This window comes from Myotis yumanensis, unplaced genomic scaffold (assembly GCF_028538775.1).
Source record: "Myotis yumanensis isolate MYYU_CA2020_CCGP unplaced genomic scaffold, mMyoYum1.0.hap1 SCAF_5, whole genome shotgun sequence".
NCBI lineage: Eukaryota > Metazoa > Chordata > Mammalia > Chiroptera > Vespertilionidae > Myotis > Myotis yumanensis.
Window position 1 is genome coordinate 84,890,872 of NW_027223756.1, and position 65,586 is coordinate 84,956,457.

The 65,586-nt window shown below is 42.2% G+C and overlaps 2 protein-coding genes and 2 pseudogenes across 2 annotated transcripts in view; 3 read left to right on the forward strand and 1 right to left on the reverse strand.

The window, feature by feature from the left end:
* Positions 1-8,999: 8,999 nt before the first annotated feature.
* LOC139010990 (zinc finger protein 709-like) lies at positions 9,000-38,731 on the forward strand. The gene is given in 5 exon segments (XM_070416132.1): positions 9,000-9,100; positions 26,384-26,510; positions 26,716-26,767; positions 34,998-36,315; positions 36,317-38,731. Coding segments are annotated over 5 exon segments (1,674 nt in total). The 5' UTR covers positions 9,000-9,097; the 3' UTR covers positions 36,491-38,731.
* Positions 26,479-48,033, forward strand: LOC139010993 (small ribosomal subunit protein uS17-like; annotated as a pseudogene).
* On the reverse strand, positions 30,377-30,549 carry LOC139011936 (U2 spliceosomal RNA; annotated as a pseudogene).
* A 10,514-nt stretch (positions 48,034-58,547) lies between the features above and the next one.
* LOC139010989 (zinc finger protein 709-like) overlaps positions 58,548-65,586 on the forward strand; it is a 13,636-nt gene continuing 6,597 nt past the window's right edge. The window contains exon 1 of the mRNA XM_070416131.1: positions 58,548-58,557. Coding sequence (XP_070272232.1) covers positions 58,555-58,557 — 3 coding nt within the window. The 5' untranslated portion in view covers positions 58,548-58,554. The remainder of the gene's footprint in view (positions 58,558-65,586) is intronic.

The following is a 65,586-nucleotide window of genomic DNA, read 5'->3' on the forward strand; positions in this document are numbered from 1 at the left end:
ATAAAATATATTTTAAAAAAAGTTAAAATTAAATTAGTTTTAATATGTAAAAGTTAATTAAGTATAGGAATTAGTAATTGGAAAATATGGTGTATTATAAATTTCTTTGTTTTAAATAAGTAATACATGGAAATACCTAAGCGAGGAAATTAACTTAAGAAGACTTGCTGTCGATCAGATCCACATCAGATCCTCATCAGATCCTCATCAGATCCTAACCAGAACCTAGCCAGAGAACATGGCAAAAGATCCGGGACAGAACCTGGCTACAGAACTTCACTGGAGAACCTAGACAGAACATGGCAAAAGAGACAGGACTTGGCTGGAGATCCTATACAGAACCTAGAGACAAGACTTGGCTGGAGATCCTACACAGAACCTAGAAACAGAACCTATCGAGAGAACCTGGCTGAAGAACCTAGAGAGAGAACCTACACACAGAACCTAGAGACAGAACCTAGTGAGAGAACATGGCAAAAGATCCTGGACAGAACCTGGCTACAGAAATTGGCAGGAGAACCTGGAGAAGCTGGATGGAGAACCTAGCGAGAGAACATGGCACCAGAACTTGGCTACAGAACCTCTGGTGGGAGAACCTTGCTATGCTGATCAACTGAACGCTTGACCCCGTGCCATTCCTTCTTCGCCGACTCCGTCCACACCTTTGGGAACCCCTGGACCCGCTGGGGTTGGACCCCAGCACTTTCAGTAGAAAAAAATAAAGCTTTGGGTGGATACATCAAATATTACATAAACTTGTAAAAAAAAAAAAGAAGACTTGCTGTCTACATATCCTGGTTCACTCCTGGGAAAAGCAGCCAGTAGATGATGGGTTCAGTTCTACTATCTTAGTATCAGAGAGCTCACCAGGACCCTTAAGTACCTCCGCTGCTGATGGCTGTGTGTCTACTGCAACTCAGATCCTGACCCTCTGGTTATTGAGTACAATGGTTATAGTCTGTCTGTGGCACAGTCTGAAGGGATTAGTTCAAACTGGACTCAAGCTCTGAGTCCTTAAGTCTTATAATTATTCTTATAGGGGCAGAGGAGTCTAATGCTGATGGCACTAATTTAAAGCCCTTTGTTTGTTTATTAATTTATTTTTTGTTAATCCTAACCCGAGGATATTATTCCATTGATTTATTTAGAGAGAATGGAGAAAAGAGGGGAAAGACAGAGAGAAACATCGATGTGAAAGAAACACATCGATTGGTTGCCTCCTGCATGAGCCCCGACCAGGACCCAGGCCAGGGAGGAGCCTGCAACCAAGGTACGTGCCCTTGACCGGAATTGAACATGGGACCCTTTGGTCCACAGGCCAATGCTGTATCCACTGAGCCAAACTGGCTAGGGCTAAAGCTCTTTGGAGGAAAAGTTTATGGGTACTAGGGTAGAGAGATCACACACATTCTTGATTTTTATATAGGGTGTCCCCCAAATATGTATACACACTTTGGATGGTTATAGAGCCAGTGTTTATTAACATACAGTTCATTTTCAAAATTTAAAAGAATCTACAGAAGTGAATAATTTGTCAATGCCTGTTTTCAAACTGATGGCTGTTCTAGTCCAGGCACTGCTGATGACAGGAAGCAATGGAATCGCAAACACCAAGAATCATTTTGTTCGGTATTTGTGCGCTCTTAAATTTGTCAACTGTTGCTGGCTTTGTACTGTAAACTTTATCTTTTATGTATCCCCACAAAAAAAGTCTAGTGGCACTGTAGGATAAATTTTCTTGTTCAGCCCTAACCGGTTTGGCTCAGTGGATAGAGCGTCAGCCTGTGGACTGAAGGGTCCCAGGTTCGATTCCAGTCAAGGGCATGTACCTTGGTTGCGGGCACATCCCCAGTAGGGAGTGTGCAGGAGGCAGCTGATCGATGTTTCTCTCTCATCGATGTTTCTAACTCTCTATCCCTCTCCCTTCCTCTCTGTTAAAAATCAATAAAATATATATTTAAAATAAAATTTTCTTGTTCAAAACTTAGTCTGGCTTCACCCATTATTTCAAATCAGACCTGAAAAGAGTGAAAATTAAGTGGGTTATCAGCTAAGTGTGTATACATGTTTTTGGGACACCCTGTATATTGATCTAAAATATAAAAGAGGTAACGGACATGAAAGAAAAAAGGTATTTTAAAAGATATAAATTTTACCTAATTAGGAGTTCAAAATAAATAGAAAGGTTTTACATAAAACAAAGATTAATCCATGGGCACTCATTGGATTTTGAGTCTCTAAAAATAATTTTGAATTGTTAACTATTTTCTGTCTCAAGTTACAGTTATACCTGGTATCTCAGTTAACTGAATAAAGGTATTCCATGATCTTAGGGGAATTACTGAAATAAAATAGAAAAGAAAGGGGTATACTTCACCTTAAAAATCAAAAGTCTGCTTTGATTTATGGTCATAAAACTCATCCTTCTAAAATATCCATAGTGAGCAGGAAAGCTCTGAACCAATAATGTACAAATTAAAATTAAATTAAGGCTTCAACACTTCCATATTGGCTTCCTAAAATGAGACTCCATGTTTCATACCCCTTAGTAATAGTTAATATGGCCCAGTGTAAATTAAACAAGGCTAGGAATTGAAAACTGCCCTATTGTTTAGTGGTTAGAGCATCGGCCTTTGCACTGAAGGATCACAGGTTCGATTCCCAGGCATGCGGGAGGCAACCAATCCATGTGTTTCTCTCATATTCTCTCTCTCTCTCTCTCAAGGAAGGGAGGGAGGGAAGAGCGAGAGAAACATCAGTGTGAGAGAGACACATGGATTGGTTACCTCCTGCATGCGCCTCAACTGGGGCTAGGGAGGTACGTGCCCTTGACCAGCATCAAACCATGACCCTTCCGTCTGCAGGCCAGCATTCTAACCACCCTGAAAAACTGGCTAGGGCTGGCCTGTTCTTAAATCTGGAAAGAATGAATGATTCTTCACAATGGATTATTGCAACCTTGAGGTTGTGCTTGTACCAAATTAACCCTTACTTCCAGTTCCCAACATTATCAAAATTACTGATTCCATCTACTCAGCATTTGGTATATACTCTGCTGTCATAGATTTGGATAGATCTGTTAAGTGCCTATTTCAAAAGCCTTTTAGCGCAGTTGGGCTTCACCTTGAAGGGTTGTGATACACCTTTCCCTGGTTACTCTCAGGGAACCTGAACACCATTACCACTGCACACAGTCTCTGCAGGTCAGATCAGAACTGCATTTACCTCGCCCCGGGATAATAGATATGGCGTTACATGTATGACGTTCTTCTTGGTGGACACTCTTTTGACATTTAGGACATACATATATTGAAAAGAAGCTTGCCAAAAGGAGATGGACCATTGCCTGAAACATATTAGGCCCTGATGCCTTGGTTTATTTTATTTTATTTTTTCAGAAAGGAAGAGAGAGATGGGAAAATCAATGATGAGAGAGAATCATTGATCAGCTGCCTCCTGCACACCCCCCACTGGGGATCACAACCTGGGCATGTGCCCTTGACTGGACTTGAACCCAGGACCCTTCAGTCCGCAGGCCGATGCTCTATCCACTGAGCCAAATCGGCTAGAGCAGATTTCATTTTAAAAACTAGCTTAATAAATAAAATGCCACAAAGTTTCTGACTCCAAGAAGTAACTATAGTTCTCTCAGCATCCACCACATCATCTAGATTATTTTGGTGTTTGTGAGGCAACATATTCTTTGTTTACAAATATACTTGAGCCGATTTGTGCTGTTACATGCAAACTGCCCAGCTTTAGAATAGGTGCCTATACTGTAGAAAGCTCACAGTGGTTCTCAATCTTCCTAATGCCACGACCCTTTAATACAGTTCCTCATGTTGTGGTGACCCCCAATTTCATTGTTACAAATTGAACATAATTAAAGCATAGTGATTAATCACAAAAACAATATGTAATTATATATGTGTTTTCCGATGGTCTTAGGTGATCCCTGTGAGAGGGTCGTTCGACCCCCAAAGGGTCTCGACCCACAGGTTGAGAACCGCCGCTCTAGAATGTTTAAATTGTGCAACAACAGGCACACCTGGTAGTGTCCTCAGAGACTTCATTATAAAGCTTCAGTGATCACTTCTCATACTTCATGGGCTTACGATGGTTTTATGTTGTAATTCCTGCCTCCTTCTTTTCTTAGTATAGTTATGAATGTCATTCATCTGGTTAAAGAACCAGCTTTGTTTTGTTAATCCTCATTCAAGGATATGGATATATATATAACGTATTTTTTTTCCATTGCTTTTTCAGAGGGAGTGTAAGGGAGGGAGGGAATTGACGGGGGGAGAAAGGTGTCGGGGGAGAATCATTGATGTGAGTGAGACACATCGACTGGTTGCCACCCCCACACACCCGACCAGGGGTGGAGAGCAAACCTGCAACCCAGGTATGTGCCCTTGACGGGGAAATCGAACCACGAACCATGAACCATCTATGCTTGGGCTGATGCTCTAATCATTGATCAACACTGGCCAAGGCAAAGAACCAGCTATTTTTGTTTGAACTTTCTTCATTGAATTTTCACAATTACCTTGATCACTTTTCTAATTATTATTATTTTATTCTGCTTACTTTAATTAGCTCTTCCTCTTATTACAGTGTATTATGCTTGCATTAATAATTATAGCTTTTTTTTTTTGCTAGTGAATTTGTTGTACTATACATTTCCTTTGGGGCATTGCCTCTGCTGTGTCCCACAACTTCTGAAGTTATATTTTCATTTCATGGAGTTTAAAATAATTTTTAATTTTTTGAGACTCCTTTTTTGATTTTATATATTATTTGGAAGTGACTTTTCAAGTGACTACACATTTGGGGATTTATTCACTATCCTGTTATTGATCTTTAGAGTAATGTCTCTGATGTGAGAGCATATATTGTATGATATCTGTTCTTTCAAATTTGTTAATGTTTTGTGTCCCATGATGTGTTCTGTATTGGTGAATGTTCCATGTGAACTTCACGAGGAATGTGTATCCTGCCTTTCTTACATGAAGTATTTCACAGGTTACAGTTAAATCCATTTGTTACATAGCATGTCTGAGTTCATCTCTGTCCATGGTGATGTTCTTTCTGCTAGAAATAATTCATGATAAGAGGTTGTTGAAGTCGACAACTATATTAGTGCTTTCATCTATTTCTTTTTTATTTCTTTTTGCCTAATGTGGTTTACTTTTTGTTATGCACAAACACATACAGAATTTCTATCCCTTCATGTAGAATGGAGCTTTTATTATTATTTTAAATTGAAGTGTATATTGATTTAAACAAAGTGTCATCTGTTATGATGATAAGAACTACAAAATATATATATTTTTAAATTTTAAAAATATTTTTATTGATTTCAGAGAGGAAGAGAGAGAGAGAGATGGAAACATCAATGATGAGAGATTATCATTGATTGGCTGCTTCCTGCACACCCTCACTGGGGATGGAGCCCACAACCTGGGCATATGCCCTGACTGGGAATCAAACCATGATCTCCTGGTTCATAGGTCAATGCTCAATCCCTGAGCCAGGCCAGCTGGACAAGACATTTAATCTTTGTTTTAAAGTGACAAGTATCATTATTTACATTCTTTTGGTAAATTTCTGAATGTTTCTTTCAGCTCATGTCAAATTACCTCAGTTTTTATTTCAGAATATACATATTTTTCTTTGTTTTTGATGATAATTTTTTGACACAATTCTAGGATAGTGTTTTGTTTCTTTCAAAAGTTAAATATATTATTTTTCTCTCTTGCTAGCATGATTTAATTCTAATATTTGTTTTGTATTGGTAAGGCATTTTCTCCTGCTTTTTTCAATTGCCTTTGATTTTTGTCTAATTTAATATGAGACTTGGGTGTACACTTCTGTTGGTTGTCATGTTTAGTGTCCTGTGAGCTTCCTGGATTGACAGTTTGGTGTCTCTATCATTAACTTTAGAAAAATGTCAGTGATTGGTACTGCACTGATTTTTTTTTTTCTGTCTTTTTTAAAGGTATCACCATTATGTATTTTTAAACTTTTTATTTAAAGAAGATTGTCCCAGGGTTCGTAGATATTGCTTACTGTCTCTTTGCTGTTTTTGCATATTTTTTTTTCTGACATAGATTTAAGAACTGGTTGTATTTAGAAAAGAATATTTGGGCCCTATTTTGTGTCTGTGCAGTGTATTATGTTCCCACAATGACAAAATTTCCTAACAACACTTATCTCAGAACATCTTTGTCATTATGTGGCACATGATTAACGTTTTAGCTTATCAAATCCTGCAGAAAGAGAAAGGAAGAACTGAAACTGTGATATTATACAAGGTAAGCCCTGGCTGGTGTGGCTCAGTGGTTGGAGTGTTGGCCCACATACTGAAGGATCATGGGCTTGATTCCCGGTCAAGGGCACATACCTGGGTTGCAGGTTCAATGCCCGGCCCAGTCTGGGTGCGTGCAGGAGACAACCAATCCATGTGTCTCTTATGTGGATCTCTCTCTTTCTTACCCCCTCCCTCCCTCTCTAAAAAAAAAATCACTGGGGGAAAAAAATCAATGGAAAAAGTATTTCAGGTGGAGATTAACAACAAATATATATTTGTTGTTAATCTCCACCTGAAATAAATAAATAAATAAATAAATAAATAAATAAATGTAAAAGCAGTGCTTCTCCATAGAATATTTTCATTCAGCCACATGCATCTGATTACTTGTAATGTCCTGGAGGACTTTAGTAAAATATGGTCTGCTGCACCTTGTTAAAACTTGAGTTACCAAAGACCAAATAGACTTTCAGTTTTGCTGGTTGGACAGCTTTTAGTTCTGAACTAAATTCTGTTCATTGAATGCATATATGACTGACTTAGGAATGCTGTAAATAGTGAGTAATAAGGAAAAAAAAGGAATTTTCTCCCAATGCAATCATGGTACTAAAATGGTAATATTTGGCCCTAGCTGGTTTGGCTCAGGGGATAGAGCGTTGGCCTGTGGACTGAAGGGTTCCAGGTTCGATTCCGGTCAAGGTCACATGCCCAGGTTGCAGGCTCAATCCCCAGTAGGGGGCATGCAGGAGGCACCCGATCAATGATTCTCTCTCATCATTGATGTTTCTCTCTCTCTCGCTCCCTCTCCCTTCTTCTCTGAAATCTAAATCTCAACCTGAACAAGCCATCTTGTCCCAGAGTAAAACCATACGAATACAGAGGCTGTAGGACAGTCTTCACAGATCATTCATCCCACACCAGATGTCACACTGGACATAAGTCTTCTGAGTATCAGAAATATAGAGAGAAGCCAAATAAATGTAACATATGTAGGCATGTCTTTAGTTCCCTTCAGTGTATTGAAAACCACGAAAGAGCTCACAATGAAGAGAAAACCTATAAATGTAAAAAATGTGGAAAAGCCTTTATGGGGCTCAAATTGCTTCAAAGACACATGATCACACATACTGCAGATGCTCCTCATAAATATAAGGTGCGTGGGAAAACCTTTAGTTCTTCAGCTTCTAGTCAGACCTGTGAGAGAACCAGCACTGGAGACAAGTCCTACCGGTGCAGACACTGTGGAAAAGCCCTCAGAAATTATCGAAGTTTTCAAAGGCATGAAAAGAACTCACACTGAAGAGAAATGCTATGAATGTAAGTTATGTGGGAAGGCCTTCAGACATGACAGTTCCTTAGAACCACACAAATGGACTCGCACAGCAGAAAAACCCTATAAATGTAAGGAATGTGGGAGAGCACTCGAACAAGACAGTACCTTACAAATACACGAAGAGACTCACGCTGGATGGAAATCCTATGAATGTAAACATTGTGGAGAAGCCTACAGTTACCGCAGCTCCCTCTGAGTGCACATAAACATGCATGCTCACTGGAAATACTCCTTGTCAGTGTAAGGAATGTGGAAAAGCATTCGCTCGCCTTAGTTGGTATCAAAGACACGAAAGAACCCACGCTGGAGAGAAATCCTATGAATGTAAACAATGTGGTAAAACCTACAGAGATTATAGTTTCTTACAGATACATGAAAAAGCATCATGGAGCGAGGCCATTTAAATGCAAGGAATGTAAAAAAGCCTTCACTTGTAACAAAATCCTTTAATTACATTTGAGAGTGCACACTGGAGAGAAACCGTATACATGTGAAGAATGTGGGAAAGCCTATATTGATCCCTCCTCTTTTCAAAGGCATAAGAAGACTCATTGAGTAAAACCTAGTAAATGTAAATTGTGTGAGAAAGATTTTAGTGTGGCCACATCTTTACATGTGAAAACTCCCACTGAAAGAAAAAAAAAGTTAACCTGATAAGACTCGGGTAATTTATATATACGGTCTAGAAAACTTTTAAAGAGTTATTAAAATTGTAAATAACTGTACTTACCAAGTTTAAGTGTGTTATGGGAATATGGATTGTCCCTTGATCAATGTGTGGATTAGGGTGCCAACTGCCCAGTCAAAAATCTTTGCATAACTCAAACCAGTCCTCCACGTGGTTTTCCCACCCACAGATGGAAACTACAGCCTCCCTTTAAAAACAAGGGTCTGAGCTGCTGCTTATAAGGGAACACATGCAGTTCAAACGTCTCTTGTTGCCCTGACTGGTGTGGCTCATTGGTTAGAGTGCTGGCCAGGAACGGAGAGGTGGTGGGTTCGATTCCTGGTCAAGGGCACCAACCTGGGTTGCAGGCTCTATCCCTGGCCTCGGTTTCCCATGTGTCTCTTTCACATGTCTGTCTGTCTGTCTGTCTCTTTCCCCTCCGCTCCGTCGTCCCCCTACCCCGCTCCCGCCCCCTTCCTTTCCCTAAAATGAATAAACACTTAAAAAGAAGAACAAACCGTCCCTGAAGACCAGTTCTCACCCCCAGGCCAGAGCTGGTTCCCCGAGTTGTCGCTAGGAAATGCGGGAGGCGGGTCTTTGTGAACTGTCCAATCAGAAGCGCAGAAGCAACACCCAGCCAACCGTGTGGACGCTCCTGGGTCACGTGTCTCCTGCGCGGCTGACGCTAACGGCCCAGGTGTGTCTGCGTCAGCTCCAGTCCCACTGTGACCTAAGCCGCCAGCGGTAGCTGAAGGGGCGTTGCCGGGGGGACCCTAGAAGCTGGGAAATGGTGAGTGTGTGGGACTGGTGTCCCCGAACTGGGACGAGTGGCCGGCCCGGCCTCCAGTGGTCAGGTTCGGAGTCTGCAGATGAGCCCCCATCCTCCCCCCCGGGGTCGGGGGTAGGGGGTGAGGGGTGGGAGGCGGGTCGGCCCTCCGTCTCCTCGGCCCGTGGGTGGGGGCAGAGCTGGCAGGCGAGGCCGGGCGTCCGGTCCGGTCACTGCCAGCGGCGGCGTCGGCCCCTGAGCCTCTCCGTGCCCGCCCCTCTGAGTCTCCCACAGGGAGGGTCATCAGGGGACAGTCGTGACTCCGTGGTTTCCTGCGTGGGAGGAGGTGTGGTCCGTGGGCTTCCAGGTCCTTCCTTCCTTTGCAGGGGGACCCGTTTTCTCCTGAGTTTTCCCAATGTTTAGGGAGCGGGGGGGGGGGGTCTCAAACCCACAACCCTGGACCCTGTACCACCGCAATCTGACAAGAATTGCCCAAATTTCCAAGTCCCTCTATTCCCAAACGCCAATTCCCCTTTCTGATTCAAGAATCATAATCAACTACTTGTCCTTCGGGGTGCATTTCAAACGGACCCATATTTTACTTATTTTTTTTTATAGTTGAGCAATGTGATTATTTTCAGTTTTTTTATTAATCTTTATTGTTGAAAGTATTACATATGTCCACCTCTTCCCCCATTATTTCCCTCCAGCCCGCCCCGCCCCAGGCCCTCACCGCCCTGTTGTCTGTGCCCATGGGTTATGCATATATGCACACAAGTTCTCTGGTTGGTCACTTCCCACCGCCCACCTTCCCTCCCTTCCCTCCGAGATTCTGCATTCTGTGCTATGTAGACCCATATTGTAATTTTCATTTGCCCAAGGGATGGCTGTTTTAATGGAGCTTATTTTTTGTTTGTGGATATTTTACATGAGAGAAATGTACCGGAACTACATTGTATAAAATCCTTTTGCCAGACCTCCCAGAATCTTTCCTAGGCATGGAACATCTTTTTTTTTTTTTTTTTTGGCAATCCAATACATACGAGGTTTCTTGTTCAGTCAGCAAAGTGCCTTACAATTTTCTTGTTTTTAGTTGAATTTATTGAGGTGATATTAGTTAATAAAACTGTACAGGTTTTAGATACATAGTTCTACAATACATTATCTGTGTATTGTATTGTGTGTTTACCATCCCAAGTCAAGTCTCCTTCCATCATCAGCTTTACAATTTTCATCCCTTTTCTTGAAGACTGGGTTTTAGTGTTTTTGCCAGATTGTTCCAACTGGCGTTGTGTCATTGAACACATATAGGATAGTCCAGAGCAGCTCCATTTGGGAGAGCCTATTGTCACTGACCCAAACTAAGGTCCCCTTGAGCCTGCAAAGGGAAGTACATGAAGGCTCAGCTTGTTTTTTCTGGGGAGCCTCCCCCTGCAGGTGTCCTACCTGCTCACACCCACCATGGAAGGAGCCTCTATAGCCTGGAGAGCTGAGGGTGCAGGTACACCTGGGGGAGGAGTGTGAAGCTCCTTCTGAGGTTTTAGTTGTGCTTCCCCTTGGCCTGTTTCTAGGCATATTGGTTGGAGTTTTGCATCCCTAGTGTGGGTGCACTCAGAGTGTCATTTGTGCACGTTGAGGAAGTCTGTGAAAGTCAAGAGTGTGTGTCCTGGGTTAGGGATTGTGACTTTGGGAGTTCATTTGGGTTAGAACCCGATACTGAATCCAGCTGAGCACTTCCTCACTGTGAGCTGAAGCCTGAGAGAGGGAGCAATTCCATTATTCCCCGGGGAGAGGAGGGTTAGGAGCTCCCAGACTTCACTCCTGGGGCTGCTCAGGTGTCCCTCCCCACCTTCCCCAGGGACTGGCCCACTCCAGGGGTTCTGTCTCAACCTGGAGAGTCTGGGATGTGGAACCTTCTGAAAGTGGCTCTCCTTCTGTCCTGTGGGAAGCAGGCTGCTCATCTGAGCTGATTCCAGTACTTGTTTCTTTTGGTCCTTTATCAACTGAATAGTGTAGCCTTTGACTCTAGTTTCCCTGAGCACTTGGCAAATTTATTCTCTATGTGGGAAATATGATTTTTGGTTTCTTAGGATTAAACATGTAAGTTGATTGAGAGAGAGATGATGTTGGTAAGGCAAGTAAATAGTGGAACTAAATAGAATTTTTGTTCCCTTTAAGCAAGAGAACCTGTTGATATGAGATAAATGTACTTAACCTCATAGATCCATTTTTCATTTTTACATCCATGTTTGTTTGTGGGTATTCATGTCCCTAAAGAACATCCTATCTAATAAAAGAGAAACATGGTAATTAGCCATACATCTGCTACCCTTCCCATTGGCTAATCAGGGTGATATGCAAATTAACTGCCAGCCAAGATGGCGGCCGGCAGCCAGGCAGCTTGAAGCGAACAGGGAGGCTTGCTTGCTCCATTGACTGCAGACTCCAACGTTCCCCGCCTGACTTGCCGGCCTCTCAGCTGCAACTCTAAGCAACTATGTTGCAACTATAGAAGCTAAACAAAATCCCAGAAACCTGCTTTATTCAGTCGGGCTTCAGCCAGCCGGACCGCAACATTGTATCAAATACAGAAGGTAAACAAAGGCCAGAAACCTGCTTTCAGCAGCGGAGGCCTAAGAGCTAAAGCTGGCCCAGAATAAAAAAGAAAAAAAGGAGCGGTTGGGAGCTTCAGTCACACGCTAGCCTGAAAACGGCCCTCAGCTCCTCACCCAGGCTGGCCAGGCACCCCAGTGGAGACCCCCACCCTGATCCAGGACACCCTTCAGGGCAAACCAGCCGGCCTCCACCCATGCACCGGGCCTCTATTCTATATAGTAAAAGGGTAATATGCCTCCCAGCACTGGGATCAGCGGAGCCGTGAGGCCTCCCGGCACCAGGATCAGCGTGACAGCGGGCAGCACCCAAACCCCCTGATCGCCCTGCGGCTCTGTGTGTGACAGGGGTCAGGCCACAACCTCCCTATTTGCACTGCTCTGTTCGTGACGGGGGGAGCTCCTCAACCCCCTGATTGGCCCTGCTCTGTGTGTGACAGGGTGCGGCGCCCCAACCCCCTGATCGGCCCTGCTCTGTGGGTGATAGAGGGCGGCACCCCAACCTCCCCCCCCAAATGGGCCCTGCTCTGTGTGTGACGGGGGTAGAGCCATAACCTCCCCATCGGCCCTGCCCTGAGTGTGACAGTGGCAGTGTCCCAACCCCCTGATCCGCCCTGCTCTGTGTGTGACAGGGGGCGGTGCCCCAACTCCCCTATTGGCCCTCCTCTGTGAGTGACAGGGGGGAGCTCCTCAACCCCCTGATCGGCTCTGCTCTGTGCATGACAGGGGGGAGCTCCTCAACCCCCTGATTGGCCCTGCTCTGTGTGTGACAGGGTATGGAGCCCCAACCCCCTGATCTGCCCTGCTCTGTGTGTGACAGGGGGCGGTGCCCCAACTCCCCTATTGGCCCTACTCTGTGAGTGACAGGGGGGAGCTCCTCAACCCTCTGATCGGCCCTGCTCTGTGCGTGACACGGGGGAGCTCCTCAACCCCCTGATTGGCCCTGCTCTGTGCGTGACAGGGGGGTGGCGCCGCAACTTCCTTATCGACCCTGCCTTGAGTGTGCCAGGGGGCGGTGTCCCAACCCCCCAATCGGCCGTACCCTGAGCGTGACTAGGGGTGGCATCGCAACCTCCCGATCCGCCCTGCTCTGTGCATGACAGGGGGCGGCGCCCCACCTCCCCAATCGGTCCTGCTCTGAGCCCGACCAGGGGCTGCACCTAGGGATTGGGCCTGCCCTCTGCCACCCGGGAGCAGGCCTAAGCCAGCAGGTCGTTATCTCCTGAGGGATCCCAGACTGGGAGAGGGCACAGGATGGGCTGAGGGACCCCCCCCCAGTGCACAAATTTTTGTGCACCGGGCCTCTAGTCTATAATAATAAAAGCATAATATGCTAATTAGACCGGACGACAGACATTCTGGATGAAGCTGAGGCTGCAAGGGAAGCCTGTGTCCCTAGTGCCAGAGGGAAGTTGGTGCTGGTAGCCAGGGGAAGGAAGGCCTACTCTTGCACAAATTTTGTGCATTGGGCCTCTAGTTGAAATTTAAAAGGCTAAAGTAATTGATGTGGCACAACTAAGTCATTATTTCAATTGATGTAAGGAAAAGTAATCAAAGTTTATCTTTAAAATTCCTACTACCTTTTGGAGCGTAACTGAAATCCCTAATGCATTATAATATGCTATTTATTCCTCAAGTAACACCTGTGTGAGATATAGAGAAGGGACAAACTAGGATGCAACTTGTCCTTTTAGTTGGCAAGAATTTTGAAATTTTTTATTTTGTGTGGTATATACTTTTTATAATTGTTTATGTTTAAAGGGATCAAATCCTGACAGTACTTTACTATGTGCAAAAGTTAAAATTAAAGGACTGCTAGATGGTAAAACATGGTGTAAATAAATTTCTGAGTTTATCTTAAATTTGTAAGATAGGAAAATCTAACTAAGAAGACCCACTGCTCACATATCCTGGTCCTGTAGCAATGTTACTGCAGCCACCCTCAAATACACAGTTTTGATCATTTCTTGGACTTTCTGTTAGTGTTTCTTTATATATAAACAAGTCATTGCAAATATTTATTTTTCTTACCCATGTTTGTCCTTATAATGAGCAGTCAGACTCCACATTGTTTGGTATTTGCTGAGAGCTTAAGCCTCCCCCTCCCTCTTTCCTTGTCCACTCCGGGACAGGCTGATGCAAAAAGTCCAGGGCTCCTTCCTCTGACACTGGCTTCAGATTCCAACCACACAAGCCCCTGTTTGTGTGCAAAATTCTTCTTTGCTTGAGCAACTTTAGTCAGGCTCCTGAATTTTCTCCTAGGCCTATCTTTGCACTTTGTTGTAAAACTCCGTTTAACAGGAACCTTGCTAAGTCAGGTGATCCAGAATCCCCCATCCTCCTATCTGACGACCCTCCATGTCTGATAAGGTTCCTCCTCCATCATCAGGTGATGTCTGATCCCCCTGGCCCAGAGGTGGGCACACTTTTTGACTCGAGGGCCACAATGGGTTCTTAAACTGGACTGGAGGGCCGGAACAAAAGCATGGATGGAGTGTTTGTGTGAACTAATATAAATTCAAAGTAAACATCATTACATAAAAGGGTATGGTTTTTTTTTTTTTTTTTTTTTTTTTAGTTTTATTCTAACGGCTGGATCCGGCCTGCGGGCTGTAGTTTGCCCACGGCTGCCCTGGCCTGTCTATAGTAAGAATCCTGTTTGGTCAGTTTAGCAGTAATCTTCTAACATCTGATTCTTAGTAATTTTCCATTCACTGATCTCCTACCTGCCCTTAGGCCCTGAATTCCCACTTGCCTATGCTGTTCTCAGATTTGAGCCCAGTCTTATTTCTCACCTACTAAGAAATCCTACCACAGTTGTCTCTGTACCTATTGAAATGGTTTTGAATACAATGTGCCTTACCATCATTGAGAAGTGCCACTGAATCTTTTTTTCTTTAACATTTCCAGCCACAATAAAATCCCAGGCTAGGCTCTTTTCCTTGCTCTCTGAAGCTTTTTCACAGCTTCTTGAGTAGCCTGCCCTGTCCTCTCAAAGACCTCTATTGTGTAAGTCAAGCTGTATCCTGCCTTCTCCAGGTGTGTGTGTGTGTGTGTGTTTTGGGGGGAGGCACACCAGCATTAATCTCAGCATGGGAACCACGCCTCTGCAGGTGACCATAACAGTTGGCTATGTGAGCAGCATGTCCCCACATGACCACTACTTTGGTCTGTCTCCTCTTGCTTTGACTTGCTCACCTGCTCTTCTGTGAGCTGTGCCCTGTGTGGCATTGCTGAGACTACCAAACCTCAGTTTGGTGAGCTGCCAACCAGAATATGCAGTTTTGAGAATTTCTAGGCATTTGGGAGCAGGAGTATGGGATTAGGGCCCTCCTTACAGTGGTCCTGGCTTGATGTCTCTACTGGGATTTATCTGTGTCAGAGTGAAGCTGTGACAGAGGCTGGGTTGGCACCAACATACCCCAGGGATCTGGGTAAAAGAGGGTAAACAAAACAGTGCAGATGGCCCTATCTAGTTGTCACTTGTGAAAGAGCAGTTAGTTATTCAACACAGAAAGAAGAGGGGGCAAAGGCAGCCAGTAGGTGGCTGGTTGTGTCCACATCCCTGATATCAGAGGGCTCCCCAGGACCCTTAAGTACCCCTGTTGTGCTCCCCCTTCTGCACGAAGATCCTGGCCTTTGGGATTAAGGGGACAACACCCAGGGCACCCTTGTGGCACAACCAAGTCATTATTTCAAGTAAGTTCAGGGTCCTTAAACTCTATAAAATAATTATCATAGGGAAGCTCCTAACCTAATGGTAGTGTTTTGAGGCCCTCTGGAGGGAAAAAATATATAAAGACCAGGGTAGAGAGGACACATTCCCTGAAATATATTTAGAGACCAAAAAAAACCCAACAAAAACAAACAAACAAACAGGCAAGGACAAGAGGCAGGGAACAAGAAAAAAAAAAATACTGAAACAGAGATCCATAATTTGATCCAATTGAAAATCTAAAATATACTGAAAGAATCACACAACAAAAAAGATCAAGAGGCACTGTTTAGTTTGGGGGCCTCTACAGCATAGGTTTTGAATAATTTTGCCACCTGCTGTAATATACAAATTCTCATGCAATCAGTACTAGGTCTCAAATTAGTTACATAGGGATCACACTACATGTAAACAAGGTGCCATTGATAATGTTAGTGGGGTCACTAAATGCAAATAGGGGACAAATGGGCATGTCTCACCTAACCATCTTAGAACACATCTCTTGCCTAAGTTATCCTTGGTCATAGCACCCATTGTCATTAGGGAGCCCATAGTGAACAGGAAAACTCCAAACCAATGGTTCATCTATACCAGCGGTTCTCAACCTGTGGGTCACGACCCCTTTGGAGGTCGAACGACCCTTTCACAGGGGTCGCCTAAGACCATCGGAAAACACATATATAATTACATACTGTTTTTGTGATTAATCACTATGCTTTAATTATGTTCAGTTTGTAACATTGAACTTGGGGTCACCACAACATGAGGTATTAAGGGGCCTCAGCATTAGGAAGGTTGAGAACCGCTGATCTATACTAATAAAAGCCTAGATGGCATCAAGCCCTCAAGCGAGACTGTTGTCATAAGATGGCCGTGTGCACAGCGGAGGTGGGGCCTGGCGGCCACTCCGTACAGTGAAACCTGGGGGTTCCATGGCTCTGCGCAGCTCGGAGGAGGGCTGGTCCCAGTGTCTCCGCCACCTCGTGTAGGGGAGGCAGGTCCCAGCAGAGGAGGCGGGTTTCGGCAGGGGAAGGCAGTTGTGGGCTTGATCCCCAGTAGGGGGTGTGCAGGAGGAGGCAGCCTATCAATGATTCTCATCATTGATGTTTCTCTCTCCCTCTCTCTTCCTCTCTGAAATCAATAAAAATATATGTTAAAAAACCCCACAAAAACAGTTCCTGAAAAAAAAAATTGGGCCTTGAAAGACTGAAACAATCATATAAAACTTATTAGTGAAGAAGTGATTATTCCCAGTGATTATTTCTTACAACAGCTGAATTCGGCTTGTTCTTAAACCTGGGAAGAATGAATAATACCTCACAGTGGATTATCACAACCTGGAGGCTGTGTTTATACCAAATAAGGCCCTAGACCCAGAAACCTTTTATTTCTGATATTATTAACTTGAATCTGTTCTCTTTTTTTCTTAGTCTAGCTAAAGGTTTGTCAATTTGGTTTATAGTTTCAAATAACCAATTTTTATTTTCTTTGAGTAATTAATTTTATTTTGTACTTTTATATATTTTTATGTTACTAATTAGCATCTTTTCATTTCAGTTTGAAATCCTAGTAGCATTTCTTATAAAGCAGGTCTGTGGTGATGAGCTCCCTCATCTTAGATTTGTTTGCAAAAGTCTTTCTCTTTTACTCATTTCTGAGGGACAGCTTTGCTATGTACAGTGTTCTTTGTTTTATTTTTTTGCCCATCCAAACACTTTGCTTTATTGCCTTTTTTTCTGCGCCCTCCCCAGCTTTATTGAGGTATAATTGACAAGTAAAACTGTAAGATTATGTGTACATAGTGGTAAATTCATAATCATTGTACAGTGTTCTTGGTTGGTACTACTTTCGATGTTTGGAGTATATCATGCCACCCTCTCATGTCCTCAGTTTTCTGCTTAGAAATCCGTAAAAATGGAGGTTCCCTTGTAAATGATGTGTCACTTTCCCCATCCTACTCTCAAAATTCTCTTTGTCTTTGATTTTGGGTAATTTGCTTATAATACACCTTGGTGGGGTCTTTTTTTTTTTTATTATTCAATCTGTTCCAGGATCTTTGAGTTTTATGTATTTGGATGTCCATCTCTCTCACAACATTTGGGAACGTTTCCGCCATTATTTATTTAGGTAAGCTTTTTACCCATCACTCTCTCTCCTCTGGGATTTTTATAATGTGCATATTATTTCTTTTTCTGGTGTCACCTAATCATGTAAGCTTTCGTCATTCCTTTTGATTTTATTTTTTATCTTCTAACTGAATAATCTCCTTTTTTGGAAATCAATTATAGAGATTTACTCAAGGGTCTTAGAGTTTGCAAACTGGGAACATAATCAGGCAGAAACCCTGGTGGTGTTTAAACTCCAAATATTTGAGTGTTTTTCCATGTCTTTCTGGTATTAGTTTCTAGATGAATGCCTTTGTGGTCTGAGAGCATATTTTGTATGATTTCTATACTTTCAGATGTGTTACTGTGTCATGTCCCAGAATGTGTTATGTCCTCATGAATTTTCAATGTGAACTTGAAAAGAATGTGTATTCAGCTGTTGTTTGATTAAGTATTAAATTTTTCAATCAAATCCAGTTGTTTGATGCCACTCTTCAATTCAACTGTTGCTTTTCTAGTCTGACCAGTTGTGGCTCAGTGGTTGAGCATCAACCCAGTCACGAAGAGGTTGCTGGTTCGATTCCCGGTCAAGGCACATGCCTGGGTTGCTGGCTGATCGAGGGTTCTATTTCTTCTCCCCCTTTCCCTTTTCCTTCCTCTCTCTCTAAAATATCAGTTTAGACAGAACCTAGACACAGAACCTAGAGACAGAACCTAGAGACAGAACCTAGAGACAGAACCTAGCGAGAGAACCTGGCTGAAGAACCTAGAGACAGGACTTGGCTGGAGATCCGAAACAGAACCTAGAGACAGAACCTAGAGCGAGACAGAACCTAGAAACAGAACCTAGCAAGAGAACCTGGCTGAAGAACCTAGAGACAGAACCTAGAGACAGGACTTGGCTGGAGATCCTAGACAGAACCTAGAAACAGAACCTAGCGAGAGAACCTGGCTGAAGAACCTATGGACAGAACCTAGAGACAGAACCTAGTGAGAGAACATGGCAAAAGATCCTGGACAGAACTTGGCTACAGAACTTGGCTGGAGAACCTAGACAGAACATGGCAGGAGAACCTGACTAGAACCTGGCGACAGAACCTGACTGGAGATCCAGGCTAGAACCTGGCTGGAGAACCTAGCGAGAGAACCAGGAGGGAGAACCCAACCATGCTGATCAACTGAATGCTGCCTTTGAGTCCTTCCTTCTTCGCTGACTCCGTCCACACCTTTGGGGACCCCTGGACCCGCTGGGGTTGGACCCCAGCAATATTTCCCAACATGTTTGGAGTCCTCAGAAGAGTGGTTGTGTGATCTTGCTCCCTGGCATATGTCATCAGTTTGGCTCAAATAAACTCTTATAAAAAATTCTCTTTAAAAAAAAAATAAATAAAATATCAGTTTAAAAAAATAAGTATATTTTAAAAAGAACTCAACTATGGCTTTTCTGGTTGTAGTTGTAATTATTAATAGAGAGCTGTTTAAGTCTTAAGTATAATAATGGACTCATCTGTTTCTCTTTGCAGTTCTATCCATTTTTCCCTGGTGTATTTTGCCACTATACCAGGGGTGGGCAAACTTTTTGACTCAAGGGCCACAATGGGTTCTTAAACTGGACCGGAGGGCCGGAACAAAAGCATGGTTGGATGGAGTGTTTGTGTGAACTAATATAAATTCAAAGTAAACATCATTACATAAAAGGGTACGGTCTTTTTTTTTTTTTTTTAGTTTTATTCATTTCAAACGGGCTGGATCCGGCCCGCGGGCCGTAGTTTGCCCACGGCTGATCTACACTAATAAAAGAGAAACATGCAAATTGGTGTCACTCCGCTATGCCCACCAGCCAATCAGGATGGGTATGCAAATTAACCCAACAAAGATGGTGATTAATTTGCATATGCAGGTGCGGAGTGAAGACTGAAGACAGTGTAGAAGGAAGCCAAGCGCTGCAGAAGGGAGCGAAGTGGTGGAGAAGGGAGGGAGCTGAGGCAGCGGACACGGGAGTGGAGCCAAGGCAGTGGACACAGGAGCAGAGTCGAGGCAGTGGACACGGGAGCGGAGTCGAGGCAGCGGACATGAGAGGGAGCGAGGCAGCAGAGAAGGGAGCAAAGTCTGCCGAGGCAGGCTTCGCTCCCTTCTCTGCTTTGCTCTGGCGGCAGGAAGCTCTATTCTTGCAGGAATAGGCCTGAGGAAGCCCTATTCTTGCAGGAATCTTCCTGCAACGGGCCTCTAGTATATAGATAAAAGGCTAATATGCAAAGTGTCCCCTTGGGATTTTGACCGGGAGACCAGGGGTTTGATCATTCGCTATGATGTGTGCTGACCACCAGGGGGAGGCACGAAATGAAGGGAGGCCCCGGCCTCCCTTGCCTTTGTATATTTTAAGGGGTGCAGTGTATAGAATGTGCATTATAATCTCAATAAAGTTCATATAAATAAATAAATGCATTAAGAACTTTGCAGTTCACCCTAGCTGGTTTGGCTCAGTGGATAGAGCGTCAGCCTGCAGAATGAAGGTCCTGGATTCGATTTCAGTCAAGGGCACATGCCCGGGTTGTGGGCTCAATCCCCAGTAGGGGGCATGCAGGAGGCAGCTGATCATTGATGTTTTTCTCTCTCTCTCCATCTCCCTTCCTCTCTGAAATCAATAAAAATATATTTAAAAATAAATAAATAAAATCAATAAATTGAAAAAAAGAATTTGCAATCCAATCTCTTAGGCATATATGGGTTTCCAGATTAATTAATACCTCACATTTTTCATGTGTGCCATGAGAATGTTTAATCCACTCTCTAAGCAAATTTTCAAGTATTCAATTTGGTATATTTATTCCAAATCATCACATTGTAACGTTTAAATATAGATAATTATATTTGTTAATTATACCTCAATATAGCTGGAGGGCGGGAATGAATTTCCAAGTGCATCCCTAATTTATATAATGATTTATTGTCTGTCTTATATCACTGAAAATGGGAATTAATTGCCTTAAGGATATTATATTTGTATTAAACAAAAATGTTGAACTTCTACAGCTGAAAGTTAAACATAATAAAGGGTTCATTGGGCCATTGCTAGCAAGAAAAGACCAGGTCCTGGGGCCTGAAATCTGAGCTACCAGCAGCATGACTAAGTAAGAAGACAGTAGTCCAATGTCCTGGAGTTGTTGAGCATTTTTATAGATAGTGGGGAGAGAGATGTAAGCCGTTCTGAAAGAATTTATCTTAGCTATAGACAAGGGGTGGGAGAAGCCAAGTGGGGCCAGTGGTGGGATATGTGCAGAATCAACAAGGGAAAAGTGTTGGCACTTGTGGATTGGCTGTGGGCAGTAGATTGGAAAGTGCGTGTGGCCCTAGCCAGTTTGGCTCAGTGGATAGATTGTCGGCCTGCGGACTGAAAGGTCCTGGGTTTGATTCCAGTCAAGGGCACGTGCCCTGGCTTCCCGCTCGATTCCCAGGAGGGGGCGTGCAGGAGACAGCCAGTCAATGATTCTCTCATCATTGATGTTTCTGTCTCTCCCTCTCTAAAATCAATAAAAAAATATATTTAACACCTTCATATCTTAAAAAAAGAAAAGTGCATGTGTAAAAAGGAAGTGGAGAGGCTCCTGGGTTAGATGGAGCATGGCTGTTCTCTCTTTTGGAAAGTAGTGGAAATAGCCAGGTGGAAGTTATCTGAAGTTGCAACTGACATAAAGAATGTGAGCAGTTTTTGTCAGAGCTGGTCCCCAGCTATTAACAGATTGTTCTCTTTCTTTCTATAGTCACTGTAATTTTGTTTTTTTTACATTTTAAAGTTTTCTAGGAACAGGCAAAAACTGATCTGAATTAAATTTCCTTCTAGTGTGAAATATACATCTAAGAATGTAATGAACACGTTTCGCACCCTGTGGTTAGGGCCACCCAGGCTGGGGCTCCAGGATTCCAACTTCCCACCAGAGCCCAATGCTCTGGGATTCTTTCTCTTAAGGATAGAATGACTGTGGGTGGGCAGGGGTTGGGAAGCATCAGAGATTGAAACAGAGCCAGACTCTATTACAGATAGTGAGGTCACATTGTGTCCATGTTTCTAAACTAGGGTCTCAGTGGCCTGACAGCCTTGCACCAAGCCCCCGACCTCTGGACGTAAGACACTGTTCCAGTGTGGCCTGGCCTGCCTGCCCTCATGTTCCTTCATTTGGAAACTGAATCAGGAATTCTCTGTGCACGCCTGTGCCCCTGTGTTCACAAAGAGCTGGGCGAACACAGTAGAGTCAGCTCCATGGTCAAACGTGCCAAGAAGAGGCTGGGTTGGCTGAATGAACCCCGCCTCATCCCTTCTGGTGTCAATCAGGCAGGGGTGGGGTTATGTATGGATTTCTATTCAATCAGAAGCTCCGCTGAAACAGGTGGGTGGGCCGACGCACCGCATAGGTAAGGACATTCCATCCACGCTCCTGGCTAGCTGGTGACCACTTAGCCACAATTCATGGCCTGTGGAGGCTCTTCCCCAGTCTGTGCGGTGCTGTGGTCTGTGCTGGTCACGGGAATCATGTCAGGACTCAGGAAACCTAGAAATGGTGAGTGTGCGGGGCCAGGGGCTGGTGTGCAATCAGGGACGAGGGGCTGGCTGGAACTGGCTGTGGCGGAAACGGGCCTTCTGGCGGTCAAGTCCAGGATCTGCAGCTGGAGTCCCCTGCAGAATTCAGCGTGGGGACTGGGCAGGCAGCCGGACCGAATGTACTGTTTACTTCTCTTTCCGGAAAGCTCTGAGCCCCCAGCCTCACATCTCCCCAGACGTTGCCGTGGCACAGGGAGGGTCATCGGAGGACAATCGTGACTCAGTCTCGGGGTTTGTGCATGAGAGGTTTGTGGGGACCCTGATTTCCCTTTTTCCTCAGGGAATGCCCATTTTCTCCCGAGTTCTCATTTTTGTGTGAAACAGGGTCTCAAATCCAAAACCTTGTCCCCTGGACCTGTCTCCACCTAGGCTGGCAATAAGTCTCCAAATTTCCAGTTTCTTCCAGGCACTTCCAAGACCAACTCTCCCCATTTGAGTCACAGCCTCATTATCAACTGCTTGTCCTCTGGGGTACATTTCAAAAAGACTATTTTATTTTTATTTATTTATTTATTTTTTTTAAATATATTTTATTGATTTTTTACAGAGAGGAAGGGAGAGAGATAGGGAGTTAGAAACATCGATGAGAGAGAAACATCGACCAGCTGCCTCCTGCACATCTCCCACTGGGGATGTGCCCGCAACCCAGGTACATGCCCTTGACCGGAATCGAACCTGGGACCTTTCAGTCCCCAGGCCGACGCTCTATCCACTGAGCCAAACCGGTTTCGGCCAAAAAGACTATTTTAATTGTTTATCTCTCTTTTTACAGAGTAATGGAATGCTCTTTTTTTTTAATTAAAAAATTGAGTTAGAGATAGAAGAAGGGAGAGAGAGAGAGGGAGAGGGAGAAAGATGGATTTTGTTGCTCCACTCATTCGTGCACCCATCGTTTGCACATGCTGGAAGCAACCGACGGAATTCTCTTTTTAAAAGATTTATATTTGTGGATATTTTGCATGAGAAAAACTAGAAAGCTAGGGGATAGGGAGGATGGGGGGAGGGGGCTGGGGAATACAGCTGGATAAGGGGGTGCAGGCAATGATGATGCCCTTTTTGAGGTTGTGGTGTGGTTCTTTAGGCCTAGACATTTTAAGATCTTATGTTTGAGTTTGCATCCACGTGTAGGTGCACTCAGAGTAATTTGTGCACGTGGAGAAAGGCTATAAAGATCAGGGTTTCTGTCTTGGAGACAAAGGGTTTATGACTGGGGAGTTCATTTGGGCCAGAACCTTAAACTGAATCAGGCTGAGAGTTGCTTCACTGTGAGAATGGAAGCCTGGGGAAGGAGCACTTCCATGCTTACAGGAGAGGGGAGAGTTGTAGAGCTCCCAGAATTCATTCTTGGGGCTGCTCAGGTGTCCCTTTCCACCCACCTCCCCAGGGACTGACCCACTCTAGAGGTTCTGTCTCAATCCAGGAGTGTGTGGACCCCAGGCTTGCGATTATGTTCAAATTTCTGAATGTGGATTTCCTGAACTGTAGGAAAGCAGGCTGCTTATCTGTCTTGATTGCAATATTTGTGTTTCCTTCCTTTAGATTTCTTTCAACAGTGAATATTGCAGCCCTTTAATTCTAGTGTTCAGTAGCATTTGGGCTTTTAATATGTAATTTAAATGAGAAATACCCTGTGCATAAGGAAAGATAATTATGGAACCAAGTAGAATTTTGATTCCCTTTAGCGAGAAAAGTTAAGATGTGAGATGGATGTTTTAAAATTCTCAGGGTTTCTTTTTTTCTGCTTTTTGGTCAGTGTTTGTATGTCCATGTCTCTAGAGAATTTTTACTTTGGAAAGGAAATATCATTCCTAAGGCAGATGATTACCTATTTCAATGGCTATTGGGAAAAACACAATTGTGTTTTTATATTCATTGATATGAAGAAAACACCTCAAAATTTATGGAAGTCTAAATTTTCTAATTCATTTCAGAGCTTAATTCCAAACCCCTTAGGCATTATAATACATTTTGATTCCTGAAAATATCCCCTGTGTGCAATATAGTGAGGGACAGACTAGACTGATCATAACGCATCTTGTCCTTTTTATCAGAAAGGGATTTGATGCTGAACACAAAATATAGTGTATAGATGAAGTGTTACAAAATTGCACACTTGGAACCTGTATAAGTTTGTTAACCAGTGTCACAAATAAATTCAATAAAAAAGAAAAAAAGAAAGGAAAAGGATTTGAAAATATTTGATGGCTTTCAGTTTTATATCCATTAATGTTTAAAGCATTAACTCTTGGAATGGTATTCTGTATTTAAAATTAATTCTAAAAAGCAAAAATAATGATTAAACATAGTGAAATATGATATATATAAATTTCTTTTTTTTTGTTTAATAGTGCATTGGAAGGTTAATTAAATTCCTCATATAAGAAACTAACATAAGAAGACACCTTGCCATATATCCTGCTACACTCCTGTGTTCTTACTCTAGCTATTCTCAGTCAGTTTTAATCACTTCTAGATTATTCTGTTAATTTTTTAATTAAAAAAATTTAAAATTACAGCTCACATTCAATATTATTTTGTATTAGTTTCAGGTGTACAGCATAATAGTTAATCATATACTTTGCAAAATATTCCCCCTAATATTCCTAGTACCCACCTGCTACCATACATTGTTGTTATGATATTACTGACTGTTTACTATGCTGTACTTTATATCCCATGACTATTTTATAACTACAAACTGTACTACATAATCCTTTACATTTTTCACAAAGTTCCTCTTCTGCCTCCTCTCTGACAATAATCAGTCTGTTCTCTGTATGTCTTTTTTCGTTAGCTTGTTTATATTATTCTTTAGATTCCACATAGAAGTGAAATCATATGCTATTTATCTTTCTCTGTCTGACTTGTTTCACTTAACATAATACCATTCTAGGTCTGTCCATGCTGTCGCAAATGATAAGATTTATTCTTTTTTATGGCCATTTATTCACATTTTAAATCTTTTTTTCCTTCTTAACGAATACCCTTTAATCTATAATAATAAAAGCATAATATGTAAATCTACCAAACGTCCGAACGACCATCCGGACAACCTTCTGAACGAAGCCGGGGCTGTGAGGGCTGAGGTGGCAGCTGGGGCGACTGCCAGGGCTGAGGAAGCCTGGGCTGTGAGGGCCTACCCTTGCATGAATTTTGTGCATCAGGCCTCTAGTATTTCTTATAATACTGGTTTTGGTGGTGATGAACTCCTTTAGCTTTTTCTTGTCTGAGAAGCTCTTTATCTGTCCTGCGATTCTAAATGATAGCTTTACTGGGTAGAGTAATTGGTCCTTGCTTTTCATCACTTTGAATATTTTGTGCCAATCCCATCTGTTGAGAAATCAACTGACAGTCTTATGGGTGCTCCCTTGTAGGCAACTAACTGCTTTTCTCTTGCTGGTTTTTTTTTTTTAAGTATACTTTTATTGATTTCAGAGAGGAAGGGAGTGGGGAGGGAGAGAGGGAGGGTTGGAGGGAGAGAGAGAGAGATAGAGAGAGAGCGAGAAACATCAATGATGAGAGAGGCCACCTCCTGCACGCCCGCTACTGGGGATCAAGCCTGCAACCCAGGCATATGCCTTGACTGGAATTGAACCTGGGACCCTTCAGTCCACAGGCTGACGCTCTACCCACTGAGCCAAACCAGCTAGGGCTGTCATGCATTTTAATTCTACATAATTGTCTCAATTGATGAAAACGCAATAACTGCCACGCACAGGAAAGCAAAGTTAAAGTGAGCTATGTCTGTTCTTCCAATGGAGGACTTTAAGGCAGTATGTGTGACCTGCTAGGCTTTGTTAAAAATTGAAATTCCACAAGCCTCTTGGACTCTTTGGTTTTGGTAATGGGAGTAGAAGAAAAACTTTCCAGTTCTTCTACTGAAACCTCATGCAGATATGACCTTGTTTTATGGAGTCCTATAAATAGTGAATAAAAAAAGATGAATTTTTTCACAAGGTATTGATGGTCTGAAAATGATAATATTTGTTTAATTTGTATAGCATTTTTGTAATTTCCCCAAAGTATTTGAGCCCCTGCCATTTAAAAAATATGTAATGTGGTTACAGTAAAAATACGTTGATAATTTCCATGTGTTTATGATGGTGTTAAATGTATAAGGAAGTGAGTGTGGGATAGAGAGTAAATTTTTGATGATAGAGTCATAGATGAGGTGTTTGGAAATGGGAGAATCATACATAACCTTCCTATAAATGGAATCTGAGTGTTCAGTGCTGTCAGTCTCACTCATCGTAATGGACATATATTGGGGTGTTTTAGGACTCGGTGGCCTTTGAAGATGTGGCTGTGAACTTCACCCAGGAGGAGTGGGCCTTACTGAATCCTTCACAGAAAAAGCTCCACAGAGATGTGATGAGGGAAACCTTCAGGAACTTGGCCTTCTTAGGTAAGGATGGTGACTTTCCTTCACTTTTTCAATTAGAGAACAAGTGTTTCTTACCCATCAACATTGTCCTAAGATGGTAATGTGAGAAAGGAGGACATTGGTAAATAAACTGAGCATGGTCACAGCTCATCATAGAAATAGAATCTACTAATTTTTGTATAATTTCTAATACGTTGAAACCAATTTTCTGGGTCTGCTTCTTTAGGTAAAAAATGGGAAGATCATGACATTGAAGAAAACCAGGGAAGAAAACAAAAGTGAGTCACACAACAGAAAGCACTGCCTCACATAAGAAACCTGTTATGCTACAAAATTTTCCAAAGAAGCAACCAAAGCAACCCTTGCTTCAAATTTAGTCTTAAAAAATTAAATTACTTTCTTATATATGACATAAATACTAAGTGTTTGCAAACTAGTTTACATGGAAACAGCATTAATAAATCCTATACATGAATATCACTTTTTTTCTATATTTTAAGTTTAACTATAGTTGGTATACATACTATATTTGTTATATTAGTTTTGGGTGACAATATAGTAATTTAACATTTTTATACCTTATAACACAATCTCCCCACTAATTCTAGTAATTATCTTCCACTATTAAATTTATCACCCTATTCCTGACTTTACTTTTTTCACTTATTCTCCCTACTCCCTCCCCTCTGATAATCATCCCTTTGATCTCTGTTTCTATGAGTCTGTTTAGATTTTCTTTACCTGTTTTGTTTTTATAGATTCCACATATAAGTGAAACCATACAGTATTTGTCTTTCTCTGTCTGACTTGTTTCACTCAGCATAATAGCCTTTAGGTTTATCTATGGTGTTGCAAATGGCAAGATTCATTTTTTTAAATAGCTAAGTAATATTCTATTCTATATATATATTACTTATACACATACACACACACACACACATATAAAACCTATCTTGACTATATATACATATATATATACTAGAGGCCCGGTGCACAAAAATTTGTGCACTCGGTGGGTGGGGGGGTCCCTCAGCCTGGCCTGCGCCCATTTGCAGTCCAGGACCCCTTGGGGGATGTCCACCTGTTGACTTAGGCCCACTCCCTGGGGGATCAGGCCTAAGCTTGCAGTCAGACATCCTTCTGGCAGCCAGGGAGCCCTCAGGGGATGTCCGACTAAAGGCTTAGGCCCCCAAGGGATCAGGCTTAAACGGTTAGTTGGATATTCTTAGTGCTGCCACTGAGGTGGGAGAGGCTCCTGCCACCACCTCTGCGCTGGCCAGCCATGAGCCAGCTTCTGGCTGAGTGGCACTCCCCATAAGGAAGTGCACTGACCACCAGGGGGCAGCTCCTGCATTGAGCGTCTGCCCCCTGGTGGCAAGTGCGCATCATAGCAACCGGCCATTCTGCCGTTCAGTCAATTTGCATATTAGCCTTTTATTATTATTATATAGGATGCGCCTATTTCCCCCCTTTTGCCCCCTCTACCCAGCTCTTGCCCCCCATTTCTCTCTGGCCATCACCATACTGTTGTCTGTGTCCATGGGTTGTGCATATATTTTCTTTGGCTAATCCCTTCTTTAAATTCACTTCTTTAAATTTTTATTTTCAGATAAGTGCTTATAACTGCACTATTATATATTTTCTTTTTTTAAATATATATTTTATTGATTTTTTTACAGAGAGGAAGGGAGAGGGAGAGGGATAGCGAGTTAGAAACATTGATGAGAGAGAAACATCAATTCAGCTGCCTCTTGCACGCCCCCTACTGGGGATGTGCCCGAAACCCAGGTACATGCCCTTGACCGGAATCGAACTTGGGACCCTTGAGTCCGCAGGCCGACACTCTATCCGCTGAGCCAAACCAGCTAGGGCTATATATTTTCTATTATATCATTTAGAATTAAGATATTTTTTAATTGAACCCCTGTAAATTTTAGCACATTTTAATAAATTATGCTAGAAGCAATTAGGAGGTTTTTCATGTAATGCAGATACATTTCAATTAATATTTTATTAATTTTTAATTTTTTAATTTGAAATAATCTCAAACATGTAAAAAAAACTATAAAATACTACAGCATATTATTCACCCAATTTCTTAGGTATTAATAATTTAAACATAACCATTATACAACTAACAAAATTTGGAATATATTTTTCTTATAATCTCTTTAATGTTACTTAATCCATTTACTTTGTTTTTGTTAATCTTCACCCAAGGATATTTTTCCATTGAATTTTAGAGAGAGCGAAGAGAAAGGGAGAGACACATTGATTGGTTGCCTCCTGCACATGCTCTGATAGGAACTGGGGATCAAGCCAGCAACTGAGGTACGTGCCCTTGACTAGAATCTAACCTGGGACCCTTCAGTCCATGGGCTAATGCTCTATCCGCTGAGCAAAACAGGCTGCAGCTTAATTCATTTACTTTTAATCTGTATGTGTCTTTATATTTAAAGTGGGTTTTGTTTTTGATTCACCTTCTTTTAATTGGTGCACTTATGCCACTGACTTTAAGAGTGCTTACTGATAGAGTTACTGCCATATCTGGCGGCTTCTGGGGCTTCCGTGGCCTGCCAGCGGCCCGGGACTGGATCCGATGACAGGTAGCAGGCAGGCGGCTTCTGGGGCTTCTGGAGCAGGCCTGCCTGCAGCCCAGGACCGGATCCGATGACAGGCGGCTTCTGGGGCTTCCGGGGCCTGCCTGCCTGCAGCCTGGGACTGGATCCAATGACGGGAGGCAGGCAGGTGGCTTCTGGGGTTGCCCACAGGGGTCTGGATGGTGGCTCATGCTGGTGGCTCGTGCTGTCCCGCCCTGCCTGAAGTATGCAAATTAGCCGCCACCTTTGTTGGCAGTTAATTTGCATATCTTGCTGATTATCCAATGGGGGGCATAGCCAATTACCATGTTTGTTTATTATTAGATAGGATACACTGAGTGGCCAGATTATTATGACCACCCCATCAGTACTTTGTTGGGCCACCTTTTGCTTTCAATACTGTGGTGATTCTTGGCATTGATTCCACAAGATGTTGAAAGGTGATGCGAGGAATCTGACACCATGCCTGATAAATAGCACTGTCCAGTTCTGTGAGATTTGATGGTTGTGGAACCAGCTGCCTGATGGCTCTTTTAACTTAGTCCCACAAATGCTCAATTGGATTGAGATCTGGTGATTGTGGGGGCCACCTAAGCAAGGTAAAGTCTCCCTCATGTTCTTGAAACCACTCCTGCACAATATGAGCACCGTGGCATGGCGCATTGTCTTGTTGGAAGAAGCCATCTCCATTGGGATACACCATCAACATGATAGGATGAACTTGATCAGCAACGATACTTAGGTATGTTGTGCTATTCAGACGCTTATAATGATCTGCCCCTCTAGCAACTTCAGTGGGAAATTATAGCTAATTTGCCTACAAATGTCAGGTGGTCATAATAATCTGGCCACTGTGTGTGTGTGTGTGCGCACACACACATATAAAACCTATCTTGGCTATATAAATAATGCTGCAATAAATTATAGGGGTGTATATATACCTTTTCAAAGTAGTGGTTTTGTTTCATTTGGATAAATACCTAGAAGTGGAATTTATCCATACTGTTTTCCATAGTGGCTGCATGCACCAGTTTCCAAACCCACCAACAGTGCACAAGAGTTCTGTTTTCTCTACATCCTTGCCAACCCATGTTATTTGTTCATTTTTTTATAATAGCCATTCTGACTAGTGCGAGATGGTATCTCATTGTGGTTTTGATATGCATTTCCTTGTCGATTAATGATGTTGAGCATCTTTTCATATGTCTATTGGCTATTTCTATGTCTTTTTTTGTAGAGATGTCCTCTGCACCCCCCCCCCCCCCCCTTTTATTTTTTTGGTCCCTGAAGGAGTGCACTGTTCCTGAAGATACTGCAATAGCATGGACAGAGCAAGCTCCTAGTCCATCTCCCTGTTCTAAAAATCCATTTGATATGTACTCAAATAGAGTCTGTATCAAATGTTAAACTGACAAGAGCAGATCTCTATACTAGATATTAGCCAAAGGCTGAGAAGCAATCTCTGCCCAATTTTTTAATCAGACAATTGATTTTTTTGTTAGTGAGTTATATGAGTCCCTTATGTTTTGGATATCAATCTAATTGGGTATGTTATTTTTGAATATTCAGTAGGTTGTTTTTTGTTTATTTTGTTGACGGTTTTCTTCACTGTGCAGAAGCTTTTTAGTTTGAGGAAGTCCCATTTGTTTACTTTTCATTTGTTTCACTTATTTGAGGGGATATAGCCATAAAGATGTTACTCAGACTGATGTCAAATAATTTACTACCTATGTTTTCTTCTAGGAGTTTTATTATTTCAGGCCTTAAATTTAAGTCTTTAATTGATTTTTATTTTTGTATCTGGTCTAAGAGAGGGGTCTGGTTTCTTTTTTTTTTTTTGCATGTATCCAGTTTTCCAACACCATTTGTTAAAGAGACTGTTGTTAATCTATTCTGTAGTCTTGCCTCCTTTGTCATAGATTAGGTGACCATAGAATCTAGAGATTATTTCTGGGCTCTATTCTGTTACATTGATCTATGTGCCTGTTTTTACACCAGTACCATGCCAATTTGATTTCTATAGCCTTGTAATGTAGTTTCAAATCAGGGAGTGTGAGAATTCCAGCTTGATATTCCTGGTCTTTTTTGGTTCCATATATATTTTTGGATTGTTTGATCTAGTTCTGAGAAAAATGTCATTGGTATTTTGATAGGGATTGCATTGAATCTGTAGATTGCTTTGGGTAATATGGTCATTTTAATATAATCCTTCAGATCTATGAGCACAGTATATGCTTCTATTTATTTCTATCCTCTAACATTTCTTTCTTCAATGTCTTATAATTTTTTGAGTACAGTAATTTTACCTCCTTTGTTAAATTTATTCCTAGGTATTTTTTTTTTTATCTATTTGTAAATGTGATTGCTTTCTTAATTTCTTCTTCTGATGATTTGATTTGCTATTAGTATATAGGAATGTGACAAATTTCTGTGTATTTTACTGTTCTATTTAATTATTTTTTCTATTTTTGTGGAGTCTTTAGGGTTTTATACATATATCATCTGCAAATAGTGATAATTTTACTTATTCTTTTTCAATTGTGGATGCCTTTTATTTGTTTTTCTTGTCTGACTGATTGCTGAGGCTTAGGACTTCTGATACTATATTGCATAATAGTGGTGAGAGCGGGCATCCTTGTCTTATTCCTGATCTTAGAGGAAAAGCCTTTAGTTTTTCACCATGGAGTATGATGTTAGCTGTGGACTTGTGATGTTTAGCCTTTACCAAGTTGAGGTAAGTTCTTTCTATACCCACTTCGTTTAGAATTTTTATCATAAGTAGATACTGATTTTGTCAATTGCTTTTTTTTTCATCTATTGAGATAATGATATGGTTTTTTTCCCTTGGTTTTATTGATGTGATGAACCACATTGTTTTACACATGGTGAACCTCCATTGCAGGAGTAATACCCACCTGATAATGTATATAATCCTTTTAATGTATTGTTGAATTTGGTTTGTTAGTATTTTGTTGAGAATGTTGGCATCTATATTCATCTAGGGATATTGGCCTATAATTCTTTGTTTTGTAGTGTCTATTTGGTTTTGGTATTGTAGTGATAATGACTTCATAGAAGAGGAAGGAAGAGGGATAGGGAGTTAGAAACATCAGTGAGAATTTGGAAGCATTCCTTCCTCTTCAATTTTTTGGGGGTAGTTTGAGGATAATTACTAATTCTTCTTTAAAATGTTTGGGAGAGCCCTAGCTGGTTTGGCTCAATGGATAGAACGTTGGCCTGCGGACTGAGGGGTCCCGGGTTCGATTCTGGTCAAGGGCACATGCCTGGGTTGCGGGCTCGATCCCCAGCGGGGGGCGTGCAGGAGGCGGCCAATCAGTGATTCTCATCATGATGTTTCTATATCTCTCTTCTCCCTTCCTCTCTCTGAAATCAATAAAAAGTTATTAAAAAAAAATAAATAAATAAATTAAATAAAATGTTTGGGAGAGCCCGCCTGGTATGGCTCAGTAATTGAGCATCAACCTATGAGCCAGGAGGTTGATTCCCATGTCTTGGTTAGGGTCTCTTGGCTTCATGTTGTTTGGAACTCTGTTTCCTGGATCTGAATATCTGTTTCCTTTCCTAGGTTAGGAAAGTTTTTGCCATTGTTTCTACAAGTATTCTTTTTGCCCCTTTCTTCTTCTTCTGAAATACCTATAATGCGAATATTAGGGTTCTTGATGCTATCCCAGAACTCTCTTGATATTATCCTTATTTAAAAAAAAATTTTTTTAAATTTTGTTGTTTTGATTAGGTAATTTCCACTATTTTGTTTTCCAGGTTGGTACTCTATTGTTCTGTATTAACTAATCTGTTGTCAATTCCTTGTAATGTATACTTCATTTTGGTTATTGTATTCCTTATCTCTGCTTGGTTCTTTTTTAAAATATGTATTTTATTGATTTTTCACGGAGAGGAAGGAAGAGGGATAGGGAGTTAGAAACATCAATGAGAGAGAAACATTGATTAGCTGCCTCCTGCACATCTCCTACTGGGGATGTGCCCGCAACCAAGGTACATGCCATTGACTGGAATCAAACCTGGGACCTTTCAGTCTGCAGGCTGACGCTCTATCCACCAAGCCAAACCGGAAAGGACTCTGCTTGGTTCTTTATTACCTTTTCTGTCTCTTTTTTGAAGTGCTATCGAAGTTCCTCTATTCTACTCAGAAGTTTATTAAGCATCCTTATGACCATTTCATTGAATTCTTTATTAGGCAAATTATCTCCATTTCATTAGGACTTTTGTCTGGAATTTTATTGTTGCTCCTTCATTTGGGCCATATTCTTTTGTCTTCCCATTTTAGTTGACTCTCTGTGTTTGTTCCTGAGTGGGGTATAATATCTATCTCTCCTAGTCTTAAAAATTGGTCTCTATGTAGACTGTGTGTCAGATAATTTTTGCCGGTTTTAGTTGAGGTGGGTGCATATACTGCCTGGTGTCACCTGGCCTGAAAGAGTGGGTTCCAGGTGGGACAGCCTTGTGTGTGCGTGCTGCCTTTCCCTTCTAATCCTGGTGGGGCTTCTTTTTGTGCTCTTGGCTTAATCTTTTGCTTTATTGTCTGTTATTAGCAGGGTGTGACGGGTCTGCTTTATATGATTGTGTCTCCCCACCAGCTTCCCCCCTCTCCAGGTTGAGTAAGCCTGCTGTGTGCACACAGCTCCACTTTGCTAGTTTTGCTCCCTCTCTAGGCATTACAACTCCTTGTGCACTCAGCTGTGCCCCACTCATTCTACATGGCTAGCCATACGTGTGTGCCCTGTTGCTCTAATTGTCCTCTGTCAAAGCAGGGTTTGGGCAGGGCCACTATGCAGGCCTGCATTTCAATGCCCTGCTAGCTCTGGGTGGAGGAGCCTTGCATATGCGCACAGTCATTTGTCATGAATTCTGTACCCAGTCTTGGTGGGGTATCCCTGCACGTGCACCCCACTCACTCTCTGCAAGTGGCAACCCTGCATGTGGATATTGCCAAGTTTTGCTAGCTCTGACTTCTCTCAGACAGGGCAGTCTCACGTGCATGCGCAGCTGCACCCACTATCTCTGCACTTCTCTCAGACAGGGCAGTCCCACATGCATGCGCAGCTGCACCCACTATCTCTGCACTTTCTCTGGAGGGGCAGTCCTGCATGTGGGCACTGCAGCATTTTGCTAGCTCCACACTTTCTGCAGGAGAGGTAGCCCTATGTGAGCACACAGTAGTGCCCCACTATCTTTGCACTTTCTCAGGACAGGGTAGTCCTGCAGGCAAGTATCACTGCACTCTCTCCTGGTGGGGGAGCCCTGCTTGTACATGCAGTAAAGTGGGTGTACAAAGCAGCACCTTCCTGTACTTGCTGAATCAATTTCCCCAGTGGGAGGATCCCCTTGTATGTAAGCTATGGTGCCCTCCTGTTTCTGCTGGATCTAGCTCTCGGAAGGGCAGCTTGAGGACATGCTACAGCACCCTGCAGGTTGGCCAGAAAACCTGGATGGCTCTCTCACCCACTATCCACATGTTGAGGAAACATCTAGTGATGCTCACCAGTTGCTTTGGTTCTGGGTTGTGCCCTCAGCTCCAGTGGTTTCCAACTTTCTCTCTTGCTTGTTGTGCAGAAGTAGTTCAGTTGACTCACAGTTGTCTCTCAGGAGGAATCGCTGCTCAAAATATAGGTGTACATTCGGTGTATTGGGAGGGGTTGAGTTCAGCAGCAAACTTGAATGTCATCTTAAACCTGCCTCTGAATATCACTGTATTGATAATAGCAAGGGTGAAGCTGTCTCCAGAGCTTTCAGTGTATTGAATTTCAAACAGTGTACACACAAGGCAGAAAATCTATGTTTTTGCTATTAGTCATAAAAATATTCAAATATTCCACTAATATTAAATTCAGTAACTAAAAATCATTAATAATTTGCTTGTTTTTTACAGAAGTCTTATGTTAGAAAAACTCGGTGAAGGGGAAAATGGTAGTCAATGTGGAGAAAACTTCAGCCTTAGTCCAAACCTCAGTCTAAACAAGAAAACACTTTCTGGACTGAAACCATGCATATACAATGCATGTGGGAACGTCTTCATGCATCATTCATCCCATAATAGGCATGTCAGATGTCATGCTGGACACAAGCCCTCTGAGTATCGGAAATATAAAGAAAAGCCATATAAATGTAACATATGTGGGAAAGCCTTCAGTTATCTTCAGTGTTTGGAAAATCATAAAGGAACTCACAATGGAGAAAAAACCTGTGAAAGTAAGGAATGTGGGAAAACCTTTAGTTCTTCAACTTCATTTCACATTTGTGAGAGAAAGCACCCTGGAGAGAAGCCTTATCAGTGTAGACTCAGTGGAAAAGCCCTCAGAAATTATCCAAGTTTTCAAAGCCATAAAAGAAGGCATACTAAAGAAAAACTACATGAATGTAAAATATGTAGTAAAGCATTCAAATATTTCAGCAATCTTCAAATACATGAAAGAACACACACTGCAGAAAAGCCCTATGAATGTAAGGAATGTGGAAAGGCTTTCAGATCTTGCAGTTCTTTACTACCACACAAATGGGCTCACACAGGAGAGAAACCCTATGTATGTAAGGAATGTGGAAAAGCATTCAGATATCCTAGGTCCTTGCAAACACATGAAAGGTCTCACACTGGAGAGAAACCCTATGAGTGTAAAACATGTAGTAAAGCATTCAGCGATATCAGTTATCTTCGAAAACATGAAAAAACTCACAGTGCTGAGAAACCCTATGAATGTAAGAATTGTGGAAAAGCCTTCAGATCTCCCCGTTACTTAAAATCACATGAAAAGATTCACACAGGAGAGGAACCTTATGAATGTAAGGAATGTGGAAAAGTCTTCAAATCTTTTAGTTATTTACAAACACACCAAATTTCTCACCCTGGATGCAAACGCTATGAATGTAAGGAATGTGGAAAAATCTTCAACTATTACAGTTCCTTACGAATACATGAAATATCTCACACTGGAGAGAAGCGCTATGCATGTACAAAATGTGGTAAAGCACTCAAGTACCTGAGTAATCTTCGAATACATGAAAGAAGTCACACTGCAGAGAAACACTATGAATGTAAAGAATGTGGAAAGGTCTTCAAATCTTACCGCTCTGTACAAGCACATGAAAGAACTCACACAGGAGAGAAACCTTATGTATGTAAACATTGTGGTAAAGCCTACGTTTCTCACAAATCCCTTCAAAGACACATGAAAATACATCCTTGCAATAACACCTTATCAATGTAAGGAATGTGGGAAAGCATTCACTCGCCTTAGTTTGTATCAAAGATATGAAAGATTTCAAACTGGAGAGAAACCCTATGAATGTAAGCAATGTGGTAAAACCTACACAGAACACAATTTCTCTCCAGATGGGAATAAACTCATACTAGACAAAAACCTATGAATGTAAGGAATATGGAAAAGCCTTTGTTTGTAACGTACCCCTTTGAAAATCACGGATCGTGAGTGCACAGTGGAGAGAAACCATATACAGTCAAACGTTGGTTCTCAAATGTCTTCCATCTTGAACAATTCAGTTCTCAACCAAGTTATTCACAGAAAAATGTATTGCTTGTTGCCCTGGCCAGTGTGTTTAAGTGGTTAGAGCCATTGGCCCACACACCAAAGGGTCGTGGGTTCCATCCCTGGCCCTGGTTAGGGCACATGCACAGGGCAACCAGTCAGCATCTCATATGGATGTTTCTATTTCTCCCTTCCCTCCCCTCCCACGTCCCTCCATCCCTTCCACTTTCTCTAAAATATCAATGGAGAACTAGATTTCAACAATATCAAATATACAGGGTGTCCCAAAAACATGTATCCGTACTTTAACAGGTGATAGCTCAGTTGATGTTTCTTTTCAGCCAGACTAAGCTTTGAATAAAGTAAATATATCCTAAAATGCTACTGGAAGTTCTACTAGAAGTTTGAAAATGCAATTGAAGTACAAACACTGCTTTTATAATTATTCAAAGTATGTATACATTTTTTTTGGGGGGGGGGTCATTTAACAGCTGATAACTCAATTTTCACTCCTTTTCAGTTTTAAGTGATTTGAAATAATGAGTAAAACCAGATTAAGCTTTGAACAAATAAAATTTATCCACTAGACTTTATGTTTACAGTACAAAACCAGCAACACAAATTGAGGGCACACAAATACTGAACAAAATGATTCTTGATGTTTGCGATTCCATTGCTTCACATTATCAGCAATGTCGGTCATTAGTTTGAAAAACAGGCGTTGACAAAAGTACTCATTTCTGTAGATTCTCTTACATTTTGAAAATGAACTGTATATTGAAAACTAACTTTATAATCATTCAAAGTCTATAGATTTTGGGGAGACCCTATCTATATCTCTAGATACAGATGTAGATATAAATTATGTGTATATATATACACATACAATAAATATATGTATATTTCAAATACAAATTTGAAAACAAAACAAAAAGGCAGTTTGGTGTAACTTGGGATTTTCCTAGTGACCTTGTGACAGTTCCTGGGTATCTATAGTCCATTATATGCATTCTTCCTTCCTTACTCCCTTTTTGGGGATGATGGGTATAAGAGCCTTTTTCCATTTTCCTTACAAAGGAGTATGTTACAATTATGTAAAGTTTGTGAAAGAATATATTGTGTGAATTATTTTCCATATTTTGTCCTTTGCTTTTTATTTTTCTCTTGACTGGCATATGTTGAATACATTTTTATTTAAAAAGAGAGACCCGAGCCAAACCGGTTTGGCTCAGTGGATAGAGCGTTGGCCTGCGGACTGAGAGGTCCTGGGTTCGATTCCGGTCAAGGGCATGTACCTTGGTTGCGGGCACATCCCCAGTAGAAGGTGTGCAGGAGGCAGCTGGTCGATGTTTCTCTCTCATCGATGTTTCCAACTCTCTATCCCTCTCCCTTCCTCTCTGTAAAAAATCAATAAAATATATTTAAATTGTTAAAAAAAAAAAAAGACCCGTGATAATGGACAAAATCTCTAGAGTTGGAGATATGCCTTCTATGGGTAACATTAAGAACTAGATTTTCCAGAATTTATTTCCACTATGATTCCATAGTAGAATTTACCAGTAACCTCACTTGCATGAGACTTGGAAGGCAGAAGCAAAGACAGCATAAGATATTGGAGAGCCACCATACAGGGGGAGAGACAGATAACCAGCTATGATACACCATTTCCTAGCTAAAATTTTAGAATCTTTTTCCTTCCCATCAAGAGTATCTTCTAAACTACCAATTGTTTGATTTTTATTTTCTTAGAGGTGTAGTTTTCCCTACACCTGTTTCAACCTTTCATCTTGTATTCTGTGATTTCCCCCTTTTCTGGGTTATGTCCGTATAAACTCTAATTGGTATAGGAAACAGCTTTATGCTGTTAATTGTGTTAGTATGTTTTCCTGATTCACCATGCTATCTACATTGGTGCAGTAAAAAAATGATATGGGTGCTTGTTTCTCTGTGGCATGTGCAGTGGTTACCTTGACCCAGTCCTTCCATGTAAGAATCTGCACCTTCCTCCTGTCAGGAAGACTGGGTGTTTTCTGTTACTTGAAGCTGGGTGTAACCCCTCAGTATGTTTTCAGTCATGTTTGAATTTTTGTGATTAATGAATAAAAAAAATTTTTTTAAAGTATGTGCATTTTTTGTCAAATATTTGTGAATTTTCAAACTGCATTTTTCTCAGTCACATAAGTTCAGGTGTATTTTTTCTAAGACAAATTTTAAAAAAATGCTTTGGAATAACATTGGTTAATATGTTTCTGGTGTATAAATTAAAAATACATCATCTATATATTTCATTTTGTAGGCAAATCTTTTTTACTTTTTTATGGGTACAATTTTTGTCTCTAATTTGTTTTTCCTAATATAAAAAACATAAGTCATGGTTTTCTCATTACCTCTTTCTGTGTGACCCACAGGATCGCACCTGTAGCCAAAAAGAAATGTAGTCCTCACATCAGTTAGAATGGCTATTATCAATATGACAAGAAATAACGTGTTGGAGAGGATGTGAGGAAAAGGTAACCTCTGCAAACTGCTGGTGGAACTGTAAATTGGTGCAGCTACTATGGAAAACAAAAAAATTTTCCTCAAAAAATTTAGATACCATATGACCCAGCGATCCCTGTTTTGAGTATCTCCTGGAAAATTTTGAAAACATTTATTTGTAAAGATATATGTGCCCCTGTGTTCATTACAGCATTATTGGCTACGCAATAGCCAAGACATGGAAACAACCTAAATGTCTTTCGACAGATGATGATAATGAAGATGTGAACATGTATAAATGGAATACTACTCAGCCATGATAAGATTAAATAATGACATGTGACAGCATAGATGGATCTTGAGAGTATGCTAAGTGAAATAGGACAGAAGGCCAAGTACTGTGTCATTTCACTTTTATGTAGGATTATAAAACAAAAAGCAGCAAATGAATAAACTAAGCAAACTAAACAAATGCGTAGATCTAACAGAATAGTGGTTACCAGAGTGGGAGGAAGATGGGGGAGTATAAAGAGAGTAAAAGGTATCAAGTATATGATTATAGGAGACTAGCCTTCTAGTGGTGAGTACATAATAGGTTATACAGATGTATTATAAAGTTGTACACCTGACTTATGTAATGTTATTATCCAATATTACCAAGTAGATTTAATTTAAAAAGGGAAGTGTAATGAATTCTAACAAGAATGATCATAAACCATGAATGACTGTCCGGTGTAATAGTAACAGGGTACCCAAAAGGACTTTTAATAAGATTTTGGCTTGTGTTAGATGATTTGATTGCTATGCAAGGAAGCAAGACCTTTTTCTGTATTGAATGCTGAGGTAACCTTTATTCTACCATTGGTGGTAATTGTTTTCTAGGAGGTAAAACCAGTGCAGTCAAGTGCAAGTTAATTTATAAGGATCTCCAGTCAGTGACATTAGAAAGGAGAGAGACTATTGGTCATTGTTATGATTTGGAAATATTTCTTTAGAGATATGAGCACAAAATAGGCCTACAAATGATCCACAAACCCTGTTGCCTATTTCACTATTCACAGGTTTTTATTCACATGCTAGACTTCCAGCACATATGACATTGTGGGAAATGAGTAATGCCTACAACTTTTTATAAAGAGCAAAGAAATTAAACTTAAGAAATGTGTTTACTGCCGAAACCGGTTTGGCTCAGTGGATAGAGCGTCGGCCTTCGGACTGAAAGGTCCCGGGTTCGATTCCGGTCAAGGGCATGTACCTGGGTTGTGGGCACATCCCCAGTGGGAGATGTGCAGGAGGCAGCTGATCGATGTTTCTCTCTCATCAATGTTTCTAACTCTCTATCCCTCTCCCTCTCTGTGAAAAATCAATAAAATATATTTTAAAAAATGTGTTTACTAAAAAATTACATATTGAAGGGGTTTTGTTCAAATGGGCACCACAACTGTTCTTTTGTGTTCTATCTTATGATGGCAGCATTACTTGCTATAAATTTGGGAAAACTTACAAACTAAAATGTTATGTACATGTGTATTTAATTTACTATACGTATGATAGAAAGTGAATGACACATTGGGTTTTATATGCTAGAAGAATGTTAAAATCTCCTGTATCTAGATTTTATATGTTCATTTCTTTTCCCCAATGTGGAATACTTATTAGGAAGAATCGAATGACTGTGGATAAAGGACACTGGCTAAAACAAGTTTTTCTTGTAGCCCTATCTTAATTGGAAAAATACCCTCTAGAGCAGTGATTCTCAACCTTCCTAATGCCATGACCCTTTAATACAGTTCCTCATGTTGTGGTGACACCCAACCATAAAATTATTTTCATTGCTACTTCATAACTGTAAGTTTGCTACTGTAAATATATAATTATGCATGTGTTTTCCGATGGTCTTAGGCGACCCCTGTGAAAGGGTCGTTCGACCCCCAAAGGGGTCGCGACCCACAGGTTAAGAACCACTGCTCTAGAGTGAGATGAGAAGGCTCCCAGAATCTGTCTTTTAGGTGTTTTTTAAAAAATATATATATTTTTTATTCCAGAGAGGAAGGGAGAGGGAGAGAGAGATAAAAACATCCTAAATAATAAAAGCCTAATACTCTAAGTGTCTGGTTGTCTGATCATCCATTCTACCAATCAAAGCATCATATGCTAATGATACACTAAGGCTGCTCAACCACTTGCTATGACGTGCACTGACCACCAGGGGCAGACACTCCAGTAGGTTAGCTTGCTGCTGGGGTCTGGCTGATCAGGACTATGCAAGATGGGCCAGACGCCCTGGAGTCCTCCCACGGTTCCTCCCCGGCTGGCCAACCTCTTGCATCCCTTCCTGGCCCCGATCATGCACCTATGGGGTCCCTCAGCCTTGCCTGTGCCCTCTTGCAATCCGGGACCCCTCAGGATGTTGGAGAGCTGGTTTCATCCCGATCCCACTCAATGCAGGAGCTGCCCCCTGATGGTCAGTGTGCTCCCACAGGGAGAGCACTGATCAGTCAGAAGCCGAGCTCATGGTTAGTGAGTGCAACGACCATGGTGGGAGCTTCTCCCACTTCCACGGAAGCACTAAAGATGTCCAACTGCTGATGGCTTAGACCCACTCCCTGTCAGTCGGACATCCCCTGAGGGCTCCAGACTGCGAGAGGGCGCAGGCCAGGCTGAGGGACCTACGTGAGTGCACGAATTTTGTGCACCAGGCCTCTAGTCAATGATAAGTGAGAATCCTTGATTGGCTGCCTCTTGCAGGCTCCACACTGGTGATTGAGCCTGCAAACTGGGCATGTGCCCTTACCTGGAATCAAACGGTGGCCTTCTGGTTCAGAAGTCAATGCTCAACCACTGAGGCACACTGGCCAGACTTCTATTTTCAATGAGATCCCTTAGACCTTTGGATACATTGTGGTTCTGAAACATAAAGGAGAATCCCAAGTGGGATCTGCTTGGTGATATTCTCAGTCATGTGCATCTTTTAGAAAATTTTATTGCCATGTTTGGACCATTTTCAGCTTCTTATTACCTAACTCAAGCCCACTCTGTGCCTGCTTACTTAGAAACATCTTTAGAAATCCATGCTTATCCCAGTGTGTATAATTTCTTCAAGGCAACACCAGGCCTTGTGTGCTGAGAGGGTGACGGAAGCAGATGCAGAATCTGTATCATGGACACATTCCCCTTGGTCACAACAATCCCAGCTGTAGTCTCTTTATCAGATCTGCTTGATTGCTTATTCACATAACATTTGATAATTGACTGACTTTGAATGAGGAAACAAATGGTTTAAGAATTTGTCAAAATAAGTCACTCAATTATTATCTATTCCCCGTACCTATTGACCCATAAAATGCTTTAGTAGCCTTTTCTGCATCGAAAAGTCTCTAAATCACCTATGGTGGACATTGCCTTAGGCAGTGGTTCTCAAACTTGGCTGCTCATTAGAATCACCTGGGAATCTTTTTAAAATCCTGATTTCTGGGCCTCATCCTCTGGAAATTCTGTTTCTTTGTTATGGGGTGGGGGCCACAACATTAGTAACAAAGAAACAGAATTTCCGGAGGATGAGGCCCAGAAATCAGGATTTTAAAAAGATTCCCAGGTGATTCTAATGTGCAGCCAAGCTTGAGAACCACTGGCCTAAGGCATTCTTTATCAGAAACTGTTCTCAGCTAGTGATGCACACCAAGCATCCCCTGCTGAAACGTACAGAATCCTTTTTGAATGGAGGTCCTCCCAGGGCCTGAGTTGGTGATCCTCCACAGCCAGCTTCCTGTTTTGTCTTGGATCATGAATACAGGTCCCCTCAGGCTTTCTAAGCTAATGCCTTCTCTTTGAACAGATGTTACAGAACGGAGACAAAAATGATTTCTCTGGTATAACTCATATACAAGAGGAAGTGTGTTTTCTTCTGTGATTAATGCAGTCCATTCTATAGAAGAGGTCGTCTTTCTAAACACATTGGGAGTCACTTGGGAACACATGAATGACCAGGGACTTCATACTTTTATAGACAGAATGTTGTAACCAAATGTGATGGAGCCCACTGCAGACATGATGCATTCTGTCCCTAGTTCGAACAGGTCATCCCTGATCAAAGACTGGATAGAAGAATCAGATTAGTCAGTCAAATTCCAGGCAATTGTGTCAGCACTAGCCAATTCCCTGGTGAAGAATTTAATTGTTGTGCTCATGTTACTGATCTTTTGGCCAGGACAATGATCTACCTATCTCAATAGCAACTCCTTCTCTAAGGTTGTCCCATTGGCATAAAGAACTCTGGGAAGATCTCTTGCCCCATAATTCCCTAATACAAATCAAGGTCACTCTTTAATTCTGCACATATTCAACCTCAATCTGCACAGGCTCATTTTATTGGTCAAGACAATAAATTGACTTGAATTTCTGAGACACATACCAACACCTCAGACCTGATAGTATCAACTGTGGCCCTGTGGTGTCTTGAAATATGAAACTATGGACCTCTAACCAGAGGTCTAGGTAAAATTTGAGGGACTTTCCTCCTCTGCTATGGCTAACGTGGTGACTGATCAATGAACCTGATATGAAAATACCACACCATTAATAATATAGTCGATGTATTCCAGGCCGCGGAGGGGTCCCTACAGTAGGTGTCAAATAGACTTTGTAGGATCCCTCATGCTTAGCTAATTGCTATGATCAGACCATGGTAGAAACTCATATATAAAAATTACTAATGCTGTCATGCACTGAAGTGAAAATGCAAGGAGGCACCAAGACACAGTAGGTATTATTATTAACTCATTTACCAAAATTTAAAAACAACACTGAGGTCTTGAAAAAAGTACTTAATGGAACTAGTACATCTCTAATGACTCTAGGGTACAACCCTCATAGGATGGCCTACTGCAGTGGTTCTCAGCCTTCCTAATGCCGGGACCCTTTAATATAGTTCCTCATGTGGTGACCCCCAACCATAAAATTATTTTCGTTGCTACTTCATAGCAGTAATTTTACTACTGTGAGGAATCATAACGTAAATATCTGATATGCTATATGTGTTTTCCGATGGTCGTGACCCACAGGTTGAGAGCCGCTGGCCTACTGGCTTACTTAGAAAACTGTGCCTCCCTTTTACAGAGACCTTCCTGTTGATTGCTGAGCTGCTCCTATTTTTATAGAAAGGGTAATAGTGACAGGTACACAGGAATCTGAAGTACTCACTCTTGGGAATGGTGGGAGAAGACAGAATGGTGTAACCTGTAAGGAGGAAGGAAGAGATAGTAAAGAAGGTAGAGAGAGAGATGGTCAATGAAAAAGCAACTTGGCCATTAGAGAGAGATGGCTGTACCACCAGAGCTTGGATACATTAAAAGACAAGAGTGCTCACCTGGCAGACACAAAATCCACTCCCAGCCAAAGGGGCAAAAAGCTTGCTCAAACCACTCTGAAATGTGAGACCCTAATGAGAATCTGAACTTCAATCAGAAGCCTGCTGCTGCAGAGCCTACTCAGTCAGGAGAAGGAGTCCCCACCTCCTCCCCACATACAGCCCTTCATTACTGATGTAGACACTGACATCACAGAAGCTGGGGAGAAACCCCCCAAGTGCTTGGGTTGGGGACCTCATTAGCTCAAAGATGGCAGGGAGAAGGTGCCTTTGTCAGGCTTTGTGTATATTGGTCCATGTTCTTTGGAGCTTGGAGGTGAGCTGGGTAGTAGAGGCAGTAGGCACTTCCTTTACTAAGGACTGGGACTTAGAATTCTAGAGAGTTCTGAAACCTCAGAATACTCACTGCTGGGGCTGGTGGCCTAGATCTGGTGGCTATAACACAGGTAGAAGGAGATAGTGTGAAGAGGGAAAAATGAAAAAGGAGAATGTGAGACCTGAGATTCTAAACAAGATGGCAGCTTCTTATTGATAAAGCAATTGTGTTGGACCAAGGTAGGTGAGGGTTCCAGGTTGGTGTCACCACAGTTCAGCTGGCCTAGATCCCAGGGACAGCCACTCCCTGTCCAGCCACAGTACCATGGAGTCAGAGTTATGGGTGTAGACAGTGTTGACTCCTTTGGCTGTCCCATTTTTCTCAGGCCTGGGGTGCGTGGTTGAGGGAGATGATAACAAATGGAATACCTAGGGGCGGGTCCTAAGACCCTTGGGGTCAAGACAGAAATGGGTCAGATGAAATGAGGAGGCTGAGAAACCATACTTAGATGCTCTAAGTACACTGATTTCCAGCCATGCTGGGACTGTGAACAGAGTCAATTTGTAGGAGAATTCTTATTAAATTGGAGAAACCTTTATCCGCACAACATGGGGACAAGAAACTTGTGAAGAGCTGGAATTTAAGATTAAAGGAAGTGAATCCCAGCTGATGTGGCTCAGTGGTTGAGCATAAACCCAGGAACCAAGAGTTCCTGGTTTTGATTTCCGGTCAGGGCACATGCCAGGGGGCTTGATCCTCAGTGTGGGGTGTGCAGGAGGCAGCCGATCAATGATTCTCTTTCATCATTGATGTTTCTATCTCTCTCATCCCTCTCCATTCTTCTCTGAAATCAATATATATATCGATATATTTATATATCTCGGTATATATATAAAATTTTAGAGGCCCAGTGCATGACATTTGTGCACTGGCGGGGGGGGGGGTGGATCCCTCAGCCTGGCCTGCACCCTCTTGCAGTCCGCAACCCGTCAGGGGATGTCTGCCTAGTGGGCCTAAGCTGGAGGTGGACATCCCCCGAGGAGTCCTTAGCACTGCTTCGGAGGGAGCACACTGACCATCTTTTTGGCTGAGTGGGGCTCCCCCTGTGGGAGTGTACTGACCACCCTGGTGGTCAGTGCGCATCATAGTGACTGGTCATTCCACCGTTGGGTCGATTTGCATATTAGGGTTTTAATATATATATATATATATATATATATATAGAGAGAGAGAGAGAGAGAGAGAGAGAGAGAAACCTTGTTTTAATGATAATTGTTTTTTAAAAAGAAAAATTTGATGTCAGGCTGGATGTGAAGAAGCAGCCATCATTAGAAAGAGCAGGGGGCAATGTCACTGTTACAGCCTTTTCAGTTGGAATCTGTAGCTATGAAAATATTACATATGCATATCCCTCCACCAGCAGTTCTATCCCTGGGCTACTCTCTCAGCTAAGGATTATCTTAATGTTAAGAGCTGAGTTGTGTGTCCCCAATTCACACATTGATGTCTAAAAAGCTCATTACCTCAAAATGTGCCTGTATTCTAATTGATGGTCTTTAAGAAAATAATTAAGGTTAAGTGACTTATTGGTGTGGGTCCTAATCCACTATGACTGGCGTTCTTATAAGAAGAGGTCAGGTTGCTTTCTTTTTTCTAGTGGCTGTGAAGATGGAGGACATTCCGACTGAGCATGCCCATCAAAAGCAGCTGAACATCTTTCACAATAAAAAGAGGGGCCCTGCTTGGTGTGGCTTAGTTGGTTGAGCATCGAAAGGTCGCCAGTTTGTTTCCCAGTCAGGGCAAATGCCCTGGTTGCGGGCTCGATCCCTGGTCAGGGGTGTGAGGGAGGCAGCAGGTGAGGAAGGCAGCAGCTCTCTCTCTTCCCCCTCTCCCTCTCTCTTTAAAATCAATAAAAACTTAATTTTATTTAAAAATATTTTTAAAAGAGGGTACTGCTTGGAGAAACTGGCAAAGAGAAGCTACCACCAAACTACAAGGATCCAGGCTTCAAGACATTCAAGAGGCCACTGAGGGCACCGACATTGACAAGAACTGCCTTTTTACTGGCAGTGCCTCCACTGAGGGTGCATCTTGTCTGGCGTGATGACCAAGATGTGGAGGATCATTGTCACCCCGGAGACCACCTGCACCACATCCAAAAGTACAGCTGCTGTGAGAAGTGCCACAGAGCATGTCAGTGCATCTGTCCCCCTTCAGAGATGTCCAGAGTGGTGACATTGTCACGGTCGATGAGTGGCAGCCCCAGAGCAAGACCACGCATTTCAGCGTGCTCAAGGTCACCAAAGCTGCTGGCACCAAGAAGCATTTCCAGAAGTTCTGAGACTGGATAACTGCCCATGCCCTCCAAAAAATAAAGGTATTTTCTCAGTTAAAAATAAAAACAAAACAAAACAAAACAAACAGACAAAAAAAAAACACTCAAACAAAAGAGGTGAGGTCACACAGAAGCACAGAGGAAACAGATGAACACAAAGATAAAAGATGGTCATCTACAAGCCAAGGAGGGGGCCTCAGGAGGAACCAATCCTGCCCACATTCTGATCTCAAACTTCTAGTTGCCAGAATTGTGAGAAAATGTGTTGTTTATACCACATAACATGGCACTATGTCATGGCAGCCCGAGTAAACTAATGCCATCTATCAGAACCCACTTGGGTTTTTTTTTAAGATTTCATGTGCCCTTGACCAGAATTGAACCCAGGACCCTTTGGTACACAGGTGGACGCTCTATCCACTGAGCCGAACTGGCTAGGGCTATCAGAAACCACTTAGATGATCCCAATAAAAGAATGGACACAGCAACTGAATTGAATAATGTCGTGGTCCCACTGCATTGAAGGACTGCATCACTGTGGCAAATGACCTCCCTTACCAAAGATCATGAAGACAAGTGAGGCCCCAGCTCCTCGACAGGGAGGAGGGGAGTCCCAGTGGTGCATTCTGTAGAGCACAAATTGCATACACCTGTAGAATAGATTAATCCTATCCCCTCTTTTTCTGTATAAACCCTCCTACTAAGTGTGATGATGTGTAAAACTTGGAGAAGTGTTGGTGGGACAGTGAGGCTGACTACTACCCAGGATACCTGGGGCAGGCGATTCAAACCGTGAAAACAGCAGCAAAATGCAAGATGTTCATGGCCTCATGTAAATTCCAACAATATACAGATTTCTCTAACACTGTATTTCAAAAAATATGTACACACTGATTTTCTATCCTTTCATATATCTGGTAGTGGAAAGAATGGAGGCCCAGACTCCTTTGAGAGTGGGGCAGTGGGACACTAGTGGGAAAGCCTGGGAGGGCCCCCCAAAAGTCTCCAGATTTGAGTCCAGGTTCTGGACCCGCCCAGGTCATCTTGGGATCCTGGGTGTACAGACACTTCAGTGCCCACTCTCACCTCTCACCAGCTCTGACTGTTGGTGACCTGATGCACCTGCCCTGTCCAAGAATATCAAGAATTTGAACCCATCTACCAGCTCCTCCATAATCTCTCAGAAAAACAGTGCTCGGTATCCAGGCCAGGACATATCAGGGCCTGGATGGCAGCACCACAGGGGGGAACCTCACCATACATTTTCCTCCCCTGATCAGGCACAGAGAGGCATCTGCATAGACCTCCTGCCATGAAGAGAACAAAATGACACCTTTAAGGGCCCAAAATTACCAGTGTGTAGGGAAACTCGCGGTCCCTCAACACTTCTTTTTTTTTTGTAATACTAGTATGTTTTTATTGAGAGAGAGAAAGGAAGGGAAACATTGATCGGCTGCCTCTTGCACACCCACCACTGTAGGGGGATCAAGCCCACAACATAGGCATGTGCCCTGACCGGGAATCAAACCAGTGACCTCTCGGGGCATGAACTGAACCACACCAGCCAGGACCCAGCACTCACTTTTTATCCTGACAGACAGGGCCTTGGGTATACACTTAACAGACACATCAGGCTTCCAATACTCAACAACTTGCTTCTGCCCAGAAAAGCCCCCTCCCTGCCTGCCTTTCCCTCCACTCCAAAACACTCACAGGAAAGGGCAGGGAATGTGCAGCTGCCCTGTGTCACCTGAGCATACGCCCCGCCAAATGCCAAGTTGCACCGGAAGTAAAAGGTGAGCCAGCGTCTTCAGCGATCAACACCATTTATCGGCTTTCCAGAATCCACAGCCTCAGAAGGTCAGGAGAGAACTGGAGAACATCCTTCTCTCTCCGCTGTCTCCAGTCAAGTGAGCTGCCCAGGGCCTTGTCTCTAGAATGTGGGTACCTGGATACCAGAGCTCTAACTTCTGTTTTGTTCTGTCACCAAGGAAGTGAGGTCACTTGGTCAAGATTACATTACGTGAGCCTCTCCCTTCAATCAGAACCACTCAAAGCTCCCCCTGGCTGTTGACTGCTCACCCCCACCCGTGTCATCTCTGTCACTGTACATAGATATCCTACACAGCTCTTCCCATCGCTCCCAGGAATGTAACCAAGGCTCGACCTTTAGGAGACAGAGCTGAGTTCTGACTTTTTTTTCTGACCAGTTCTGTCCTGGAAAAACCATTGTGCCTCTCAGGGCCTTTCCTTTCTCCCAACCTGCACAGTGGGAATGATGCTAGAAACTACTTCCGAGGGGCATCAGCAGGTGTATAGGACATAAAAGCTACAACACCTGTGGGCTGTTGGCACATGTGTCTGAGGCAAAAACTCAGAGATGGCAGAATTACAAGAAGCGTAGGATGGAGCCTGGCACACCACTTAAAGCAGGCCTGGGCTTCAGGGGTGTGATCTTGGGAACGTCACTCCCTTCTGGGTCACATTTGAAGGTCTGCACTTTTAAGGGTTGAAATTAAGAAAGGAAATTCAGACACGGTCATCTACTCTCATAAAACCTCCTGTGGTCTCCTGTCAGACGGGAAATCAGACCCATGCCTCCTGTGGTGACGTGGTGCACAGGCTCCACAGTGGCTCCAGGGGGCTCTGCCTCCTGCTGTGCACATCCTAGTGTCACCACTAATCCGTTAGGAACTGGCTTCTGGACACACAATGCAGCCAAGGTGATGGGATGTCATGTTCAAGTTTTATTTATAAACAATCTGTAACTTCCTTTCTTGAGTTTCTTCCAGGACCAGTGGTGACTCTGGGCATGAAATTCTCTCTCTCTCTCTCTCTCTCTCTCTCTCTCTCTCTCTCTCTCTCTCTCTCCTTCTGCTCTGAAAGCAATAGAAATATTTTAAAAAGAAATAAAATAGAAGTTCACTGGCCGCCCTGTCCAATGTGGCTCAGTTGCTTGGGTGTCATCCAGTGCACTGAAAGGTTGCTTTTTTGATTCCGGGTCAGAGCACATTCCTAGGTTTCAGGCTCCATTCCCAGTAGAGGGTAAACAGGAGGCAGCCCATGAATGTTTCGCTTTTCACACCAAGGTTTCTTTCTCTTTCCCTCTGTCTTCCTCTCTCTCTAAAAAAAAAAAAAAAAAAAAATTAAAAAAATGTTTCTTAAAAAAAGTGTAGTGGCACCCAGCCTGTGTGGTTCAGTGGTTGAGCATCCACCTATGAACAAGAAGGTCACGGTTCAATTCCCGGTTGGGGCACATGCCCAGGTTGCAGGCTCGATCCCCAGTAGTGGGCATGCAGGAGGCAGCCAATTGATGATTCTCTATCATTATTTATGTTTCTATCTCTCTCCCTCTCCCTCTCTAAAATCAATACAAATATATATAAAAAATAAATTAAAAATATTTTAAAGTGTACTGGCTCTATTTGTGTCTATTTTTTAATGATTTTGTTCAAAAATTTGAAATCCCACATGGTACATTGTTTCTATTGGACTTGGCTGGACAAAGGATAGGATAGCTGAGCCCACGAGAGTGTACAGATAATGAATTCCCGAGGCAAAGGAAGCTCTGCTACCTTCCAAGAAGGAAGGTAGCACACACACACACACAGTCATACTGTGAGGTGTTAAAATAAAAACTAACCTATTGTGGTTATCGTTTTACAATATATAATTATATCAAATCATAATGCTGTATAATTTAAACTTACACAATGTCATATGTCAATTATATCTCAATAAATCGTTGGGGGGGATTCATCTAGGGTTGATGGGAGCCATATTTGTAGTGATCTTGATAGGTTTGGTGCTGGGTATAGGGGGTGTGTGTAGAGTATATGTGTGCAGGATGTACTATTTCACTTTATTTAAAGAATAAAATAAGTATTATTTTTAGCAGTCATTTGTTTCATTTAAAATAGCAGATATTTGAACACACTTAAGTGCTGATGAATAGAGAGGAAGATATCCATTATCTCCAGCACCTGAATAGATGCTTAATAAATTTGTTGCAAAAAATTTTTTTAATATAGAGAAAGCATTGTTGGAAGAGAGTTCAAGCTGTATACCTTAAACTTACACAGTGTTATATGTCATAAGTCCAACTGTGATCTTTATAGAAATTGGCAAGCTGTTTCATACATTAATGTGGAATTGCAAATAAACTAGAATCACCAACCATTCTTGACAAAAAAAAAAAAGTAGGTCCGGCCGGCATGGCTCAGTGGTTGAGCATCAACCTATGAACCAGGAGATCATGGTTCAATTCCTGGTCAGGGCACATGCCCGAGTCGGCTTGACCCTCAGTGTGGGGCAGCCGATCAATAATTCTCTCTCATCATTGATGTTTCTGTCTCTCTCCCTCTTTCTTCCTCTTTGAAATCAATAAAAATATATTAAAAAGAAAAGTAGTAGGGCTAACATTTCTTGATTTCAAACCTTTTTACAAACCAAACAGGATTAAGATAGCTTGGTACTGACACAAGGATAGACATACAGATTGAGGTTTGAGAAATAAATTCCTACATCATGGGCAGCTGATACTTGAAAAGGGTACCAAGAATGGGGAAAGAATTCATTGTCATCCTTTTTTTTTTCCCCCCCATAAAATTGGTGCTGGGCCAACTGGATAACCAAATGCAAAAGAAACAGGTTTTACTACATATATCATACCACCTACTGTAATTTACCCAGAAGGATCAAAGACTTAAATAACAGACATAATGAAAACAAGCTTAGATAAAACATACAAAAAAATTCCTGACCTTGGATTTGGCAAACTGTTGTTAGCTATAACACAGAAGACAATAATGAAAAAAAATAATTTAGACTTAATGATATTAATGACTTTGTGCTTCAAAGAACCCCATCCAGAGAGTAAAAACATCCATTTAAAGCCTTGTGCAGAAATTGCTGGGAATACAAAATTGTGTTGCTAGTTTGAAAACATGATGGTTTATAAAAAAAAAAAAAATTAAGTGCTGGGTTACCATTTGATTTAGCAATTCTACTTTTGCATAAATACCCAAAAGAATGGAAAGCCAGAACTCAAGCAGGTACATGTTTACTCCTGTATTTGGATATTAGCATTATTCATAATATCCAAAAGGTGGAACTAACCCAACCGTTCATCATCGGATAAGTGGATCAAAAAAATTTGGCACATTTATAGCGCAAAACATTTTTCAGCTTTCAAAAGAAAGCAAATTCTGACACATGCCACAACATGGAAGAATTTTAAGGACATTATGCTAAGTTAAATCAAACTGTCAAAAAAGAATAAGTGCTGAATAATTTTATTTGTTTAAGGTAGTCAAATTTATAGAGAAAAAGTAGGATGGCTGTTCCCAGGAGCTGGGGTGAGGGGAATGAGTTGTGTCTAATGGGAGAGAGTTACACTTTTGCAAGATGAAAGTAGTCCTGAAGATTCATTTTAAATGTCAATGTTTAAAAAAAAGTCAATATTATTCTCCTTACTGAATGACAAACAAAAGGTCAAAAATTTAAATTTTATAGTATGTGCACATTACCACAATCGCAAGTAAATTCTTAAGACAAGAGAGTGAAAACACAACCCACAGGATAGAAGAATTTTACAAATATACCTGATAGGAAACTTCAATCAAAGACATCTAGAGACCTCTTATAACTTGAGGCCCGATGCACAAAATTCGTGCAAGAGTAGGTCTTCCTTCCCCCGGCTGCTGGCACTGGCTTCCCTCTGGCACCTGGGACCCAGGCTTCCCTCACAGCCCTGGCTTCATCTGGGAGATCGTCCGGAAGGACGTCCAGTCTAATTAGCATATTACACTTTTATTATTATAGATTATAGAAAGTAAAAAACTTAATTTAAAAATGGCAGCCCTAGCTGGTTTGGCTCAGTGGATAGAGCATCAGCCTGCGGACCAAAGGGTCCCAGGTTTGATTCCAGTCAAGGCCATATGCCTGGGTTGCTGGCTTGATCCCCAGTAGGGGACATGCAGAAGGCAGCCAATCAATGATTCTCTCTCATCATTGATGTTTCTATCTTTCTCTCCCTCTCTGAAAGCAATAAAAAATATATTTAAAAAATAAATAAAAACGGCAAAGAATTAAATGCACCCTTTTTCCTAGGAAGATAGACAAATGGTCAAGAGCACATGAAAAAATGCTGTACATCATTAGTCATGCATGAAATGCTAAAGTGAAATGAAGTCCTAACCCCAATGAGCTACCACTTCACAAACACTAGGATAGCTAGAATCAAAAAGTGAGGTAGTGCCTGGCTGGGTGTGGCTCAGCAGTTGAGCATTGACCCAGGATCCAAGAGGTCACCAGTTATATTCCCAGTCAGGGCATATGCCTGGTTGCTGGCTCAATTCCCAGTGGGGGCATGCAGGAGGAAGCCAATCAATGATTCTCTCTCATCATTGATGTTTCTCTCTCTCTCTCCCTCTCCCTTCCTCTCTGAAATCAATAAAAATATTTTTTAAAAAAGTGAGCCCTAGTTGGTTTGGCTCAGTGGATAGAGCATCAGCCTGTGGACTGAAGGGTGGTAGGTTTGATTCCGGTCAAGGACACATGGCTGGGTTTCAGGCTGGATCTCCAGTAGGGGGTGTGCAGGAGGCAGCCGGTCAATGATGTTCCATCTCTCTTTCCCTCTCCCTCTCTGAAATCAATAAAAATATATTTAAAAAATTTTAAAAAGTGAGATAGTAACACAAATTGCCAAGGATGTGTGGAGGTATTTGAACCCTCATACATGGGTGGTGCAATATAAAATAGTGTAGCCACTGTGGAAAACCTACTATAAGTTTCTCAAAAATTAAACCTAGAATTACCATATGATCCATTAATCTTATCACAGGTATATGCCCAAGAAAAATGAGAACACATATTTGAACAAAACTTTTACATAAAATTTACAGCAACATTATGTACAGTAGCCAAAAAGGAGAAACAAACCAAGTATACATTAATGGGTAAATAGATGGATTTTATCCATCGAATGGGATACTATTTGCCCATAGAAATAAATGAAGTATGGGCCCACGCTACAACGTGGATGACTTTGAAAAAATTATGCTCTATCAGTGAAGTCAATCACAAAGAACATAGGTCATAGAATTCCTTTCATATGAAAGCCTCGGGTAGGGAAATCTGTAGAGACAGAAAGTAAACTCATGGTTTCCCAGGGCTAGATATTGGAGAGGAAGATGGGAAATTTGGAAGTTACAGCTAAAAGGGAGGGTTTTTTTTTTGTTTTTGTTTTTTTAGATGTCAAAAATGGTCAAAAATGAACTGTAGTGATGATTGCACATATAGGCGAGTATCCTGAACACCATTCAATTCTATACTTTGGATTGTACACTTTAACGAGGTGTAGTGCATAGTATGTGAATTACATCTCAATGAAACTCGTTCGTATAAATAAGGAAATGCATTCAGAGTTTTGCTATCTAATATCCCAGGCATTTCAGAATTTCCAGGTTAATTAACATATCCATTATCTTACACAGTTACTGCTTTTTTGTGTGTGAAGAGAACGCTTAATTCATTGTTTTAGCAAATTTCAAGTATATGACACAATATGTGTATATCAAATAATCAAGTTGTAGTCTTTAAATATAGACAATTATTTTTCCTTTTACCCAATTTGGCTTTTCCTTTATTGGAAATAAAATGATCGGAAACCACAGTTTATTTCTGGTGAAGCACTTGCAAAAGCCACCTGAAAGTGCTCTGTCTCCTCTTTTAGCAGCAAAACATCGCATAAAAATTATAATAATAAACTAAGTGATTTTTTTTAAAGTGCAAAATTCAAGCAGTCAGCCTGGTGGTCAAATCCCTCTAGTGTTAACTACAACAATTAAGGCTTGGCTAGAACAAGACTGCGCACAGAGACCACAAGGGGGTGCACCAAGAAAGCATAAAAGATGCGGAGACAAAAAAAACATGACAGAAATGGAGGATATGGAGCTAAGAATCACAATTTTGAGGGCTTGCCATAAATTTGTGCAGAGCCTCACAAAAACTAATGAGACCCTCGATGCTACGATAAAGAAATTAGAAAGTAAGCATACATGGACTGAAATAAAGAATATTATACCCAATAGCAGACCAGAGGAGCTCAAGAATCAAACCAAAGATTCGACAAAAAACACCCAATTGGAAAAGCAAAATGAAAAAAGAATCCGAAAGTGTGAAGATAGTGTAAGGAGCCTCTGGGACAGCTTTAAGCGGTCTAATATCAGAATTATTGGAGTGCCAGAAGATGAGAGACAGCAAGATATTGAAAACCTATTTCAAGAAATAATGGCAGAAAACTTCCCCCACCTGGAGAAAGAAATGGACTTACAGGTTCAAGAAGCGCAGAGAACCCCAAACAAAAGGAATCCAAAGAGGACCACACCAAGACACATCATCATTAAAATGCCAAGAGCAAAAGACAAAGAGAAAATCTTAAAAGCAGCAAGAGAAAGAGGCTCAATTACCTACAAGGGAATACCCATACGACTGTCAGCTGATTTCTCAACAGAAACTTTGCAGGCCAGAAGGGAATGGCAAGAAATATTCAAAGTGCTGAATACCAAGAACCTACAACCAAGATTACTTTATCCAGCAAAGCTATCATTCAGAATTGAAGGTCAGATAAAGAGCTTCACAGATAAGGAAAAGCTAAAGGAGTTCACCACCGCCAAACCAGTATTATACGAAATGCTGAAAGGTATCCTTTAAGAAGAGGAAGAAGAAGAAAAAGGTAAAGATACAAATTATGAACAACAAATATGCATCTATCAACAAATGAATCTAAGAATCAAGTGAATAAATAACCTGATGTACAGAATGAACTGGTGATTATAATAGAATCAGGGACATAGAAAGGGAATGGACTAACTATTCTTGGGGGGAAAAGGGGTGTGGGAGATGCGGGAAGTGACTGGACAAAAATCATGCACCTATGGATGAACACAGTGGGTGGGGAGTGAGGGTGGAGGGTGGGGTGGGAGCTGGAAGGAGGGGAGTTATGGGGGGAAAACGGAGGAACAAATGTAATAATCTGAACAATAAAGATTTAAAAAAAATAAAATAAAATAAAGTGCAAAATTCAAGAATTCCAAAAATCAGGCATGGAAGCAATATGGAAGGCTGTAACTCATAGTTAAGTTTCAATCTACGTATTAAAACACACTTGTTCCCCAAACACAATATTAATGTGTGTTTTTTCTGGCTTGACCCAAGGGCAAACTAAATGAGAGTGTACTGCATGGCATTCAGGGGATTTCCCTCAACATAAATTAGTTTTAATTTCATTATTTCATCCCTGTTTATCTCTTCTATACTCTTTCCACCTCCACCTCCCATCCCCCCGCAATCACCACAGTGTTGTCCCTCAGTGAGTTCTTTCTCTTCTTTTTCTGTTTAGCTCACCACCCCCCTCAGCTATCAGCCTGCTCTCTCTTTTTCTGTCTCTATTTTGCTTGTTAGTTCAGTTTGTTCATCAGGTTCCACATATGAGTGAAATCAGATGGCACTTGTCTTTCTCTGACTGGCTTATTTCACTTAGCATAATCTTGTCCAGGTCCATCCATGCTGTCGCAAAGGGTAAAATTTCCTTCTTTTTTATGGCCAAGTAGTATTCCATTATGTAAATGTATCAGAGCTGTTTTATCCACTCATCTACTGATGGACACTTGGGCTGCTTCCAAATCTTGGCTATTGTAAATAATGCTGCAATGAACATAGGGGTGCATATATTCTTTCAAATTAGGGTTTCAGGTTTCTTTGGATAAATTCCCAGAAGTGAGATAACTGGGTCATAAGGCAGTTCCATTTTTAATTTTTTGGAGGCAACTCCATACTGCTTTCCACAGTGGCTGTGCCAATTTGCATTCCCAACAGTGCACAAGGGTTCCCTTTTCTCTACATCCTCCGCAACACTCGTTTCTTGGTTTATTGATGATAGCCGTTCTGACAGGTATGTGGTGATATCTCATTGTGGTTTTAATTTGCATCGGTCTGATAATTAGTGAGTTGAGCATCTTTTCATATATCTATTGGCCATCTTTATGTCGTCTTTGAAGAAGTGTCTATTCAGGTTCTTTGCCCATTTTTTAACTTGAATTTTTTTGGGGTGTATGGGGTTTTTTTTGTGTGTTTTTTTTTTTTTGGTATTTTGATTGTGTAGATAAACCATGCTCTTTTCTTGCATACTTAATTTAAAATAAATTAAGTAGCATGCACCACTTGTTAAATGGGTAAAAGGAAAATTTTCTTTTTATATTATGAATGTTATTAAAGTATGTATTAAAATGGAAATTATAATATAATCTTTAATAGTATACTGATCTAAGTTAATTTTTTAACTTAAACTTGCTTCCTCTTATATACCATACTTTTAAAAAATGTATTTTTCAGTTAAGGTTGACACACAATATTATATTAGACTCAGTGATTACACATTTATTAAATATAGACAATTTTATTTTTCAATTATAGCTCAACAAAGCTGGGAGGGGAAAGTTTCCAGGTGCATCCCACATCTACAGAATGATTTATTATTTTTCTTATATTAATAAAAATAGAAATAAGTTGCCTTACGGGATTATACTTGTCTGCATTTTAAAGTTCTCTAGGGACACAGGCAAAAAGTGATCTAAATTAAAATTTTTTCCAATGTGAAATATACACCTGAGAATGTAATGAACACACCTCACCCTGTGGTTAGGCGGGGAAGATCCTTGCGCCCAGACTGATGCTTGGGGGTTTTAACTTCCCACCAGAGCGGAGTGCTCTGGGATTCTTTCTCTGGACAGAATGAGTGGGGTTGGGGAAGAGATGGGTGGAAGGGTCTAGGCTTGCAAGGATCAAAGACTAAAATGGAGCCAGACTCTGTAATAGATGGTGAAGTCAGATTTCAGTGTCTGCATTTCTAAACAAGGGCCACAGCTCTGTGAGTGGACTCACAGCCTTACCGCCAAGCCCTTGTCCCTTAGAGGACCTAAGACCGTCTCGCTCCAGTGTGGCTTGGCCTGGGCCACCGTCATGTCCGTACTTACTTGCTCCGTCTGGAAACTGAATCAGGATTCCCTGTGCACACCTGTGCCCTCGCCTTCACAAAGAGCTGGGGGGAACTACATGGGCAGCCTCAGGATTAGAAAACTTTCTGTTTATGGCAAAATCCCAAACTGGATTAGCTTCCCATTCACCAAGGGAGGCTGTGTAGGCAGAGCCAGGGTTCTTTCTCCCGCTGGCTGTCACTCAGCCTTGGGACCTGTCCAATCAAGAGCGCGCTGGGGCAAGTGGGTGGGGCAACGCGCCCAGTTCATCCCTTCAGGCTGCCGAAGTGCTAGGGTCCCGCGTTGCCTGCCCTTCGCCGTCCTCAGTGCGTCTCCTGCAGCGTCTTCGCGCTGTGATCTGCACTGGTCTGGGGAGTCCCTAGGAAGGACTCGGGGAGACCCAGGAAACCTAGACATGGTGAGTGTGCAGCGGGGTGCAGAGACGTGAGGAGGGGCTGGTTGGAACCGGTTGAAACCGGCTGTGGCGGGACTGGCCTCACCCCATCACCTGGGAGTCTGAGGACCCCAGTGCACTGGGGCGATGCTCGGACCTTGTCCCCTCCGGCACTCAGCGTGGGCGTCCTTTCCCGTCTCCGCGCGCGGACTTCAGCCCCGCAACATCCCTGGGCAACTCTCCCCAGATGGTGCGGTGACCACGGGGATGGTCAGGGGGCAGTTGTGACTTGGTCTCCGGGTTGATGTGTGGGAGGAGCTGTGGTCGGTGGGGTCCCCGGTGTGGAGTAAAGCGGGCGGTGTCATAATCTAACCGCAAGTAACCTACCAGCGTGATCAGATCATAAACTCCTAACTAGACAGGTCCTGGTCGCTAGTCACGCCCGGCACACAGCTCCTTTAGTAAAGCTTTCCCTTCGCCTTGAGCAAGCCCTGCCCTTTGTTCTTGTGCATCCAGGGGAGCGCACCTTCGCTGTGCCTCTTGGAAACATCACCGCCCTCGGGAGCGCATAATCTTTTCCGTGTCCTGTAATCCAATCCCCACCTGGCTTTCTTCCACAATCTAATCTTCCTTCCCTCCTTAATGCCAAACGCATCAAAGACACTGCAAACGAAGAAAATTGTAAGGGTCTCTTACTGAGAAGCGTTTTTCTCAGTCTGTTGAGATGTTGCTTTTAGGCGAATCCTCTGTTTGGACCAAATAAACTCTAATAAACACAACTTTTCCCACAGGGACGCTTCTTAACTGGACACCAGCCCTTTCTGTGTCCCCCGGAGGACTGTGTTTCTCTTGAGTTTCCCACATGTTTGGGGAGCAAGGTCTCAAATCCACAACCCTGCGCCGCCAACCTAGCTCTTTCTGGGACAAGACCCTAAGTTTGTAAAGATTTATTTTGTGTCTATGGGTATTTTACTGGAGAGGAAATCAGATTGCTTGGAACCCCCTTCCCTCTTTCCCCAGGACCTGCCCAGGGCACAGGCATCCTGAGAAGTTCTTTGGATGGAGGTTCCTCTTTCGAAGCTTAACTGGATAATCTGTACTGTCACACTGCCCCTCCCAGGGTCTTGTCACCTTGAGAAGATGCATTGATTAAGTCTTCTTTTTTCAATAGGGATAAAGTATACTTAATAAGAGCTTGAAACACAATAGAAAATACTTTCAAACAGGCAAGAAAGAGGTGACTTTCAGAAAAAATATTTCAGTATTACATTCCATTTCTATAGAATTCTTTCTATATTCCTCTAAGCATATATAGTAAGTTTCTGAGATACGTGGTTGGCTTTTCTTTTCTTTTTTTTTTTTTTTACTTAGGGTGTTTTCAAATCAAATTGCAAGGTTTAGACGTGCAGAGTAGAGGCGTTCAAGTATTTAATTATTTACAAACCAATGTTTTCCCTGGAAATACAGTTAACTGACATTTTCCTGAAAATAACAGGCATCAGAAGTTTTCTAATTGGCTAGTACAAGACCCTGACAATTTTCTTCCTTCCCACATGAGGCTGCGTGTACGTGATTTTGGTGAATTATTTAAACGCTGGGCTTTTGTGGTTCCACAGCAACTCCAGTGGGGATTAGAGTCCTGTGGTCAGTGACTCAAACCAAGACTCCCTTGAGCCTGGGAAGTTCTTAAAGACCCAGTTAATCTTCCTAGGGAACCACCCCTGCAGGTGTCCTATGTTGGCAGGAGCCTTTACCCCGAGAGAAGCTAGAGCCCTGGAAAACTGGGGGTGCAGGTGCACAAGGGGGAGGGAGTGAAGGAAGAGGGTGATCCCGTTTTTGAGTTCAGAGTTTCTTTTTTAATCCTCACCCGAGGATCGAGGATATTTTTCCATTGATTTTAAAGAGAGTGGGAAAGAGAGAGAAGGGTAGGGGAAGAGAGAGAGAGAGAGAGAGAGAGAGAGAGAGAGAGAGAGAGAGAATGAATTAGAGATCAATGTGAGAGAGAAACATCGATTGGTTGCCTCCTGCACTTTCCCTGACCAGGCTGGGGACCGAACTTGCAACCCAGGTGCGTGCCTGACCAGGAGTCGAATCCATGCCCTTCCATTGCATGGGACGACGCTACCAGCCACTGAGCCACATCGGCCAGGGCTGAGGTTATAATTTCTTAGGGCTAGACATTTTTAGATCTTAGGTCCGAGTTTTGCATTGTTAACGTAAAAAAACCATTGAAACCTGTAAAGAATTTTTTGTGAGTTTATTTGAGCCAAACTGTTGACATATGCCGGGAAGCGGAACCTCAACAAATTGAGATAATGCTCCTGAGAATGGCGGGGTTACATTTGTATTTATACATTTGCAATCAAAGGAGGGACGTAGGTGGGTTACATGAAATTCATTGGTGATAGATTAAGGAGGAGGGATAAAGCAAAACAGGGAAACCCCTGGGATTGGATAAAAAGTCACATGATGGACACATACTTAGGTGGGTGCAGGATCAATTAACATGATGATGAAGGAATTTGTAGTATCTGTCCTGGCGCGCAGCACATTTGGTTGTGCCCCAGGGGCTCCAGAAAAAGGGAAGTTACAAGTTACCCAGACATTTTAAGGGTATGTTATGTTAGAGGCAAAAAGGCAAATGGGCTCAGTAAGAATCAAAGTTGATCTTGTCAGTGAAGATACTGGCCTAGGACATAACTTCCCACCATAACTGCTTTTAGTTAAAGTATAATTTCAGACCATCCTTTGTGGTGACTTTAGGTCTCTGAGTTTGCAAGACTGCCATGCAGGACTCCCCTGAGCTTGTCAGGTCAGCATGTGTCCCCTTTCGTCACAGCATCCACAGCGAAGTTGCACCGTGAGAGTAATTTTTGCACATGGAAGTCTTGAGGATCAGGGTCCTGACTCCTGGACAGAGGTTTGATGAGTTGGGGAGTTCATTTGGTTCAGGACCTTGAATTGAATCGGGCTGAGAGTTTCCTCACTGGTAAGAAGGGAAGCCTGGGGGAGGGAGGTTTCCATGCTTACCGGAGGGGAGGGTGTGTGGAGCCCCATGTTTACCCCTGGGGCTGCTCAGGTGTCCCTCCCATCCTTCCCACTCTAGGGGTTCTCTCTCAGGCAGGGGTGTGATTGTATTCAGATTTCTCAATGTGGGTTTTTTCCTTAACTGTAAGGAAGTAGGCTGTTTATCTGTTTTGATTCCAATATTGTGGTTTCTTTTCATTGGATTCCTTTATCCCTTGAATATGGCAGCCTTTTGGTTCTCATCTGCATGGCATCTGGGCTTTTAAACTATAACTTGACTGAGGGAAATGAGGTGAATAAGGTGAGATTGTGCAAAACCAAACAAAATTTTGTTCCCATTCAGGCAAGAGAACATGTAAACATGAGATGAGTGTTTGTAAGTTCTCAGGTGCGTTTTCCATTTTTAGGTCAGTTTTGCATGTGCCTGTCCTAGAGAACTTGACGTGTAAAAGGCTACACTATTCCTAAAGTAAATAAAGTTCTATTTTAATGGATTGGAGGGAAACAATTGAATTTTGATTTTCATTGATATGAAGAAACAAATAAAAACTTATGTAAATTTTTGAAATTTCTGGTATGGGCTGAATTGCAAGCCCCGAATGTATTTACTATGCTATTCATTCTTGAAAATATCCAGAGTGTGAAATATAGTGGATGAAAAAGTATTATAAATCTCCTTGGTATTTTGTTTGTTTGTTTTCAGTTAGAAAGGGATTTGTAAATTTTTTATACTCTGCAGTTTTATATCATTTACTTTCTAAAGGCTTAAATTTTGGAGTGGTTTCCTATGTAGAAAAGTTAAAAATAATCAATATTAAAAAGCAGTTATTTAATAATGATGATTAATCATAGGAAATATCTATCTATCTATCTATCTATCTATCTATCTATCTATCTATCTATCTTAGGAAGGGAGAGGGAGAGAGAGATAGAAACATCAATGATGAGAATCATTCATCAGCTGCCTCCTGCACGCCCCACACCCGGGGACTGAGCAGGTGTGTGCACGCCTGGGAATCGAACTTCAAGCTCCTGGTTCATAGGTCGATGCTCAACCACTGAGCCATGCTGCCTGGGCTAATTTTCTTTTCTTGATTTAAATAAATAAGAGTGGGAAAGGTTTTTTTTAATGCCTGAGAGGAAGGTAATTTAAGAAGGTCATTGCCTGCATATCCTGCTTCTCTCCTGGGCTCTAACTCCCTCCACCCTCAAGTGACCAGTTTTGATCACTCTTGTTCATCCTGTTAGTGTGTCTTTACATAAAAACAAGCCAGTGTAAATGCCTATTTTTCATACTTGGGCTTGTTATTATCATGAGTGGTTGGGCTCCACATGTTAGATTTGACTTTGGGAAAGGTAAGCCACTCCCCCCCAGGCTCCCTCTTCCCCCCTGTCCTCACCGGGCTGATGAGAACCTGGAGGCTCCTGCTCTGGGAGCTGCTGCTTCCTGGGGAGCCCCTCCTGTGAGCCAAGCTGCCCTGTGGTGGATTGTTGAGTCCATCTGGCCCTCGTTCTGTATTCAGAAGACTCTGGGTTGACAGTTTAGGTAATTCTTCATTCTTTGGGATCAGGAGTATGGGAATAGGACCCTCCTTAAAATGGTCCTGGAGTCAGTATCTTGGCTGAAACCTTTGTGTCTTTAGTATGAAGGTATGAATGAAGCTGGGGTTATGTAGGGTGGGCCTAAGGGGTGGTACAAGAATGAGCATACCCCATGAATGAAGTGAGCCCATCAGGTGGTCAGAACAGGTATTTCTGACCTAGCGGGTTTGGCTCAGTGGATAGAGCATCAGCCTGAGGACTGAAGGGTCCGGGGTTTGATTCCGGTCAAGGGCATGTACTTGGTTGCAGGCTTCTCCCTGCCTGACCTGGGCCTTGGTCGGGATGCGTGCAGGAGGCAACCATTCGATGTGTTTCTCTCACATCAATATTTCTGTCTTTCCCTCTTTAAAAAAAGGAAAAAAAGAAAAAGAGAGAGCAGGTATTCCAGAGAGAAAGAGAAGAGATAGGGAAAGGCAGTCCATAGATGGTAGGCTGAGACCAGAGGGCTCCCTAATACCAGAGGGCTCCCCAGGACCCTTGAGTACCTCTGCTGCTCTGTGCACTTGCCTCTACTGTAACTCAGATCCTGACCCTCCAGGTTATTGGGGACAACACCCAGGGCCTCACTGTGGCACAGCCAAGGGATTAGTTCAAACTAGACTTAAGCCCAAGGTCCTTAAATCCTACACAGCAGCCATTTCTATGGGGGAGGCCCCTAATCCTAAAGGCACCGATTTGAAGTCTTCTAATCTAGAAGAACAATTTACCCGAAGTTTACCCAGTGACCTAAAATACAAAATAGAAAAGGACACAAGAGAGGGAACAGGAGAAAACGGGCATTAAAAAAGGTCCATGCCTGGGCAGTGTGGCCCAATGGTTGAGCACTGAACCAGGAGATCACAGTTGGATTCCCAGTCAGGGCACATTCTCATGTTGTGGGCTCAATCTCCAGTAGGGGTGTGCAGGAGGCAGCTGATCAATGATTCTCTCTCATCATTGATGTTTCTCTCTCTCTCTCTCTCTCTCTCTCTCTCTCTCTCTCTTTCTCTCTGAAATCAATATCCTATCTAATAATAGCCAAACATGGTAATTGACCATACCTTCGCTATGCCTCCCATTGGCTAATCAGTGTGATATGCAAATTAACCTCCAACAAAGATGGCGGTTAATTTGCATACACCGGCTGGGAGCGAAGCAAGCTGGGTGGCCGAAAACAAGCCGGGCTGGCCAAAAACAAGCCGGGCGGCGGAGGGAGACGGGGGCGGAACAAGCCGGGCGGCGGAGACAGGAGCAAAGCCCACCTCAGCAGGTTTCGCTCCCTTTTCTGCTTCGCTCCAGCTGTAGGAAGCCCTATTCTTGCAGGAATTTTCCTGCAACGGGCCTGATATCTCTCTCTCTCTCTATATCTATCTATCTATCTATCTATCTATCTATCTATCTATATATATATTGATATATATATCAATGACTCAATTGGAAATCCAAAATATACTAAAAGAATTTACATAACAAAAATGATAAGAGGGGACTCCTTGGCTTTTGAGCCTCTAAAACATAGGTTTTGAAATAATGTTGTCAACTCCTCTAACGCAATAATTGAAAAACCCTTACACAGTGACTCATGCTAGTTCTCAAATTACAGTTATACCTGAGGAATTTTAATAAATTAAAATGAGGAACTTCATGATCTTGGGGAATTACTGATTATAATATGGAGGACAAAGTGGTGTACTCACCTTGACCCTCAGAAATCTTGGCTTTTTCTCATAGTCATAGTCATTCAGTGACCTAAACTATCCCATAGTGGGCAGGATAGCTCTGAACCAATCATTCATGAATTTAAATTAAATTAACTCTTCACCTAAATGGCTTTACAAAATGGGACTTGAGCCCTAACCGGTTTGGCTCAGTGGATAGAGCATCGGCCTGTGGACTCAAGGGTCCCAGGTTCGATTCCAGTCAAGGGCATGTACCTTGGTTGCGGGCACATCCCCAGTGGGGAGTGTGCAGGAGGCAGCTGATCGATGTTTCTCTCTCATCGATGTTTCTAACTCTCTATCCCTCTCCCTTCCTCTCTGTAAAAAATCAATAAAATGTATTTTTTCAAAATGGGACTTGATAGTCCCTACCCCTTACTTAAATTAGTTAATATGGCTCAGTGTAAATTAAACAGCGCCTTCAAGGATTGAAAACTGTTATAAGAAACTTTTTAGAAACAAGTGATTATCCCCAGTGCTTCTCCTTTGAACATTTGAATTTAGCCTGTGGATTACTGCAAATTTAGTCTGTGGATTACAGCAGGCCGCATGCCACGAATGAGTTTGACATACTTGCCTCTAGACCAGCGGTTCTCAACCTGTGGGTCACGACCCCTTTGGGTATCGAAAGACCCTTTCAAAGAGGTCACCTAAGACCATTGGAAAACACATATAATTATATTGTTTTTGTGATTAATCACTATGCTTTAATTATGTTCAATATGTA